Raw genomic sequence first — 62,520 nt, forward strand, 5'->3', positions numbered from 1 at the left:
GAAAACGTGATAGAAAAAACTAGAACAGGAGTAACGCCCTCAGATCAATATTAACCCTTTCAAAATATAAGGCAAGGCTAAACAGCCTAGCTGCAAAGAAAGGTGCACTTCAAACTTCAATTTCCATTCTGTCTACAGAAAGACATAAAACTTACAGAAAAAAGCGCACGTTGATAGTGCCCTGACTTCAAAATCCTTTGGTCCCTTCATTACACCAATCAGTGCAAATCTAAGCAAGGAACACAAACATGAGGCTCTGTCAGCATCTGCAAGCTCTGCTCACACTCTGTCTTGCAGGCAGAACGCTATGGCTCAAGCTGTCTGAAATAGATACTGTGGACAGCAGCACAAATACTGAATTTATCAAGAGAGCAGACGCAGCGTTGAGCACATCTGTAATTGCAGTCTGCCCCTACCAGAAGCAATTCCAAGCAACCACTTCGAAACAATATTTTTCTCCCCCTCCTTTTCTATTTTAAAGAAACTCAGAGAAAGTCTCTCCAGATGACTCAGCGCTCCTCGCTGCTGCGCCCATCCAAACTGAGAAACCAGCCCACATGTGCACTGCCACCCACGCACAACTTGAAGATGCAGCAGCTGTTGCCCATGTCCCCGCTGGATGAGTAGGGTCTTCTCGATCTCTGCTGTAACACTTGGTAGATCATTTCAGAAAGAAAAGTGTTTTGCTGCAGCGATCTGGTAAACCTTTTTCCCATTGCAATCACGTTAGCATCCTGCCTTCTGGGGACCGCTGCACCCCCAAGGAAATGCCAATGCCTTCACCAGCCAGAAGGAGCTGCAGAGCTTGTCAGACTACAGATACCTAGGCCATCACTTTCATTTAAATCACAAAATAAAAGCATTTATGGCTACATTTATCAGCAGTCTCTGAAAACACAAAGACGAAATGTCAGAAGCTTTTCTTTCCTAAACTCTTCTTGGATGAATAAGCCACTTTCATTTAAGGAAGAAGCAACTTAGAGGAAAAAGTAATTTTCCTATCACACTCAGCTAGCACACAATATACATTTATCTGTTAAGATATAGTCAGGAGGGAATTTTGGTATGGGTAACTTAATCACTGTGTTATTGATAGAAAGGCAATCTTAGGCTGTTAAGGCTGAGAAGCTGCCAGACACCTGCTAAATATGAGTACGTGCTTAAACCCTACAGTACTCACAGGCAAGTAGAGGTAAGTGTTGGCTGAACTGAGGTCCTCGGTATAAAAGCATTTGAACAATGGCAGACCTTGAACACATCTATTCATTTGAGGGTAATGAAAAAAAAGTCTGATACCTTAAATTTAAAAATCTTTGCCTGTTTCCAAGCTGTGAAATTGTAATTTCGTGCATTCTGAAACTTGACTTTATCATCATGCATCTCCACATTTGCTTCTGCATAACAGCTTAAATAAGTAAATACTGCCCCACTGCATAAAATCATAACTGAAACTAAAACAGATGCTTGAAAAAAGCTCAAGATGTTTCACTGTCAATTACAAGAACTCTTAGAGAAGTAGAAAACTTAAAGAACAACGTTACCCAATACAAGAAAACTAAAGTGTAAGCTAGAATGTTATTACCAATTATAACACCTTCTATTTGAATGGCATCCTGTTTGCTGTTTTCAGCTTTATGAAACAAATTGCTGCCACAGCCCATGCAAAACTGTGACCACACTGCAGAAACTCAGACCCACAACTTCTTGTGCTGCAATTGCCACCTCATCATAGGAAAAAAAAAATCTAATTTTTTTCAGGTAAATTGTTTTGCCAATGTTATTATTTTTTAAACAAATACTTCCAGATCTTTAGACAGAAATCAATGATTACTATAATGAGTTTCAATATAGCAATTCCAATGCCAAGAAGTAATTATGGTTTATTAGATTTGCTATTTTACTGGAAATGCCCACACTGATGATAAATTGTCATACTACTCAGTCTGGATGCTAGACCACATCTAACATTAGAAGAAATGACGAATTTAATTAGACTAATTGCGACATCATGCCAGCGCTCAACAGTCCTGTCTTCATTATGATAAAATAGGAAATATTTGAAAGTTTTGACTCTATACAGCTAACAATTCAGAGTATGGTTCAAATTTTGCCAGAGATTTTTTTTTTATATGAATGTTAAGTTTTAAAGTCTTAATTGCTACCTTTCAGATATATTTTCTCCCCTGTCATTTTAACTGTGTATCTCTTGTAATTATGAACAGGTATAGTTGCTTTAAAATAATAAAGAAAAGATGTTTTCAATTAACTTCTTTTCTCGTGACTGTGGCATTTGCATCAGTGAGAAGCACTGCAGCGTGTACAAGTTCAAAACAAGCTGAGCATACCTGAAGCAGTCACTTCTTCCACAGCTTCCCTTTGTTGTAAGGCAGAGATGCGCTCGAAGGAAGAGGACAAGTGTGCGTGCTGAGGCTATCTGCCCCAGGCTCCCCACACCTCTCCAGCCATCGGTCACACTGCCCCACGGGCACACCACTCGCTCTGTTACCCGTGCCACGGGGATGCTGGCTCACAATGGGACTTTGTTACCTACTGTGCAGGTGGCTGCTGGTAGGTTTCTCTGTCCCATAGGCAACATAGACCTTTGTGACATCAGGAGGCCACTGACCACTGCCAACCAAAGACTCAGGAGAGGCACTGTTGAACGTTTGTTCAAAAGTTTTGTGTAAAATTGAGGGGGTAATATAGCCCACCATTATTTGCTTGTCCCACACAGCTGAGGCTGGCTCTGCACAGGCATCAGCACAGGCAACTTCTTTCTTCTGTGTGGGATGCAGCAAGGGTCTCCAAAAGCACGCATGCACATACCTTTATTTTTCACTTCATTTCTTCCTTCCTCCCTCAGACAGAGCTCTGTATTTCCAGGCTAAGCTCAACCTCTGCTGCTGCGCTCCTAAAGCCTGTCTGAGGGAAACTGGCTACCACCCGAGAGGGGCTGATAAACCCCGACCCTCCCCAAATCTCCTCTCACCTGTGCGGCCTCAGCAAGTCCAGGTGTTGTTGCTGGAGGAGGAAACAACCCAGCTGGGGAAGCCGTGTGTTGGGGCAGCCAGGGTGCCAGATGGCGGCAGCCATTTGGGGATAACCTGGGAAGAGACCTGAGTTAGCCACAGGTGCGGGCCTTACTTCAAAAGAAGCGCTGCTTTCCTAAACTCAGCTCCCAAAGAAAGGGGATGTCAGAGTCATTGAAGAACTGGAAAAAAAAAAAAAAAAAAAAAAAGGTGTGCAGGCTCCCTGTCTGATCTCTGTCACTGAGGTGAACGTGAGCAGTGCCAGAGCTTCTCTCATGAGAGCAGTGCCCCCCGGGAGGTCGCCAGCTCTCCTGCAGGATTTTGGTTCAAACAGAGGTTAGAATTGGACAACAAAGTGCCGACTGTTCCCCGAGCCTTCAGCCCTGCCTGGTGACAGGGATGTGACTGAGGACCACAGGCTGAGCAGGAGGAGCTATCACCTTGTGAAATCTCAGCTGAGAGTGCACTTCTCTGCTCGCCTGTAACACGCTCTTTTTTTAACTTTTGACTAAAAGTTCAAGTGTTTCTAGTAAAGTCATGCCAGGCATGCACGTCTGTGTGTGGGCAGAAGGCTCCGTGAGGAGAGGCCGCAGCTGCTCTGTGCCAGACACTGCTGGTTCCAGCTGGCTCTGCAAAGGGCCGCTGAGCCTCTCAGCCATGCTGGTGGCACCTCAGGGACAGCACAGTTAAGAAAGGGCAAAACACTCCAGAGCAGTGAGGGGTGAGGAAAAAAGTGCTGGGTACAAAACACCGGAGTATGAAGGTAGCCACCCTACACACCTCCTGACCCGCATACAGGACAGGCTGCCACCACTGCTAGCATGAGCAAGCCCTGTGTGTGCACGGTACAACTTTAGCACACCAAAATAGTGGATATCTTACTGCAAGTCATTTACTGAATTATTTACCGCATGGTGTGTTTCATACCTCCCCCTTCCCTGCTGCTGAAAGCACAACATTTAGGATTATTGGCCCACGTGCCCTTGCAATGGCATGGCAGGCCACACATTACATGCTGACGCTTCAGGGAGCCTGAGTCTTGCCTACTGTCAGCTCCCCATCTGATTTCCAGGGAATTCAATGCTGTTCAATAATGCATTTCTGAGATTAGAGGCAACAAACAGATTCTGCCATAAACCGGTCAAATTTAATCAGAAACATTAATCAGAAGGTAGCGATGGCCATGCAGACTGAAATATTTTTCTCTCAACATCTTGCGCTCAGCGGAGTTTTGCTGAATTCTCGGCCTGGTTCCCAGATCAGAGCTGATTTCCAGGCAGACCTTGCCAGGTTCCTCAGATCTAAGGCAGATCTGCCACAGGGCAGACTTCCCCTGAAAAGGGACGTTACCACCAAGTCCTGCTGGCCTTTCCAGAGCATTTGCATATCTGCCATACACCCAGGAAAATGTCCTTCCAGCTCTGCCAGTGTGAAATTACCACAAGTACTGGATGGAGTCGGGCTCTTACAGCTTCCGAATTCTTACTTGTTTCTTCTTTAAACTGACACATGCAGATATCCAGTCATTCATCTTGCTTTTCAGGTAGATGGATTCCTGGCAAACCTGCCTAACTCAAACTCTAACTTAAACCTCAGCAGGGGAAGTTCTACACCTTCCCTAGTTGTGGTTCAAATGGACAAGAGGCATGGAGAAATAAAATCCTTGCCTATGACCACTTTACCAAGGGAGAGTGATAGATCAACCAGCTTACAGCCTGGGAAGTGCTGATTTGGGCTATATTTTAGCTTACTGTGATGTATTCTGAGCTTCCCCCTAGAATCAGCAAGCCCAAAAGTACAAATTTCTTCCTAATGCCTGGGTTCTCCTTGCTGCAGCTTCAGTCCAGCACTTCTTCCTTTAGCTGTCATAGGCCTGGAAACAGTTCCTTTCTCTTTGCAGTTTTTTTCTCGAATGTATTTCAGGGCTGAGATCTTCGATCGATCCTCTCTCCTCTACAGGACACAGATGCAGTACTTCAGTCTTTGCTCATACATCTCACTGTCCATAGCTCCGAAGAGGTTTACTTCGTATTACTAAGTACAGCACCAATTACACCTGCCAAGACTTTCCCAGAGCACTGTGTAAAGACTACTTCAAACATTTTAAATGCCATGCACCTACTTACATATTGCAATATTTGCCATTTTTATTTCAGAGGAAAGGAAAGGAACAAGAGTATGATGCTCATGATTTCCTTGACAAAGCAAAACTGCTGGAAGGTAACTCAGTGTGGCTCAAATATCCTTTTTAGAAATATCTGTCACCTACTTTCCAATTTCTGTAAAAATTCCTTCTAAAATTTCAGCTCATTAAAACTCACAATTTAACTTCACATCCTGTTCTCCACAGCAGGACACTTTGCTCTCAAATTCCTTAAGGAATGGCCAAGTCTCCTGGGTACCTATTTACTATAGATTTGTTTCCCATGGAGAAATCCTACCAATTTTTGGAGGGAAGCAACGTGTGCTGTCTTGAATTCATCCTTTTTATCTTCACCCTTTTTGCCTTCCCCAGGACACTGTCCCTATCTTTTTATACAGTTACCAAAACTGCCTTTCACCATCCTGTTCTTAACAAGTCCCTTCTGCTGATCAATTCAAAGCTAGATGAGTCCACTCTGCTTTTCTGTCCAAAGTTGTCTCCAGATTACTTCAGAAACCCCATTCTGTGTTCTGGAGCAGTCTGTTCCCCCCATGAAGTCTCCCATCAGTCCCAGTTCTTCCTTTAGATGATGCTATTTGTTGTTACATGAGTTCCCATCTACCTGGCGTGCTTACCTCAGCCACTACCACCACCATGTTTATCCTTCATTCCTTTTACATTTATCCAGAGACTTTCAGTGCCTTTATCACCTCTGAGTTTCTGGATCTCAAAGAAATAATGCAGCTCCTTCCTTGGTTCCTTCCCTCTCCTTATCCCCCAGAGTAGTATGCACACCAGATTCTTAAGACTCTTATAATTCTTAAGATTCTTTTAAAAAACGGACTTCATTTTTTCTTGTCCTTCCCAGTGCTGTACCTTGACTATGTAAATTCCGATCACCACTTCTCTTCTTCTTGTATATTTGTTCAAGGATCTGTTCCTAAGTCCCAGATCTCATTTACTAGTTTGCAAAATTACAAAGATACTCTTTCCAACATTTATATTTTAAACACTATCTTGATTTTCATATCACCTTTTTTCCATAGACTGAATCACTCTAGGCTAGGTTTTATGTAAGAGGGCATGTTCTCACAAAAGTGTTGTTTGGTGAGAAGCACATAATCACAGTATTTTGGAACCAGATGAACATACTTATACACTTTTGGTTTTTGTTGTTTTTGTGTTTTGTTGTTGTTGTGTTTTGTTGTTGTTGTGTTTTGTTTTGTTGTTTTAAATATTGGTAGAACAAGAACACAAAACATTTATCTGTATGTATATAGAGAGTTTTGTGGATATATATAGATGGAGATAAATAGTTTTAATTTTATAAATAATGAAATTAGTTACTCAGAATCTATTCCCTTTAGTGCATTTTCCTTTGGTTTTATTATAAATGGCCTTCTTTTGACCAAAGTCTGGCTTCCTGGAGACATGTTTTCACTATTTGTTAGTTTTAAAAAACAAAATCCACAAATGCTGCAAAATTTCATATGCCTATCATATGACAGTTCCTTTGAATACAGGAGACCAAATCCTGTTGATCCTGTGACAACTGAACTCCCACTCAATAAAGTTACATTTTCCTTAGGGAATAATAGCATGCTTTGGTCCAGAATTGCATTTATTTTGATTTCTAGGGTTTGTTTTCTGTAGAATTTTACAGTGAGGATTATTTCCACAATGCAAAGCTACACAAGCATGTTAATCAACTCACAAGGCTTCAGAATTACAGAATATCTGCTATCCGTTGAAAGAGAATAAGAAAAAAAATTGTTTAATGCTAAGAAAAGACCATGAAACCTCAAGAATGCTGAGTGTTTTAGGAGAAATGGGACAGAAAAGATGGAGGAGGGTGATGATCAGAAATTCCCTCTGTAGCACCTTCCTCTTCGCCATTTGTTATTCTTTCATTATTTCTTATTCTATTTCAACCACACAGAAATCAGTTTCACAAATCATTTTTGTAATTGAAGTATTTGTGCTTATCCTATGGCCCACCCCAGCTGCTATAAACAGAAAAACTCTTCAAATCCCGTGCTGCTTCTGAAACCTTGCACACGCTGAAGTCTACGTACATGAAGTGACCCGGCAGCCAATGCTCAGTGTTGCTAATGGGGGTCTGCGTGACGGGCACTCCCCAGGAGCCCCAGCTCTGCAGAGTGCTGGTGCACAGCCCGTCCCGACCGCTCGCCTGGGAGCACTGCCACGTCTTGTGTGGTTCATGGCAAACAAGAGCTAACACAGCTGTCTGTGGAAGTTCCCCCAGTTCCCAAGCTCTGGACGCTTTGCAGGACCAGGATGATCTCAGTAACTGCTGCAGGAGTCAGCCAGACTGAAATGTCAGCCCTGGGCAGTAGCTGAGAGTGTCAGAACGTCTCATCGTTGTGTAGGAAATATCTCTGTGTATCTGCTTGGTAACCACAGGCACTATGCTGGGTGTTGGCAAACCCTCTCCGTCTTGGCCCAGGGCAGTGAACAGAAAGCAGATCCTGGCAAGGACTGCAGAGCAGCATCAGCACAAGCCACATCCGCAGAGTTAATGAACTCAAGGAGTGAAGCTCTTAAAGGAATGAATATCCCAAAATTAATGAATTTTTTCATTTCATTAGGAAGCGAATACTCTTTCTTTTTATTCTACATCATTGAAACCATAAAGACGGCCCCTATGGAAAGAGAAGACTCATCTGAAAAACTGATTTCATCGTTATCCATTATCTTTCTAAAAGCAGCATCTTAGTGCTTGTGCTTTGAGTGTTCTCTGGAGAGCCAACAGGATTTCTTAATGGACTTTGTGCCAGGCTGTGGGAGGATGGCTGTGGTACTTATTTCCTCGCATAGCTTCACATAATGTTATAAACGTAGCACTGCAGCTGAAGAAAGATGGAAGTTGTCAGTTATTGCCCTGCATGTGGGAATCCCTCAGAGCATTTGGGTGCATTTCCTGACAGGGAGAACTCCGGGGCAAATTTCTATATAATGTTTAAAACTTAACTGTGTTTAACAAACCGAGCAAAAAGTGGCAAGCAATGCAACAGCGAGGTAAAGTCCAGACTTGTTTCCAAACAAGTCCCAGGCTAGTTTAGGTGGGTGGCTCTCAAGAGCTGTCCCTCAGGACGCATCCAGCAGGACTGGGTATCATGGGGGTGGCTGCAGGAGGTACCTGGGGCCCTGACAGGGCTGGAGCTGCGAGAAGTGGGATTTAAGGGGACTTTTGGCAGCCTCTGCGCCTAGTCTCAGTGGCAGCCCCATCCCTGGACCCCTCCGGGGAATCGCGAGGAGAGCCCAGTACCCCTGTGCTGGGGGGAAGGATAGAGGTAAGAGGGGCCTCATGTCTGATTGCCAAAATCTGCAGGTCCAGCCTGACCTATCAGAGTAATTAAATATCACTCTGTTACCTCTCTATTAAGCCCAATATTTTTTGTTTAACTGAAGACATCCTCTCTGGGCTTAAGACAACTGGTTGTGATTCAAAAGCATTGAGAGACTGTGAATCAACTGCTTCACTTGGTAATTTGTTCCAGTGATTAATCATCCTCACTGCTAAAAACTGTGCTGGGATTCTCATTTGAATTTATTTGGCTTCAGCTTTCAGTTATTCATTCTTTTTATACCTTTTCTTCCTGAGCCACTTAACTCTATCATAGCCATTACCTTTTCCATGTGGGTTTATATCGTAGTCACATTACCTCTGCATCTCGTTTTTGATAACCTAAACGATATAAACTCATTAAGGCTGCCACTTTCATGTGGGTCCCAAAAATCCTGCAGCCTAAAATTCTACGAATGGCTTTTTTTCCGTATCCCCACTAGCGTTCTTCATCATCCTTTTAAAATATCAACCTCATTAAAATCAGATTAAAATGCATTTTGCCCAAATAAGCCCGGCTTCCCAAGTGATCTGCACAGCTTTAATAGACTTCCCCTTCCTCGTGCGAGTTCTGGCTTTGTGTCAGCCACAGGTGCACAGCCCGTGCCGTTACATTCACGCTGCTGAAGGGCAGCAGTGCTGCCGTGCTGCTCCCCGCTGACCCCACAGCTGCCTGGGTTGGGTGGCAGCTCCATACCCAGTGCCCATGCAGTGCCCCAGTAAATTTAATATTTTGTGACATCTGCCTTTACCCACGTCTGATTTCATGCGGCTGTGACCCATCCCTCCCGTGACAGCCGAGGGACTGCCTGGGCTTGTCCCTGACCCCACAGAGTGCGGCCAGCTGGGCCCCTGCACCCCTCTGGATCCACTCCAGCCTTCTCACAAGACCGATGGGTGCGTGTATTACAAGGGGATTTACACTCCTCTGCATCTGTTGGTGTACTACCTCTGCAGGCAGCATGATAAATAAAACAAATAAGGCGCGCCACACAGGTTTCTTGCTGAAGTGTCTTTGGTGCAGTCTGAGCTCCCATTGCCGTACACCAATATCACGTTGCTAATGAGGAGATCTGAGATGAGCATGTGTGCAGCTGCGACCAGCTTCAGCTGTTTAACATTTTACAGGTTTCCTTTTTTTTTAATCTACAGTAGGTGTCATATTTTTCCATTACCATACTTCCCCAGGTGCACTATCTTTTTTGCTTTCCAGTACTGTTAGAGCGTCCACCTTGTTCCAGATAAAAAGCTCAGAGATAGCTCCTTAATTAATCTTAATAGCCTAGCTAAAATTGCAATTTACAACACAAGAGGGGCACTGGGGAGCCGAAGGATGAGGGGTGGCAGCACAGGTGCTGCTCTGTACCTCTGACACCTCTCCCACCACCTCGTGCAATCCCCCTTGCTGCACCTGGAGCCCCGGGTTGTGCAGACGGGGTGCTGGCCCTGGCTACCAACCCGACCTTCTGGACTCCAGATATTTAGAAGAGAAAACATCTCTAGGGTTGTGGACGCTATCCCACTGGGGTTCATATTTGTATTTCAATAGCATTTTGATCATCTCTGGGGAAATTAGGGAGAATGGGATTATAATGAAAGATCTGTTTGTATTTTCTCTGGGCCTTGTGAAATCCCTCCAGGATTCACCTTTAGGCATGCCTTGCATCAGGAGCAAGTAATGCATTTTAGCATATACATTTCATGGGATCTGCAGCTGCGGAATTAGAAAGCAGAGCCAAAATAAATAATAAAAATAAAACAAGTGCCAGAAAGACACTATTTCCATGCTGATCACAAGGTAGCTTCTGTAAATGGGAGCACCAGGCAGAGCTTGCCGGGCTTCCTCAGGGAAATAACAGGACAGCATCTTTCCATCACTGAAATCATCTGGGAAACAGCCTCTGTCAGAAGCTCTCCACAGCTCCTTGTTTCTCACATCTTAAGTCAGGGCAGCCGCTCCTCAGGCACTTGCTGTAGCTTGTAATTTGGCAGATAGGGGACGGCGTGTGCGCGGAGCTGGGCGGCTGGCAGAGAGGCACGCGGGCAGACAGGAACTGGTTCCTGGCCATGCACACCCTCCTGCGTGGCCCAGAGGGGTCAGCACTATGCAAAGCACAAGTTAATATTTAGATTTTTATAGCTAAAGATAATAGAGAAGCCTCGCCTGACCTTCTGTGCTCTGGGAGGGAGACAGTTAATACTTTAAGGGAGTTGGTTTAGATTTTGTTTTTTGGAGGTAAGCTTGGTATCAGAGAAGCCACCACCAAATGCCAAGCTGTCTTCTTTCCTCCCCCTCCAACCACACATCTGTAATTTTAGTTTTATTTGCTAACAAAAACCAAAGCTGCCGGGAGCAGCAGCGTTGGGGCTGGAGGAAACACACCTGCCTGGGTGCTGGGTGCGTGGCACAGCCGGCCCGACAGCCACGGCTAAAATGCGGGTGGCCGCATGCTGATTTCTCCTTTTCCCTATCACTTTGCGCTAAAAGCCTGGACAGTTTTATTCTTTGTGATGAGATATATTTTTTGAACAGTTTGGGAACTTCTAAAGCTCTTTCTGGTTTTATTCTTTTTCCCGGACGAGGACTCTTCTTCTGTCTGGTACTTACCGGAATTGATTTTTAATTCAAATGACTCCACCTCTAGGTCATCCTGTCAGCGTGAGAGGTGCAGCCATTACACTGCTGCCTTCTCAAGTTTGGAACGTATTTTTCATTTTGCAGCTACAGAAATTAGCTCTCTTTGCTCCCAGAAGAGCAACAGTTACAAGAAATGCTCATCCGGAGCCGCAGAGAGCAAAAAGTGGCACTAAGCGAAGCCGTGGCAGGAAGCCTGGGGGGCACACCGTAGCCCCGGCTGCCTTCTGTGTTTTGGGGCAGCACGTTTATTTGGAGCTAACCAGGTCAAAACTTGGAGCTAAATCCGGCCAAAATCCCAGGGATGGGGGAAGAGTGCTGTAGTGAGGGGGATACGGGTCTGTAGAGGTGCAGCCACATTGCAGGGACCCCAAATGCATCATGCAAACCCACTGCGGCTCAGGCCAGGGGAAGCAAGCAGTCAAAGCCCCAAGTCCTCTCCCTCCTCTTCCAGCATGGTTTAACACACCGTGTTTCTCCTACATGCAGCCCAGCAGGCTGCTTGGGTTTGCTTTGATGTACCAAGCAGCAAAATACGGGCTCTGGTTCCTGAGACCTGTTAGATTTAGCTGCGGTGACTCAAATGTGCTCTTGCACCCCAAAGCCACTCCAGCTGCTGCTCCCCAACCCCGCCGGGGCTGCACCGTCTCACAGGGGCTCACTGGGTCTCTCAGGGCTTTGTGTGTTCCCATGCCCAGTGCATATTAGAAATGGGGCAATTAGCAATTAAACTTTTTTATATATAAAATCGTTTGTGGTTTTTTTTCCCATCAGCCGTGAATCATTTATGCATGAATAGCAAGGAGATGAGGTTCATATGTTTTTAAAGAAGAAATTTAATTTATTAGTGGCTTACCAGAAAAATAAAATAAAATAAAATAAAATAAAATAAAATAAAATAAAATAAAATAAAATAAAATAAAATAAAATAAAATAAAACAAAATACCACTGCTCTACATTACAGTAGCCTGAGGGCTCCAGCTTGCCAGCCTGTGTGTCCCTGCTCAGCCTGAGCACATAAGTGCCGTGGGCCACCTGTGTCACCAAAGTGCCACAGGGTCAAATGCAAAACCTCTGGTGCTTCAGGTGGGACTTCAGTGGGCTTCAGACATTTATATCTAGTTCTGTGACTTTGTAAAATCCTGCTCTGCTACTGCCTAACTCTACATGTCCCCCGGCTCTGTAGATGCATTGTGTTTTTAGCTCATGTGGCCTCAAGCACAAACCCCGACCCGGACCCGTCTGGCAGGGCCGAGCAGCCCAGTGCCTCGTGGGGCTGCCCCGGCCTCAGCCTGGATTTGGGACCAGCAGCAGCTCGGCCACATCCCCTGCGTGGTGCCGCTGTGCTCCCGGTGGCAAGCTGTGGCTCCCCTTTGGATGCAATGATTGGATCAATACCCAGGATTTTAAAAGTTACTAGAAAATTCAAAGTAACGTGAAACAGATTTGAGCCTGTTCTCATTTTCTTCTTTTTTTTTAACTGAAATTCTCTTCCATTTTAAAACCCCTCAGAATGTTAATTGTTTAAAATACTACCTGATCATTCTTTACCCTCTTTGTGGTTTTCTGCTTTTTTCTTTCAGCAATAATGCCAACCGATACAGAGCACATTTAATTCACTCCATAGACCTCAGTTATAGATCACTAGAATGATTCCTTTCCTGCAGCACACTGAGATTTAGAGAAATGCAAGTAAGCACAAAATATTGGACTTTAAATAGGGAATCAGACACAGAAACAAGTTACCTCGGTGGAAAATTTACTAGGAGCAGCTGGGCAGCAGGAGCTATGTCCATGCTTGTAAGTGGAGTTAACCAGGAGGATATTTTTTCTAGTTTTGTCTGCAAGAAGGGAGGATGAGCAAAGCCCAGCTCTCTGGTATTTCTGGTAGGCACAGACCTGCTTGGGCACAGCAGCTTCCTCACTGGCAGTCCCATTGCGCTGCCCTTGGGACAGACATTTTCTTCCACCCTAACTGAACATTTTGGGTGGGCTCTAGGTGATATTGTCTCAGTTGTGTTTTGTATTTCAGTACGCTATTACTCGTTTGTTCTTGAGCTTCCTTTAGGTTCCTTCACAGGTGAGCACTTCCAAGCTGGAACCAGCTGAGGTGCTCTGAATTGCTCTGCACCACACCTCCAACCGCAGCCCCATGGTCCCTGTGCCCCTGGGCAGGGTGAATAAGGTCCCCTCTTCTCCCCAGCCACACAGCCACAGGGCCTGGAGCACAGCGAAGCAAAGGCCCCAGGGTGGCTCGGGCACACTGCTCGCTTTACAAAAAATGTGCATTTTGTACCTTGGCATCATTCAAGAGTCACGCTGGGACACAACTCACAGATCCAAGTGATGGCTTTGCCTGTCAGTGCTCCCAGGCAAGGCCTTGCAGCTGGGCCAATTAAGGCCCAGTCTGGTTACTGCCTACAAGCCTTTTCTTTTAGGATTTCAGCAGTGGGTCTCACTGCCAAGTGACACGTCTGAACACTTTATTCTAAAAAGAAATACTCTCTGATGATCCAAGGCACCCTGTGAGACGTGGGCAGTAATCCCTTCAAAGACACAACCTCCTTTTCTCTGAAACATTATTGGCAGTTTGCTCATTTCTAAAGGAAAACAGCAAGAGCTATGATGTGCTATTTATTTTATTGCTATAAATTTTTGACATATTATTTAATTGGATTCCCGAAATTATTCTGTCTCTTACAGTGTTTTTTTAGCTGGAATCATTTTCACCATTTAAGATGTACATTTTGAATTGGTGTGTTTTGTTTTCCTGGCTATTTAAACTCAAACTGAATTTCATTGCTAACTTTCCTGATATCCATTAGTTTCATACAGAAAAATGGCACATACGTCCTGCTTCTATGCAGAGATATTCGTACGAGGGTATGTCTGAGTGAGGGAGAGCTGAAAGCTTTCACTAGCTTTCGCTGATCACCAGCGCTGCCATCGGTTGGTGCAGAGCTGGGAAAGAGGCAAATAATGAGGAAAAGGGGGCTTAACTGAGATATGTGCTTCCAGTTCAAGATCTTCCTTGAGCAAAGATTTCTCTTCATGCATCACTTCCCAGCTCACTTTTTCAAATAAGAAAGACCAATCCTTAGCTTAGACCAATACAAAAAGACCAATAGAAAGCTCAGAGAAAAAGCTGGATGCAGAATAGGCGTTACTAAAAATGCCACCACAGACCACACAGAGACCACCATCACTTGTATCTGCTCCCAGGCCAGCCCACCCCACAGGCAGTGGTGTCGAGCGCTCCTGTCACTTCCTGGGGCATTCAGGACTTTGTTTCAGCAGACAGCAGACACAACTTTTCCAAGTTCTAGAGATGATCAAATAAGAAGTTTAAGTCTGTTTCATATTTGGGAGAGCACAGAATAATATGCCATTTTCTGTATAATTCTGCATGATATCCTTTTTCTATCTCATTCTGTCAGCTACAGTATCTGTCTTCATTATTTCTGCAGCCCCAGAAACCCTCACTTTAAATCTTCCTCCATCACTCCTCTCTATCATGTCTACACCATCCTACATGTTATTGTCTCTTTAAGCTTGCTGTGTAGGATTTCATCATATCTTACACTCTCCTACACACCTCCTCTCATACTATCCTATAACTTTATTTCTCATCATTTATTTTGTATTTTCAGGCACTTGCTATTTCTGTCAGTCCTGTTATTCTACATTATCCTCCTGACTTGACTGTATGATCATCCTACCGATTACATTTCTCCTTCTGTTTTCCCCAGATCCTACATTTTTCAATATTTTAATTTATTTTTCTGACAAGGTTTTGGTGCTGATATAAGTACTAACAGCAGTTGGGTTTAGGCAGTGATGTACCTCTGAGAACTTGGACCCCAATTTCCATTGGTTTTAAGGGGAAAAAAGCAGCTCAGTGCTGACCTGATGGTTTAGATGTGGCTGTACCAGACTGGACAGTAGAAATCTGCATTATCTTGAATGAGGGAAAGGGTGAAAAGAGCAAACAGATCGAGTTTATTACAACAATAGCGATATCAGAGCCAGTATGCATTGCCTTATTCCAGATTTATAGCTGGGATCTGTGAATGCCCCAGGGCTCAGCATGCCATCCCGAAGATGCTATATTTGCATGTATTTCACATTCTGTAAATAAAAAATGGAAGTGTCAGAGAAGCACTTTAAAACACTGTGTTATTAAGCAGTTACCAGCAGATCTTGTGCTTTTCGGTCATTAGTCTTCTACAAGCTGTCCCTGTAGATGTCATACATCTACCAGCAGTAGATGTTCCAGCTTTGGTGCCAGACTGGGAACCGAAGCAAAAGGAAAAGAAAAAAAAAGAAAAAAAAAAGAGGGAGAAAAAGTTACATTAAATTCTTTGTGTCTTAAGATAAAATCCTGCCTGGAGACAGCCCCTGGCAGAAGGAGGGATAGCTGATCCCTGTTCCCTGCAGTGAGCAGCCCCTTCACTGACAACCTCAGACATGCAGCCCTACGCACCAAGGGCTACTGATGGCCCATGAAATTTGAGCCTGTATCAATGATACATTTAATTTCCCATCCTTCACTGCAGAGCAGTGAGTTCCAGGTGGATGCGATGCGTAAAGGACAGGTTTGGCAGTTAGCAAACAGAACCAAAGCCATGGTGTTTGAGTGACCGGTCACCTGTGGTCACACATCAGCTGCTCAGAGGAGCAAGGAAACCATCTGCCAAACGTTCCTCTAAGACATACTGTCCAACATTTTATGTACATGAGAAATTTAGTCAAAAGTATTAATTAGGGAAGAAATGAAACTCCCATTTCCTTTGTAAAGAAAGATCGTAAAGGTAACTATACAGTTATTCGCTTTGTTTGTTCTTCCACCTGTTTTGGCAAGAGCAAAGGAACTTTTGTTCCTTCCTCCAACCTCTTTAGCTTGTGTTACTTAACCCTGAAGGACAAAAAGGATCTCTCCACTTCTGGGTAGCTCTCACAAGAGCTAATTCCAGCCCTGGCAGCTTTCTGGGTGAGCCCAAGAGCTGCAGTGTTCCTGACGGACCATGTCCAGCGCAGTGTCATCTGGGGGACTAGCTCACCTTTTGGTGTATTCAAATGTCTTAAAAGTGATTTCAGGTCTCTAAGTAATGACCTCTATAACAAGTAATATAACAAAGCAGAGATATTAGATGTAGAAATCCAGAGTTCCTTAGGGAAGAGAAAGTCTCCAAGCCCAGAAGTCCCCCAGGAGCTCGCCACCGCTGCGGCCTACATGGCTGTGGTGCCAGGATGAGGACAGTGCTCCCCACGCCTCAAACTCACACCAGCTTCAAACTCCCGGTGTGTCAAATAAATCCTGTAGACAGGCTGGCAGGTTTTCACTTGTGGAGCTATTGATTTTGTGCACAAACTTAAACTAGAAATTGCAACTACCTCAGTAAGCACAAAAACAAATCTCGCCGTGACCCCAACACAGTGTGGTGGAGCCTCAATCGCTTCACTCTTTGTTTTGCTCCAATTTGTGTGTGCTCTGGGCACTGTCTGGCATTTCTGAGGTTTTTGTGTCCTGCTGTGTCATGTCCCACCCAGGACCTCTTTTCCTGTCCCTTTTTCTGCTGATTCCCCCCTCACCAGGCCCTTCTGATTGCACTCCTGGGCCTCACGCAGGCCCATGCCAGCTAGATAACCCAAGATACATGACATGTTTAACCACCATCAGCTCCCTTGCCTTCTACCCTCTGGAATATAATGTTGATTTTTTCCTTTCAGTGAAAGGCACAGCACTGCCGGGCAATGACCTCTAAGAGATGAATAAATTTACAGCTCTCCCGTCCCTGCAAAGGCAAAAGCAAAAATGTAATTTGCTCTCCAAAAGTAGGCCCCTTCCCACTCCATTATGTCAGTGCTCACCCACTGCCAGGGCCAAGCTGCGCGGTGTGAGGGAGAAAAGCAATCCCACAGTCACAGGGAAACACAGAAATTTGTGCCGTAAACTACCTCAGTCACTGGGTGATTAATCTGAGGTTGGTTTTTTTTTGTATTTGGGTGGGAAGGACGGGTCCTACCTCAGTGAGAGCTGAAAGTTTGCACATCCCAGATGTATTGCCAGCGCCTGTGGACATCTCCTGTCAAGGGTCATGCGTAGCCCCTACAAGCCAGCTCCACCAGGCTTGGTGTCTCGGTCAACATCTTGCCTTCTGTTGAGCACCTTGAAGCCACAGCCCCCAAAGCCAAGCCGTGTGGAGGGGTCACAAACAGCTTTTCTGTCTCACACACCTCCCTACACTCGAGTTCTTCACACTTCTGAAGCAGGTCCTCCTACATGTGCGATGCTTGCTGCCGCTTTGCTGATATACTGCTGGGGCATCCCACAGAAAAAGCACCATCACAGATGCAGCCCTGGGTTTGAAAATCGCTGGCTCAGGCTTTTTGATTATTATTCTGTTTCCTCCATGAGAGATGAGCTGCACTCCCAGCTCCGTGTTCTTTATTTGCAGGTGATTTTTACTTAACTGCGCTATTGATCCTGAGATGGATAGGCAGCCCAGCTGCTCCAGCCCTGTCCCCCAAGGTGTGAAAGCTTCATTAGATTTATGAAATTCTCCAGGATACGCTGAGGCTCTGCAGTCCATCTAGCAAAAAGGCTTTGCATTTTACCCGCACTCCCGTGATTTGTATTCCCTGCTGAATTATTATTTTATTATGATTCTTGTTTACACTCAAGGTTTCTCTTCTAGCTCAACTGCATGTGAAATGCAGACAATTAACAGGTGCAAGCCATGTCACCTGCTTAAGAAAAGGAGAAGGATTTGCATGATGAGCCACATCGATGAGCTGCCTCTTCTCCCCGGCCCCAAAAAGAAAGGAGTGCAGCTCCCATCACATGCCAGCACTTGCCATGCTCCCTCGGAGGGTGAGATGGCCCTGGCTTCATTGCCTCTTATTTAGCACAACAGCACTGGCTAAAGCGTTAGCAGCGTGCCAAAGGGACTGCTTAGGACCAGAGTTATTTAACACACTCCCTCATGATGTGGCTAAGGGAGGTAGCGGCAGATTCATGGCATTTGTAGAAGAGACTAATTCAGAGGCTAGGTCCAGAGAGGATAATGAAGTTAGATGGATATCACCTAAACGAGCCTGAGAAAAGTCTAGCTTGTATATGCAGGAAATATAATCCAAAAATGTGGCATTTTTATTCAGATAGAAAGTAAAGCTTGGAAAATGATAATACAGAAGAAATCCAAGAAGAATGGACAACAAATGAAGTGAGTACAAGCAGAAACTGGTTGGTGCCACCAATTCCTGACTGTTCCCTGGGGCAGCTGCAGGAACGTGGTGGGGCAGCACCAAAACCAGAGGGATGCAAAGTTGTTGAGGACCAGCAAGAACAGGCTTGGAGGGGCCACACAGGAGACAAAGGAGCTGCACGCTGAAGGATTTTGAAAACTGGGAGCATCCAGAGCAGAGACTCAAGCAAATTTGACAGCAGCATGTGGCTGGAGGGCAGAAGAGACAGTCACCCCAATGAACACAGAAACCTGCCCAGCCACAAGGACGCTTTGTCTGTGGGACCCTGCAGCTTCCAGGCACAGGGCCGGAGCACCACACACCTGGGCACAGGCACAGAGCACAAAGAACATCACCCCTAGCAGGCTCACACTTCTGTGGAGGTAGAATGGGAACGTTCGTGCTTCCCTTTATCTGCAGTTTTGGGGTAGCTTCAGTGTGACAATCCTTACAGAAATGCCAGCTTTTAGGCAATTACTCGTTTCTGTCCATAGCGAGACAGTATGCTTTTCTTCACAAGAAATAGCAATTTTCCTTGCTGTTAAATGTCTGTTTGGATTTTTGTTACATTTCCTATCTGCAAAAATCATTGGACATGGCCCTTTTTTTTAAGCTACCTCTAGCAGTAGTAATGAAAATGGAGCTTTAAAAGAACATTTAGAGCCCTGATTTCCCCCATTTCTGCCACCAAATCTTCAAAGCTTTTTTGCTTGCATGTTTTTTCAAGGCAGCAATTTCCCTGGTGTATTTTGAAGGAGGCATTTCACAGGCAGCACCCCCAGGCAATGGGCAGCATCCCCTTTGCCCAAGCACAGCTGTGGCTGTTTAATTTTCACAGGTCCCTTAGATGGGCACTTAAGGGAGTTTTCACTTGCAGGGTTTTCAATTCCAGGGTTACTCCCTGCCCTGGCACTGCAGAAAAGACCCCACAAGCTTATTTGCTTCAGTGGCTATTTTTATGCATCCTTTTAATCAAATATTTGGCTGCTGCAATCAGCGTGATTAATGAACATGAGCAGCACCCCTCCTCGTTCAGCAAGCAAGTGCTCTCTGCCCTTCACACCCACATCGCTCCCTTCCCTCCTTCTGCAGACACGGACGCACACGGGCTCATTTATTTCCAAGAGCCACCAGAATTTATTTCTTCCTCTCAAACTGGAATCTGAAATAGTGAATTACTTGCCTATAAAGTAGGCTGAATAATTATGCATGTGACCATTCTATTTAAATATAGTATTTCTTAAAGCTCTTGAAAAAAAGCACACGTCTCTTCAAGACCATGTTGGAAAAGTATTTTTCAGTCATCCTTTATTTAAAAATACAACCCTTAAAAAAAAAATAAAACCCTAAATATCTCAAAAGTTGTCCAAGGGTTATTTGGGCTGATTTAGTGATGCCAGTGTGCTATAGCTAACCAATGCTGTGTGCAGTGTCAGGGGAAGCCTGGGTGAAGGTCCTGCTGTGCAAAACCACCTGGCCTGCATTCGCAGCCCCACCAGAGGTGCAGCAGGACATCATCTCCTGAAGTTTAGGAAGTTTGAGGTGCACTTTTGGCACATTGCAACTCTAAAAACAAATATGATGAACATTATATAGCTTTCCTTTGGGGATGAGAGAAAATTACACACGTAGGAACAAGAAATCTGTTAAGTATTCAACAGGTAAAGACTCCTGCCAAACTATGCAGTTAGGTTAGTTACTCATTAGCTACATTAGATACCTGAGGACAGAAGGCACATGACATTACCCTGTGGCACAGAGTTATCCTGGGATTTGTTTCAGGCCACTTGTATTTGTGAGCCCCTGCTCAGGAAGCCATCAGCTGGTATAGGTTAGTTATAGGTTCCTACTTTATACATTGATCTCTCTGAATTACAGCAGTACAAGCTGCAGGCTGAATTACACCCAGCTGTCTGCAGGCTTGGTTTAAGAGAAAATTGTACTCAAAGCTCAGGTGAGCCAAGGGAGTGATGAGGAAGCTTTGCCACTGCACATCTCATCCCTAAACCTCTGTGGTCTTCCCCAAGCAGCACTGCAGAGTGGACATGCAGAGAGGAACAACCTACAGAACTGACCCATACGGTGTCAGCATCCATGTCCAACATCAGGCTTCACAGATAAAATAGCTGATACGAGATAGGAGCAGAGAGAAGATGCATCAATAGACATCTTACAGACATAGAAGGGAAAATGTAGATTTCAGGACGTGTGGCTCTTTGACCAGTTATTGCACAGTGATCTCAAGCAGCAATTTACATTTCTATCTACTCATAGTATTTTCCAGCCACATGAAGCAACTGCAGCTGGTTCCCTCTGCTCCCACTGGCCCTGTTGGCAGCTGCTGCCCCCAGCCCACATGACACCAGCACTATTCCCTTGCTTTTCAGTTAGAAGCATTCCCCTCTAAAGCAATAATGTAAGAACATACACTGTATTAGTGCCAATGTTGCATTCCCCTTGGACGGGTCTTCCCTGTGGATTCTTTGTAAAAGTCCAAAACCCAGCTGTGATGCAGCACAAGATGTAAAAATTACCACAATTTTGCTGAAACACAGGTAAATGTGCTGTTATTATTGGAGAAATGTAAATGTGTTGGGACCGCTGAAGATCTGCAGCGTCACTACCTAACCTCTATATTGAATGACTAAGTAAAATGGGCCCAAAAAAGGTCAACAAGATCATACTGAAAAGGCTCTGGGTTTTTTATATATGTATTTATTTAGCATATAGCCAAAAACAAATCCACTGCTACAGGGACAAAGCAAAAACAAAAAAAACTAATGCTTTATTTTTTGTAATCAGTGCAGTATTTTTACACATCGCCTTTCCTCCCAAAAGACCTGAAGGTGCTGTTTGATCTGCAGGACAGGTGTGTGGTCTTGGACAACCACTATCTTGAGAAAGTCTTTAGATCTCTCTGCTATCTAGGGGAAACAAAGGCATTTATAAAGCGCTACAAAATAAGACATTAACCCCACATGTTGTGAAGCATTATCTCCTGCTATTTAATCATTAATTTTGACCTGTATGGCTCCACAAGGCAAAGATGATAGGCAAGGAACCCGTTTCCCATACAAAAGGGAAGAAGAGAAGCAGGCGAGAAATGCGAGTATTTAGGCAGCACCATTTGTGCCTGAAGAAGCTCCTGTTACCTGAGTTTCACAACTCAGAGGCTTGGTTGTCCTCCTAGTGCAGCACATCCCTGCAGCGAGGACCTGAAAGACACCCCTGGGACCCTCACAATCCCCAGGGAAGCAGCCAGGCTGCATTTCGGGATCCAGCATGACGAGCATCATGTCCCCACAACATCTTTGCACCCACTCCATATCTTACCATTTCTCTTTTGGCAACTTCAGGGTCCTGTGGGAAACAAGAGACATGAGTGAGATGTGGGCAGTGCCTGCCTTCATGGCTGCCTTTATAGCAAGGGGAGGGCAATGTTCAGGGCGCAGGCTTCTCTGGGGGAGCACAAGGTCAGACCCTGGCTGGGAACGTGATCCAGGACCAGAGAAACTTCCTGACAGAAGCATCATCATAACGGTAAACTTCTGAAAAACACGTTTTTGTTTTTTAATATATAAACTAACACTCAGGTAAAAGCCTATTTTGCTCGGAAATGTCTGGCAAGCCACACTGACAAAATTGCTGTGACATCCATGCAGTAAGTATCGTCACGTTAGGGTAATATTACCATTATCTGCACTTTGTGGGTGACAAGTACAATGCAACAACAGCACCCAGCTACAACAAAACTATCAAAACTCTCTCACCTCCGCTCTGCCTGGCTCAACCCCCGTGCATGGGTGTGTCAGGTCCTGCAAAGCCTCAACATCACCCACAGTACCCCCGGGCTGTCTCCTGTGCCCTGCCCATGGCCAGATGCAGGGACAGGTCAAATTAATTCAGAGCTGAGTTGCAATGGGAGTACAGCTTCATAGGCAACACCTTAAGTCAGCTTTACATACTGTGTGCAGCACCTTCCCCTATGCTAATCCTCCCCAGAGCATCCCCAACACTCAGCTCTGGCTCAGCACAGGGACACCAAAGCCGATGGTGGAGGGTGCAGGTCCGGCCCTGCCTCCTTGGGTCACTTCTCACCATTTGTCCTGAGTATCTCGCAGGGGTCCAGGCACCCACACCTGCAGGGAGGTGCTGGTTTATTGGCCCCAGCAACACTCCAGTCCTCCTCCCCTGGGCATCACTAAGGCACCCGCCTCTCCCTGAACGTTTTCCATCAGGCTCCCTGCTAAAAGGCTTTTCTGGCTGTGCTGATGCTGGATTTCTTGTGGGAAGGTGCCCTCCCGTGGCTAAGCGTGAAACCCTCGCTACTTTGCCTCAGAACTGTCAGCCAAAGCCGCCTCAGTGAAATACTGAGGTGGAATATTACTACATTAATAAGCAAGGCTCTAAGCACAGCCCCCCCGCGATAAGGCCAACCGCCCACCACCCGCCTCCAGCCCTCCTTTTGGCCACAAACCTGAATTAAAACAGCCTGACCCTCACGTCTTTGTTACGCTCTGGCTTCCTCCTAGTTTTATGGGGACGCTTGGTAGGCGTCACCTGCTGTTATTCCCCCGGGACAACCCTGGCTTCTTGTCACTGTTCTTGAGGCCTGGCTGAACCCCAGGGCCTGGAGGCAGGAGCAGAGGCCCCAGGCAGGTCGGCACCCACATAAGGGGGCTCTGAGGTCCCAGGCCGGAGCAGAACAAGGGCCGGCAGCTCCCCACTGAGACCATTAGTGCCATCGCACCCCACAAGCCTCCAAAGGGGACAGAACTTGAGTTTGGCTGATGGGAAGCCCAGGACGAGGGAGGTGCAGGCCCGAGTGGCAGCACAAACCTTCTCCCAGGCTTGGTCACGCAAACAGGAACCAGGGTAAAAACACTGATCCTGTAGCTTTGTAGTCAGGGCAGTTAGCTAGCAGGAAAGAGAAAATTGCAGCCACTGCTCCAGTTAATGCTTTTTTGTTTAAAATAAAAATTTGGAACAACTTCAAAAAAGATGCTAAGAGGATTTACCCTGAAACAGACTAAATGCCCATGAAACCAGGTGTCTTCTCACTTTTGGAGAACTGAAAAATGCTGCTTCTGCACTGGTCTGTCTTTCAAATGACACACCTTTACTGGTGTTTCTTTCAGCTCATGAAACCAGGAAAAGTTTAATTACTTGACTCTTTTCTAAACAGTATTGGTGTCACTTGTTCTACGCTATGCAATACATACAGGAGTTGGAGTCAATGATCCTTGCGGCTCCCTTTCAACGCAGGCCATTCTGTTGACTCTGTGACTTTTGGCTCCTATAAACTCACTGCTGCTGTATTCTCTAGCACTAAATGCATTTACACTAAAACCCCTCTAAGGTCTGAGAAAAAGAGCCGCAGCCACTCTGCATTTTACTGTGAATCAGAGCAGATAACAGCTTTCCAAACCACAGTGAAACACTGGGACAAAACACAGGCCACCCCTTACACTTATTCCACGTGCACCTATTTCAGGTCAGCCTGTCTTTTCCCTTTAGTTAAGTTTCTGATAAAAATGTCAAGATTAGAGGCATCTGCAATACCCAGGAAGCAGCGAGCTGTCCTGGATGGCCCAGCTGCTGCTCAAAACGAGGAAGCCAGAGGCATGGACCAGAACAGGGAAGGGGACCTGCACTCAGAGCTGATTATTCCAGCTCTGTCAGAAGTTAAATCAAGTGAAATCTGGACTACAGAATCACCACCCTACGTCATTTGCTTCTTCTGGAGAAGGGATAAATATTTAAGCCATGACACATTTCCCTTCATTTTACTGCCACAAGAGTTTTGTGAACAAATGTTCAGCCTGCCCAAACAACGAAATGGGTACCAGCCAGCAAACTTAAAAAGCACGTCGCTATCAGCCCGCAGCAATGGCACAAACAGCCCTGTGTCCAACGGGCACCTGTGGTCAGCTCTCCCAGTAACACATCATTTGGCCACACCATGCCTTCTACTTGGGTGACATGTTGCGAGGAAGGACGTCTCGGTCCAAATATCTTTGTTTCCATGGATACTTAAGATACAATTTTAATGAAACCTTTCATGTGACCAAGGATTTCAGAAGAGCAATTTTCATAAAATGAGATGAGCCCGAACTGATATGGCAGTGACCTCTGGTTTATTCTAAGTTGAGCTACATGCAAATAAAAGCTTTTGACACACGGAGCCAATTAAAACTGGGGTTCTGCTTTTCCTGGGGGAATAAATCGAACTCCCAGAAGTTAGAAAAGCCAGTCAGGTTCAGGCAGGCCAATCTTCAAGCTTTCAGCATTCCTGGGACTTTTCCATGCATAACTAACTTGGCTGCTTGTCACTAAGACAATAAAATTATGATTTTCCTTTATGATGCACTGTAAACATGAATCCTGTTAAACCCTCCGCTATACAGCAAGCATGACCCGCATTTGCTGCCTCGCATTTCTTCTCTGATCCATTCAGCTGTGTGCATTTTGGGCACTCGCTGTGCCAGCAGTACCCCTGCCTGGGGGGCTGCGCTGTGAGGTGAGGGCTGAGCTACCTGCTAATTACCAGCACAACAGGACTTTGAAACCAAGAAAAAAAGAGCTTAATTTGTACAGGGGTGCAAATTTTTAATTGCCTCTTTATATAACCTCTCCTGACAACAAATTTTAGAAGAAAAACACCATTATTTTTTTTAAACACCTGCCTTTGCAATTAATCTTTTGGATGCTTTATATTCAACCCAGCAAAGAACAACAGCAGTGGGTACCATTTTAAGAGCAGAGGGTTTTCTGAAATTACCTCGGCAGGGCATGTTTTATGTGTGCAGCACCAAAATGGCAGCCTGGACTTGGATCCAGCTTTATAGGCACAGAGTGATGTACGCCATTTCCCAAGTTATCCCCAACATAGAAGACTATAATTGAACATCACACCTGGGTGTTTAAGTATTGATGACTCTCTGTTCAATCCAAGTCATTAATGAGAGCTGCTCATAGATTTCTAGTTCCCCAGTGCATGAGAACATAGCGATGCCTGCATGCCTTCTCCATGATCTCTAGGGTATAAAAAATACAAAATACATTATGAAAGACACTCAGTTGTTTCATTTTATGGTAAGTTTAACATTATTTTTTGTTACTACTACAAGAAAATGTGTTGTGTAAGGGCAAAGGTACTTCCCCCTCCTTTCTCTTCCGCAAGTGGCTGAACAAGCTTAGAGCATCTCTCTTGAAGCCAAGCAAAGAGGAATGCACATTGGGACAAAACAGTCTAACAAGACTGAGCTTCTGCATCCCTGATTTTGCAATTCCTGTGGAGGTAGCAACACAAAACAGCACACGTCCCACCTGAGAGGCACGCAGCACATGGGCTGTGCAGCAGCACTTGGACATATGCGGTACCTGCTCCCTGGGAGCATTGGCCACAGCGAGGTGATGCTGAGACCGTGCAGCTTCTTGTCGCAGCATGGGACCTACCTCTGTGCCAAGGATCCAGAGTTCGGCGGGGGATGCCCAAAGCCACGCTACCCTGCACCGCTCCAGTGGTTTTCATTCACTGCAGGCAGGAGGCATCCCTCAGATTAGGAAAAGCCTCCTGGCCTTACTCCTGCACATATCAAATCCATGATTAAAAACTCAGTAGTACCTGTAGCAGTACCCTCATTGAAAATACAGCTGTAAGGCAAAAATCCACCCATTTTACACTTGGCAGCAACTCCTGTTCTCAGCCTGACAGCTTCCAGGCTCAAATGTCAATTCTCTCCTGTCAAAGAGCTCCTGTATGATCTTGCTGGTTTCCTTACTGCGAGCGCTGTTTGTCAATGCACTTATTATTGAGTCAGACACAAAATCCAGCTTTAGAGGGCTCCCTGCCCCTGGGGAGCAGGCATTCCTGAAATCCCAACCCAAGAGAACTGCCTGTCACTGTCAGGCTGCAAGTCACCATCCCCTCCTGGGACAGCCTGGTCTCACCTATCCCCCCTCCCGCGAGAGCCCAGCTGCCAAAACACATTACAGAATTGCCTGCTTCTCCTTGTGACCAATCTCGTCCAAATTCTGAGCATTTGGACACCTGCACCCTTTAACCCAGCTGTTTGCAGACCAACCACCCCCTTGCTGCAAGCAGTGCCCGACAGCATGCAGGAAGCCAGCCCAGCCCAGCCCGAGCTGCACCAAGCTGCAAGCATCTGCTGGGGACTGATCTGGTTCTGCAGTCCACTGTGCGTGGAGTTCCCAGAGGTATCCAGATGTGCTCTGCCACCAGCAGGGAAGTCCTGCAGCAGCCAGCAAGGCACTGACAGAACCAGCGGCTAGCCTTGGCATGAAGGTTTTGCTCTCCAGTGCACAGGTAGCACGCCTGCATGAAGGCATGCAAGTGGCACCTCTTCTCTTCCACCGTAACTCAATGTGGTCCAGTTGTCAGTCATGTTGGTTTCCAAAAGTTCAACCACAAAATATAGGGGCCCCCACATACGCACCTGTGGGAATTACTGGAGGAGACTGTTCCCCTACCTGCCAAGATTACCAGGCAATTTTACGCGTATATAAGAGGAATCTATGCATCTGTGTTTCAGGAATAAGTCTTCAAAGTAAATTTGTTTCCCCAGAAATTGGGTCTGTCTTAAAAAGTTGCCTTATCTTCAGGCCATTGCCGTGTATCAGGAAATCCAGCCACTAAAGCATGATACAGTTTTATATTATTATAATATATATATTATATATATTATTATAATATATATTATATATAATTATTTATATACAGTAAATATATTCTACATATATTTGTTGTCTGTGTGTCTTACCACATGAATTAGTCAGCAGTTACTCAAAAAGTCACTATAAGACAACCTTTCAAAGCCAGGTATACAAAAATTGTATCATTGATCAGGAGAGATTAGTAATAGTTTTGTAATACAATTATTTAACTTTGTTTGTTTGTTTGCACCAAGGTTCTATTCAATTCCAGCACATCCAAGTTTTGTAATGTTTACTGTAAAAATAGCTTTCCAGCTTTCCATATATAGCTTTGTTTTGGAGTCTCGTTTATCATGCTCTGAAGTAACTGAAAGCTCTGGCAATTGAAGAGCTTCTCTCTAAAAAGACAACTTGAGGAATATTGAATTCTGTAGAAGAAACCAAGAGATCTCCCTCTTGTGGTCTTCTATGTAAACAGTCTTAACTACATTTGTGAGTTCAGAAGTGTCTAAATCTGAGTTTTCCATCATCAAATATTAATAGAAATTGCAAGTATGAAGCTTTCTTCCTAGAAAGAATGAGAAAGAGATTGTTTTCACTTCACTTTTTATCTACATGGTATTTTCTTGCAGAAAAACCAGAGATTTAAAACGCAGAGCTGTCTCCTGTATGCCACCACTTCAAAGAAAATGGGAAAAAAAACAGTTACAGAACGAAGCAGATGAACAAACCTAACAATGCAGATGTTAGGTTTATATAGATAAGTGCTATCTAGATGAACATATAAACTGTAGTTCTAAGAAGCTCACACTTCAGCTTATACAATGCACATAATGATCTCTATCTTACAAGCCAATCTTACTCATTAGAAACAACAGCGGATATGTAGGAACCCATGCTCACAACTTCCCACGTAATGATATGAACAAGTCTGACACAAACATAAAAAGAAATTTTGTGCCTTTATTGGAATGGTGTTAGGCTTTAAATACACCAATTTTGATAACCTGATTATTTGGTTTTAATTAGAAATGACACTACAGAACTGCAATACTGGTCCAACAGTCTTTCTTTTTTTTTTTTAAAGCAAGAGATAGAATGAAAATGCACCGAGTAATCAGAAAGCACTAGCAGGCATCAGTTAATCCAAGATACTAGCTTCTTAGTTCCAAAAGCACTCGCATCGTGTGGAACAGGATTTAGACTGGTCATGATTTTCAAGAATTAGTTGCATGAGTCTCAATGACTTCTCTTTAACTTACTTTAAAGATGGTCACTGGTAATTTTTCTCTCAAATATTACAGTTTCTTTAATTCATATTTTTCCTCAAAGTATAAAAAAAGTAAGAAATATAAACAAGCTCCTGCGTTGTACCCATTAAAGGGTACAACTGAAGCATTAGAGAGCTGACTATCTACACACCGTCAAATCCCATCAAATCTTGGATAATTCTTTAATATACAAAATATCAGGGCACAGAAAGAACTAAAACCCACTTTGTTTGTTACGCACAAGTTCAAATAATCTAAAGAAAAAACGTGATCATTTTGGCTTTCCACTACATCCGCATGTTCAGACACTTAAAGTAATCCTGTTTAATTGTGTTTGGTCTTTTTCTTATTGTCAAGGCATGTTTGTTATCTTAATACCAGCCATCAGACAAACGAGTGATCAGAAAAACTCCTCCCCACCTCCCTATCCCTGACCCCTGCAAGGTCAGCTTTAAGACATGACTCCAAACACTGGGTTGTGACGACAGATGCTAGGACCAATTTCTTCATAATCTTTTTTGGTATGGCATACTTGGTAGAATTCAGGCTGTAAAGAGGAAGAGAAAAATAAATAGTCAACAATACTGTAATTTACATAGCAAGTGGGAAAAAGCAGATACAGATGATTTGGAAGACCTAAAAGAAACATTATTTGTCACACAGTGAAACACCAGTGGCAAACATCATGTTCTACCACCAAACCAAAATGTACTCTTTAAAATAAAAAAAAAGTAATTCAGCTTTCATTTGCTCTTTTAGATTTTCCAAATCTAATACAAAAGCTTTGAGGGAGAGAGTAGTGTTTCTTATCCAAAAGCTATTAGAAATCCCCCAGCTGCATTTGGTATGAACTAAAGGGGAGATAAGAAATCCAAAAACATACCCAGGCCTAAAACATGTTTAGCTTTATAGCTAACTTACTGTGGAAGCCAGCATTGATCCTCCAAACCAAACAGCGTATCTTTGCATATGGTGTGTAATGACTTGTACATCAATGGGCTTAGGCTATAAAATAATAATAAAAACAGAATATATTAAAGTTTGCTTCTGTTAGTTAAATAAATCATTTAAATTACTATATTCCAAGCTTACTAATCACAGATTAGTTTTTCTTAAATGCTTGATATGTAAACACACAATTATACTATCAGATTTTCATTTGTACAACCCAGACTAAGAAATAAGTGGTTATTTATTAGCAAGAGCTATCTACTTTTCAGGTATTTAAAGATATTTGCATTCACACCAATTTTCTCAACAGCTCCACTACCCTCGTTCCTCTCAGATTATCCACCTTCAATTTTCTGAATAATTTCCTTCAGGGAATAGCTATGCAATTGCAAGAATAGATCCGTACTACTTACCCCTTTCCAAAAAAGGCTTCAGAAACTTAGTTTTTGAATTTCATGTAATTATTTTAACAAAGCATTAGTTGCAGATCAATCAAAAATTTAGCTATGATCAATACACAGCTGCGCTTTTCCAACCTATAACGTAAAAGTGTATCTCACAAAGAGAACTGAAAATAAAGTTACTTGAGCTAAGGAACTGTTTATAACATACTTCAGAGTTGCCTCCATGACGTATGAAGATGCACTTTTTTTTTTTAAGTATTGTTTGAGCTTGTCTAGCTACATTACTACTTAAAAATAAGTGAGAAAATAATTTAATTCTCACCTTAAAAGAAAAAAATTAACCTGCTAATGTCTTATGTATTCAGAGTCAACAGAAAAAATGCAAAAATTAGATCAGAGGTCAGAAGTAGAATGCAGGTAAATTAAGAATCGTGCAGTTCAGTGCAAATGAAGTCATTTCACAGTACCATCGGATAATTCAGGTGGGAACAGAACTCAATGCCTCTAGTTCAATCTCCTGGAGGTCTGAGGAAATTATTCAGAATTTTATCCAACCGAATCTTGAAAGGATGATGACTGCACAACCTCTCTGTGCAGCTTGCTCCAATACCCGATTATCCCCATGGAGATTTTTCTTACATCCAAGCTCAGACTCTGCTGTCCTTCACGTGGTCACCATGCAGCACTATCAAGGGCCTGATTCCACCTTGATAACCTCCCCACAGGAACCAAGGGGGCTGCTGTTAGGACCCCACAAGGATTTGACTTCTCCAAATAAGCCAGTTCTTCTTAGCTTTTCTTCACAGGGCAAATGCTCTAGTCCTTTTGCTACCACTGCTACTAATGGCTTTGCACTAATGGCTTTCCACACCATTCAGTGTCTTTATGAAATACAAAACACTGAAGACAATTATTTGCATCTAATCAGTAACCACTACACACAAAAAACAAATTGAAGAGCCGTCAACTGTTTTTACATAACAGGTTTAAGTCCCATCCTTTTATTAGGTGAGACCGATCCATATCGGTAACAGTGGATGGGCAGCAAGAGTTCATACCTGCGGAAACAGTACTGTAGCTTCCTACAGTGTTATACAAATGGCCTTCAGTAACTGTCTTTAACTCTCTACAATATATCAATCTCTAAAAAGTCTGTAGGAGAACCTTAAATGAAGATGAGGAAATTTCAAACAAGACTGTCATTTCAGTATGTTATTTTTGCGTTTTCCAGGTAACAAGGGATAAGAAGATGCCACTTATATGCATTGGCAACAACAACTAACCTTCAGCCTGCCACCACTAAGTTCTTCACTAAGTTTCAGTCTTGCATCAACTGTCCTCTTCAAGTCTCGCTGCAAACGGCGACCGAAGTCCCTGAACATGGTTGAACCTCCAGAGAGGACAATATTCTGTTTAAGGAAATAAAAAAAATAGAGAATTAAAAAAATTAACTGTAGGTCTCCACCTTTATCTACTCCATTTTTTTCTATTTTTTAACACAGTTAACAGGTATGCTTTTTCCCTGTTTTAAGTTAACACTTAAACATGACAGAATATGAATTCAAAGAGGCTGTGACATTAAACTTGACTATGCTTTAAAATCCATTTATATCTTAGTGTGTTTCACTTCTTTCACTTAGATTTACACTTCCCTTTTTTCTTTCCTTTACATTACTTTACTTCAGTAATGAAACATCCCATTCTGAAAAAAAGTAAATATAAAGCCTTCTGCGTGTTGGACTTGCTACCAGAAAAAGTTTCTACTTTTGAAATTGCTGTTTGTTTTTTTTTTTTTAAACCGAGTTTCCACTACATATTTCAATATAAACCACAATCCTTCTAAAACAAGTATTAAAAAACATTTTAGCTTCATACCTTATAGAGAGGACGTCTAACATCAATGGGACAATTCTGAATAACTTCATCTACTACTTCTGAGATTGGTTGTGTAAAGTCAGGATTAGCAAACTATAAGCAAGAATAAAAAACAGTAAGTCAACATGCAGGACCATATACTGCAAAGAAAAAATGGCTAAAAATAAGAAGGGGAAAAGAAAGAACCATCCCATTATACTAGGAATACAGTGAAAGTGAAAAAGCTAAGGGAATATATTCATTAGTAATATTTATTGCCATTTAGAAAAGTTTTGAAAGAACAATAAACCTAAACTATCTATTTTGCTAGCTATTCTCCTATACAGCTTTTGTTAACCACAACGGGTCAAAGAATACATGCCCTTTCCAGATGCTGAGCACTGAAGCAAAACACCCCAACATGACACAAAAGCTTTCACAGGAGAACACAGAGGAATTCAAGGAAAAGAAAAACAGATTTATTCCCAGCTAATTTTTCCCTACACTGGAAAAAGAACTTACAGTAACTGGTATCTATTTACCAATGCAAATTTTAGTTGGAATTACCACTTCAACAATTTAAAAATACTATTTGTAGGACACCATCCAAAAACACACCTAAAACAAAAGGTGAAGACAATTCAAATCAACTTACCTCAGGATGGAAGAAAATCTCTGGCCCCAGGAATCTCTCATAACCAACATCTATGGTAAATTCTTTCTTTGAGATAGCATTAATTCCAGTATACTGTTTAATCCACTTTGTACCATCTGTGTCATACTTGTTAAACTCTTTTACTAAGTCAGGGCAAACATAACTAAAACGTTCCTGAAAATTAAATATATACAGTTATAAGTTTCTTTTAAGTAGAGCAAAAATCATGGTATTAACTTTTTAAAGTGCAGTGATTTGAACCTTTAAGAATAAGACTTTGAAATTGGCAAATAATCTTCCTCAAAAACAGCTGAACTGACATTTACTGCATATAGTAATGGCTCTGCTACTAGAAATCATTTCTGTGCAGCACTGAAAGCAGCACATCTTGCTGGGTTAAATCACTTTTCTTCTATTTTTTCCTCTAAACTTCTATAGCACTGAGAAATGAGTTCTAAAGTATACTGAAGAATTGCCACAGAAACAATGTTAAAGCATACTTTAAGCTGAGTGTCTTTCAAAATAGCTTTGTACTGTAAAAAAACATATCAACATTCAGAAAGAATGAAAGAGCGATTACAGCTCTTTACATTACACATCCCACCAAGAACATTTTCTAAGTATCACAATAATAAAGGGGAGGGACAAGTGAAGATTGAAATTCTAGACCACCGTGCGTACAACCCAACAATACATCTTAAACGCAATGTATTTAACGTTTAGACATTTTAATATTTAGAAACAGAGCAACATTACTTGGAAGGCAATGATTGAGAGAATTTATTTTTAAAAATGGAAATCAAACTCTACTCTCAAACAACCTGAAGATTTACAATGTTCAAATTACCTTCACTGCTTTAGCTGTTTCCAAGGATTGTTCAGGAGGAATTCCTACTTCTCGTTCTCTCAGCAGCTGCTGAATGAAGTATGTTATATCTCGCCCTGCAATTGGAATGTGTTTGATACAGCTGCCAATCACGTATCCTTCAGCCTATAAATAAAAATGAAAGAAAGACATTGACAAAAATTCAACAAAGCTTAGAATGGAGGAAGAAAGAGTCTAAATACCAATTCACTACCTGTGATTGCAAAACTGAAGCATTTTAAGACCAGCTCTTAATTACCAGAAGTGCACTTCTTCAGTTGCACCATTTTATTTTTACAGTGTTTTGCTTTGTGTTTGATTCCCAATTATTACAAGGTTAGGAGGAACAGAAAGGCCACTAGCATGTAAGGCAGACAGTAGCTATACTCGCTATTCCTTGGCCTCCATTCTTTCTTTAAAACAAGGTTACTCTTACCAAAAAGATTAAGGTACCTTGTACTGTACAACATTTTAGAATAAACAATTTAACTCTACAGTCACAGCCATGTTACAATCCACATGAAACAAAATTAATTTTCTGAAAGCAGAGAGAAAATGGATCATTTCAGCACATTAACTGAGGTGGCTTAGAAAGTAAGGTTGGCACACGCTCATCCATCAGTCTATCCTTACAAGTCATACTCATACTGGGGGACAGTATCGGGGCATTTAAAATATCTGGTCTAAATGCAGAAACCAAAAATGTTAAAAAATAAAAAAAACACAAGACATGAAACTGTTTTAAACAGCAATTTGCACTACTAAGTTCAATTAAAAATAGCTTAGCTAAACAAGGTTTGAAATCCCAACTGTTTTGTCAAGCCTTATTAAAAATATGCCATCTCAGCTGAACAGTCTGAACAAATAATTGCCGCCATATTCCACCATGATTAATAAGAAAATTCTACAATACAGCACGGTTTTGCTCACAACCAATGCTACTGTCTGGCATAACCAATAAAATAACACCTGAGGTTAGTGTGGCAGGATAAAGCTTTATATAGATTTTAGTCTGTAAAAACTGTAATCTAAATTCTTTTTTAAAAAAATGTTTATGATGCCTAGACATACATTTATCTCCTCAGTGAAACAGGGGCAGAGGCATGTTAGCTGCCATTTGAAATACAGAACGTTATTGAATGCTCCAATTTTAACTATGTAGTTTTGTAAAACTAGATACATGCCGACTGTGAGAACAGCAATTTGACAATTAAGAAACTGTAAGTTTAAGTGTTAATTATTTAATAAAATATACGATCATACCAGTTTTTGCTTTTAAAAACAATATAAGGGAACAGATATTCAACATCAACTAACCTTAGATTTTTAGTCAGGTTGGAACTTCTGTTTTTGCTTGTATCACTGACGCACTAGTATACTACTAAACATTAAGCACAGATTGAGAAAAAACTGTAAACAATGCTACATCTGCCCTTAAATATTTTGCATCATTTTCTAGCAAGACAAACTGGAAATATGATAAAGCAATAAAATTTCACTGATCACTTAGCACGGCCTTGCAAATCTTCATTTAGGAGAAATCACTGAAAGCCAATATGCCCTGACAAACTCAGGGTGCAGAAAAGTTCTTCCAAAAGTTTCTGCACTACCAAACAAACAAAAAGCCCCGCACCGACCACCCTGGCAATTATCTGACATTTTTGAAGAATCCTAGCTATACTTCAGTCTGCATGAATGAAGACTTCAGAGAAGCTGCAGGACAAACTGTTCTCCAGTTAAGTTGTTTCTATAGCTTTGATGTACACTTACCACAGGAATGACATGAGTGACACCATCGCCACTGTCTATGACTGTGCCGGTCAGCGTCCGTTCTCCTACTTGTCTTGACGTCCAAGATGCAGCTAAGGCAAGGACAGCCTTGTAAAAGAATACACATGAAAGATTCATCTTACTAAATGCATTGCAAATCCCACCTTCCACTACTGCTTCCAGCAATACCTGATCCGACATCGCTTTACAGACAACCAAGTTCAGATATAATTGGAAAATCTGGATTTTTAAAGTTGTATACACAGAAAATAACATACCATTTCCTTAACTAGGAAAGCTAGAAAATCTGAGTGTAAGAAGAAAACAGTACCATGCACAATACATTCAATTTATTATACAAATGTACTGGCAACAGAAAGGAAGATTTCCTGTGCTCTAAGCAAAGATAATAAGACCATTGGAGCTTACTAGCATTCAGTCTACTTCTACAGACAAGCACCAGTTTTACGGGCTAAGGAGAGCATCACAAAGAGACAGGGCCATAAAATCCATTACTTCCATTAGATGAGCATACAACTACTGCAATTTTTACCCAATCCGTCTTCTTTGGCATCTAAGCATTCTCTCAACAGCAGAAATAAACTGAATTGCAAGCTGAATACGATAATTTGAGAGCAACATATTACAGAAGACCAACAAAGTTTTATGAAGGAACTGGGGTTAAAAATTTCATACTGAAGATGAAACAGTATTTGTCTTTTTCCACAAAACAGGAGGCAAAAAAGGACATTGTCAAAAGCGCGATATTTCTTGCAGTTACTTCAGTATTATAGCTTGGTAAACAGAATGGGGAAAAGCAAATTCGCTAGCCATCTTGCAAAGTAATCAGAGATCTTTCCCTGAAGGAACCAGGAAAGAACGATGGGTCTGAGTTTGCAGAGGGAAGAACCAAATAAAAACTTGAAGAATTGAGGGCATCTTCTAGTGGGCTCCTGCTAACCAGCATTCCAGGTATTTTTAAATGTTTTATTTTATTAAGTAGTACTTTCACCTTATCTCCAAGTTACAAATTTCCAGTGGAAATGTGATTCTGTGCTATTTCAGAAGTTATGAACAGAAGTCATCAAGAAGTATGTAATGTTCTTAAAACTGAAGTCCAGCTGAACAAAATTAAGTATCTCCTTATGCTAAAATACTTTAATCCATCTACATGTAAACAAGAAAAACCTTTGTCTTAAATCCTGCTTACAAAAAAGTTTCATTAGTCTGCTTCAATATTTTTCTCACCTATTGACAGAAATATCCTCTTAAAAGATGCTAATGAAAAGAAGCTTGTGGTCATTTATGGCACAGAAACTGATTTAATAACATGTGTACCTAAGAGTTTACAAACAAACAAGGCTGCATAAATGCAGTTTTTGCCTTCTGATGCTTTCTAAGCACATTCAAATAAACATCCTTTTTGCTACCTCATATTAAGAGGGATATAGTTCTTGGCCCACTACCATAATTATCATTATTTTTGTTTATGATGCAGCAAGATTTTATACCGTCTAGAGCCCTTCTATACCCAGGCAGGAGGAACATATCTAGACAGACATCTAGCGGTGGAACTGATGACCTAGACTACATAGAAGTATTCCAAGCATCACTCATACAATTTTCTCAGTGAATTAGAGAACCGTAGCCCTAACTTTCAATAGCCCTGCTCTTACCTGAACAGCAATATATAGCCCTGGAACATTGAAAGATTCAAACATGATTTCAGCAGTATATTCTCTATTTTCTGGAGTATTTAATGGAGGCTCAGTCTGTGGGACAAAAAAGAAAATTTTACTTACATTGAAATCAAACACTTCTTTCAAAAATCACCTGTAACTAAATTTTGAGAGATGAGCCATTCAACAACAATAGCGTGTAAAAATAGTAATGTGCAAATGGTCCTATTAAATGCCAAGGGCGTAATGAAGAAAATCTAGGAACTCCCTTGACAATAACAGAATTTTTGAAAATCAAAACTGCAAAAGCACGATCTGAGTGAAAACAGATACAACCTAAGTGAGACAAACATTAGACTAATTACAGTTTAAGCATTCACATCAATAGTCCCTTCTGTGGCTTGGTCGGCTCATTTTAACTTCTCTTTCAAAAAGAAAGGACTATCAACCTAAACATGTCAATAGCTACATTTTAGCACATGAAGTACAGCAATTAAGAAAAAACAATTCGTTGAACAAATTTTTCTTCAAGAAGCAATCATTATAAAAGAAGAGTTTATACGATCAGCTGTAGAAACATACTTAACAGAGGAACTAGCGACAGTGTAAACCGCTATAAAAGCATGCTGTAAGCTTCATAAAAGTACTATGCATATAATTAAGTCTCTCCTCTAAGAGAGCATGTTGAATAGTGGCACAGGGTGTTTCAGAAGAAGTATCTATCTTTTATTACATTAACCATGTAAGGGTAAAGACACCAAGGAGTTTGACTTAATGAATGTGATTCAAGATGTCATAGAGACCAACAGCAACATGGGAAAGCCTAGTTATTTATTCAGAGGAAAAAAAGAGTAGCATGAGGGTTGGTAAAATAGTGGAAGAGGTGCCCAGTTGGCACCTCAACCCTTGGAGGTATTCAAAGCTTGGCTGGACAGTCCTAAGCAACCAGATCCAATAGCACCTGCTTCAAGGACACGGTTGTATTAGATGTCCTTTAACAAGGATGGCCAACGCATCCAATTCCCAATTGCTCTATAAAATCCACGCAAACATATTGCTCATTTTGATGGTTTTAAAGGAAGTGCTAAGGAATAGCAGAGTCTTCAGAATAACATTGATCCCAATTCAAATTTGATACACCCAAATATGACAATCAATCCTGAATTCCACAAAGAAAGGAGACAAAATTTTACTCTAGACACACCATACAGATACCATTTCTGTAAAAACAAAACAGTTGCAATTTCACCAAATCGAAACACACAGGTACTTTTTTGCCTCAAATTTAAACATCACTATTTAACTTGGTGGATAAGTAATAAAAGAGGGAGGAGGCAGCAGTGCATTGGGTAGAATTAAGAACGGAAAAAAAATTGCAGTTCAGAAGCTGACTTTCAACATCCTTAGAAAATTAAAGAACTTGGATGTGATAAACCAAGCTAGGAAAGTGTCACAGAAATTGTATTCACTTTAGTTTTCAAGGTAAGCATATTCATATTTAAGAATTATTCCACGAATCAGCATAGAATTATTATTAGTCGTATACTACTTCATAGTTTTACTTACCAAAAGAAAATAATGATCCTCAGGTTCTGCCCTTAGATACTTAAAGATTACTTGCTCCATAAACCTCTCCATCAGGTCCCAGTCTTCAACTATACCATGGCGGATGGGCCACTGTCATAGAATAATACCAAAATGTAAAAATAAATAAATAAATAAATAATAGTAATAATAATCTGTTTTCAATTGTGTTAGAAGCATATGATCTACATCTGAAAACCTTGCATAAGGTTTTCCTTGTCCCAACCTGACACCTATTTGAAATTCTGACCTTGAACAGTAAATACAACACATTAAGCATTTCTTATTAGCAGAGAATGATGGTACTAGGATAAACCAGAGGTTCCCCCAGGCCAGTATCCTGACTCTGATGTGGCTTATAGAAGATACCAAGGAACAAGAAAGAATGTCCTGTCTCCCCTTACCACTCTCCCAGCTCCCCTTCACTTCAAAGGAAACATATATTCACTTTTTTTTTTTTCCAAAATTCCCAAAATCTCCCGAAGATCGGCAAAACTGATATAATACCAAACCTTATCTTCCATTAAAATAGTTAATAAGAAAATAAGATTAGCCATCCAAGAAACATTCATAAGCTATTTACCGTGTACGTGATTTTCTTCTAAAGAACATTGGAAAACTAGTTTAAATGTCTCTAATACCTTGGTTGCATAAGTTGGTTTTTCTATTGCTTCATCCCCGATAAAGAAGTCTAAATCATCAACACCTTTCAAGACCCTCCTCTGTGCTTGATCCACCACTTTTGCTGATTCTTTGATAGCAATACCTTTAACAAAGAACATAAACAATGCTGTAGATTATACATCCCACACTTTGAAAGAAACAAGAGGAAACTCGACATTCAGAAATAGGAAAACACCAATTGCATTCATCCTTCAGTTGAGGCATAAACACAGAAAAATAAAACACAAATAATTTGAATTCCCGTGACAGACAGAACTAGGTTTTATACAGTAACACAATACAGATCTAAATGGAGATTTAATTGTTGGGCACTCAACATGCAATCAGGGAGATAAAATACAAAAAGAATCAGTCAGATAGGGTAACCCTGAAGATCTCATTTTATTCAACAAGTGGGCTAGTTTTCTCCACAGTCAGCTGTTAACACCCAAAAGAAAGGAATGCAGTGGTAGGAGTTGTGCAAAGAGCAAGACAGAAGACACATTACTATTATATAAATCAATATCCCATTTCACTTGCTCCAATTTGATTTCTGGACATGTTATGAAAATGAGATACAGTATACACAAAAGGAACTGAAAAGCAACTTAAACACACAAACGCAGAAATGCACAAAAGGAAGGACAGGACATAGGACAGGAAAAAAAGAAAGTTGGAAGGAAATAAAAGAAATATTTTGAAAAGAAAAGAATAGGAATTTATATGGCTGTATCATGCATCTTTAGACACTTTAAAACAGATTTTCGAAGCCTTTAATTTCTTCCTTTTAATCCTACTCCTATCTTATCATTAAGAACAGGATGGAGAGTTTCACTTAAGACTATAAATCTCTCCCTTGCTTCAAGGAATAATTGGCAAAAGTTAAGAGCTTTTATCTTGGTAATTTATTCCTTCCAGGATAATTACTCATCATAAATAAAGAAAAAAATTAGAGAAATACCGGCTAAGGCTAAACACAGGATCCAGGAAAGATGGATCAGCGATGAGATATCACAGGAACACAGATGTTCCCTCCCCTCCTCTTTCGTATCAGCCCCCAGGCTACCAGGGTTACAGTGCCAGCAAGAAAACTTTTGTATTTTTTCAAGTCTTCCTGATTGCCTTTAAACACTAGCCTTTACACAAGTGGAAAAATTCATAGAGAAAACCTAAGTATTAAGATCAAGCTCTATTATTCAAAGGCTGTGAACCAAAAGCTTGCTCAAATACAGAATTATTTCGCTAATCCTCACCTTCAGCCAGGAAGTGCTGTTTGCTCAGAACCAAGAGAAATGTCACGAAAACAGCTGCTGCAGCCTCAAGGGCACAGGGTAAGGGGCTGCACAGCCACAGGGCTGGGAAAGGTACAGCATGCTAGGCTAAAGCACCGCCGGCTCAGCAGTGGCCCCATCCTTCTCCCTTCTCTTCCCACAAACAGCAACAGAAGAGCTGCGCAGCCACAGAAACTAAGAAGTGTTGTGAAAGACCGAACAGCGTAAGGCAGAAGATATTTTGAGCTCTTCAAGAGGAAAACCGAATCATACCACAACTTCTGTAGCGGCTTACAGGAGGGGAGAGGAAGCAAAAGGCTGGAAGCCAAAAAGCAGAGGTAGGTAAGAAGCAGAAGCTGAAGTTGGGCGGAAGGAGATGTTGCAAGGCCAGCGCTTGCTGCAAGTGAGAAGAAGCATCTTGCCAAATACTTTTCAGGTCAGCAACACAGCTTGCAGACTTTGGGGAAGTCTTGCTGTCCAGATGTGTGTTATCAGCACAACGTTTCAAGTGAGACGCCAGCACTTGCCACAGCAGTCAGAAGCTTTCGAGTCCGAGTGGCTGAACCCTGCTACAAGCCGCCAGCGAGACGAGAGCTCTCCACACACTGCTGGCGGTCGGTGTCAGAAACGGGGAGAAGGAAACAAGCAGAATCAAGAACTGCAGCCCGAACACACAAACGGGAACATTCATCTTGCTAAAACCAGAGCTCGGCTACCACGGCGCTGAAGATGGGCAGCGCTCCAGCAGTATCACAGGGTTTGGCTTTGGTTTGCTTGGCACAAGAATAAGAGCTTTTAGGAAAAAAAAATCAATTTTTCTGCTTAACCACTCCCATGGCCTTTTTTTTTTTTCTTTTAAATGCAAGTAAAAGGTCATCTAATATGTAAATTATCATAGATATTTTGAAACAAATCTGGAGAACTCCTGGGTTACAGAAATAAATTGACTCCTATCTTAATACACAGTAGGAAAACAGGATTGAGTGAAGGAAAAACAAAATCAAGCAATGATCAGTTGTATTTTAAAAGCAGACAGGGATGAGAACAGCAAACAAGTCTCTTCAAAGAATTAACCCAACATAATTTCATTTCACTTTTCACGCAAGCATTTGTCATCTCTACAGAAGCAGAAGACAGAATTAAGCCAAGACAACAATATAAAAGAATGAGAAATAAAAATTTGTTAATCCTAGGAGTGAGTAAGATAAGCAGAAAGTGAACAAGGGAGAAGGAATGCTGCTCCAACCTGTTCCTCAGCAAGCTTTTTTTTTTTTTTTTTAAAAAAAAAGAAACTTCGAATTGATAAAATGCAACAACAATTCCTGGAAATCAAAAGGAGAAACCAAAATATTTCTTAACTGTGAATATTATGAAAAATAAAGATACCAAAGTACCTTGAAAAGACCTACTGTTTTTTTTTAAATAAGATTTTACTTTGAAACTAACTACTACCGTAATCTGTTTTCAGTCAGCTGTAGGAGAATTTAAACTCAAGTGCCTTTTTTTAAACATATCCTATATAAAAAGCTATCAAGAAATCTCATATTCCTCTTCTATTTTAAAAACATCCCTGTTGTATAAATTTCTCTGCTGAATTATCTGACAGCTGACTTCAAGCGTCAGAATACCTCTTTGCTTTTGTAACAAGAAAGTAATTTTCAAATGAAATAAACCAAGTCTGAATATGCAGAAAAAAGTATGCAAACCCTAGTTATATGAAATTAATAATTTGTCTATTTTTTAAAATTAAACTTGGCTAGGAAGCAGAAAGAGCAATGTGAGGTTTTTCATATAGATCAGTAAATCTAACGTTAAGATAAGAGTTTGCGTGCAAAAGACTAAATTAAATTGTAAGTTATATTTTATATGCCAGAATTAACCACATGATATTTGGAAAAACAAATGAATTGAGAACCACCTATTAGAAGTCAATCTAGAAGAGATTGCAAGGATTCTCTCACATGTATGACAACAGGAGAACGCATTAAGCGATTTAACACTAGCTTCCCATGAAAATGGCTTTGACGCACATTTTGTACCCCGAAAAAACAAAAACAACAAAAAAACAGAGCCTGAACTACCAGAAATTCTTTTCTACAGCGACTAAGCACTGTTACTTCCAGCTCTTTTCCTGTTGTATTTACAAGGAAAACTGGGTGTACTAATTACTCCTTTCTACCAGGATGCAATACTTGATTACTTTGGCCCCAATGCACATGAACACTGACAAAACACCAAGTGGTGCAGAAGGCGAAGTATTTTGAAGGGAAGCTGACTGAGCTCCACTCTCCAGACGAAAGCCACATCCCTTCATGTGGCAGAAACATTTCAGAAGGCAGGGAGTGAATAAATAAATAGTTTTACATTTGAAAGCATGTGTTTCTTAATTTAATGTTTTGCAAGTAAAATAAACACAAGCTGTAATACTGAATAATACCTGGGAAGGGTAATATTTTTTTTTTATTATTATTTTTTTTCCTATTTACGATCACCTGAAGTTTTATCTAATCTATTAACTAACAGAAGAAGAACCTCCTAAAAAGCAAATATAGCCATGCTATTATTTAATATTTGAAGTTAATTTCTTGGAAATTGAAGCCATCATAGTATGCTATTTTAATGAATTTAGCATTCTGAACTGAGCATCCAGAGCAAAAAAAGTCATGTAACCGCTCTGTCATCAGGCACGGGTCTTTTCTATTTGCTTGGTTTTAACTGCCCTTTTACATAGCACATGCCCAGAACTTCAATGGATCGTAGCAACTCTTACAACTCTCACATGTAACATATACTTACATGAGGGAATAATGAACTGTGGTTCAGTGTTACCGGCATATCCGAGCTTCGTATACCTATTAAAGCAAAAAAAAAAAAAGCGTAGGTTATAGTATTTCTTGTAATAAATATTAAAGATGTACTAAAGATTTTTTTTTTAAAAAAGGGGGAAATTAGTCTTTTTTGATCTGGGAGGAGAGGTGTGTTCGTTAAAAAATACAAAGCCCTTTTAAAAGAGATGAACCAATGCCTCCTACTACAAAGGAAGTATTGTTGCTCATTTACACTCAAGTGAAATGGCACTACCAAGCACTAAGTAATTCAGTTTATCAATATTTAGGAGTAAAATTCCGAGTTGCGGCAGTTGTTCTTCCCCGCTCAGCGATCAGCAGGAATCCTATAGTGTATTTTCCAGAATAAATGTTAGTGGTGGAAGTATTTTTGCAACTGCTAACCATAGGGGAAAAAATTCCCTTGGCCACAAGCTGCCAGCCAGACTAGACTTGAGGCAGGACTGACAACCACAAGCCTCTCCTGCCACTCCTGCCATAGGTGCTACCAGTGACAGCAGTTTAACAGAAGTTAATGAATGGAAAATATTCTTGATGTGTTTAATAAGACTAAGGAGAACAAGAGGAAGAGAACTACACACCTGTGCCCACCTGATTTCCAGAACATGCTATGGATATCACTCACCGTGATGAAATAAGAAATCTGACAAAATTACCGAGGTGTTCATGGAAAAAAGTCAATGAAATCCACAGTAGCAAATCTATGCTGCTGCGAGAAGCGTTATGAAAGAACAGCACAGGCAAATCCTAATGTGCGTGAACCAACACACACACTGCATTTTGGGTTACAGCCTACAGCCAAGGTTAACACACGCAGATCTAACAGAGACTGCGTTTTCCCCATGCAGCCCCACAGCTGCCCCAAGTGCCCTGGCACCAGCAGCAGGAGCTGGAGGCCCTGCAGCAGCACCGCCACAACTTTCAGCGGTGCCGTACAAACCTGGCACATCCTAGGCACCACGAGGCAGCGCTAACTTTAATAACCCATAAATCCGTGTCAACAACACAGCAAAATGCCAGGCAACGCATACAGTAACAGGCTAGAGGAGTGTTTTGCTGCGATGCTGACGACACAGTGGCTCCCGGGCTGCTCACGTGTTCACCACCACCTACACAACTCCTGCTGCTGACACCAACTGGGCACGTTAGCACTGGGCCAGAAGCGTTATCCTAATGAACAGGAAGGTAAGTTTCCCTTTAACAAAGTGCTTAGCACAGGACCTCATCTAAAACCAAAAACGCTTTGCAAGAGTGTTTTAAAAGCTATAAAGCCCATCTTGTCTATAACCCACTGCAACAGAGGTAACCGTGCAAAAATCTTGACTTCATATTGATCAACTGCAATGTTTACTGAAGAAAAAAGGCTAAATAAAATACTTAATGGAAGAGAAAAGAAGTTAAACACCAGAAAGAAACGTACACTTCACACAGAGACCAGCATTATATACTGTAACTTGAGTCTGCAAAATCCGAGTTGCCTGTCCTGAGTTATATGAAAAGTTTTGCTTTTTTCCCTTAGATAACTAGTTCCTAAGAAATCTCAAGTAAGAATCCCACAAGTTGATGCCTCTATAACCAGCTAATGCAGAATACAGCTTTCAGTTCCAAATGAAAATTAATTATAAACCCAGCAAATATTGACTCACTCTCTCCACCTTCCCATGCAAATCAGAAGCTGTGGCACGTAGGATTTTAAAGCCGAACCTACAGAGGAACTTTGGACCCTGATGGCTACATAAGCCACTAGATCAGAAGTGCCTCCTCAAGCAATAGTCCAGCTTAGCTTTCTTTAAGTGACGTATTGGAAAAAAACAGAAGTTAAACTGTTGCAGGTAACACGCTGTTTAGTTGCTTGTGGTGTTGGAAACTGCCCGGTATGCAGGCATCCAGCGGGCAGGAAGAAAACCAGCCAAATGAAAGACGTATTTTAAATAAAAAGACTGTATTCAGACATAAAATCAGCATATCTAAAAATACTATGGCCTACTCAGCAGAGGAGAGTCTCCTGACTCATGGAAAAAAAGCCCAGTTTTTAGGTTTCCGAAAAAGGACAAAGAAAAACCCACGTGGCTTCTGGTGTCGGAACATTAAAGCCTTAAAGCAGCTCTCCAACGTGGTCCCCGACGCAGTGCTTCGTGTTTCTAGTATATCCAAGCTTCCCAGCCAGGCTCTGCTCCGCATGGGGAGCGCCACCATGCCCAGCTGTGGGTCAGGGAAATAACCCACCCTCCTCACCTCCTGCAGCTTCCCCTGGCACCATCCCACAGCCTGGGGCTGCAGAGGACTGAGTGGCGGACTTCCTTTTCCTAGCCAAGAGGCAAAAGACGCTCTTGAATGAAAACAGAGTGTGAAACTGGTTAAGTTAAAACTATGAAAGTTAATACAAAACGGCAGTTCTCCAAGCGTACAGTCTAATAAAAGCTTTTTTAATGACTGACTTTTGCAAAGAGTACTGTTCAGATTGGTGAGTTCTGTTCTACCAGCCGCTTTAAGTAAATTGCTCAAATCTTCTGAAAAAAAACGATACCTTGGGCAAGCTGGATTTTCCAAGTCTCTGATTTCCACAGAGCAATTCACACAGAGCAGAGCAGAGCGTGCCTGACTAATGGATGATTCACGGGGGAATGAGGCACGCCCTGCCTTATTCAGGGTAGCAATCCAGTGTCTTCTGGCACTCCTGAAAAACCTCCTGACATTAAGATATCACAAGGCAGCACCAACGCTGGATCGCACTTCCCCCGTAAACCATGGCTTCGTTTGCTTGCAGCACGCACTGAGAGGTGACAGGAGTGACGTCCGTGGAAAAGGCAGGCACACATCACTTGACGAGACACGAACTCAGCTTTCCCACACCGAATTTGAGGCACTTGGCAGTAAAAGAGCAAAGCGCGGTACAGACAAGGACAAACATCAGCTACACGGACTTCTATTGAAATCTGCAACACAGAACTGATTTACAAGACCCCAAAGGTGGAAACCTGCACTCAGCCTCCATCCCGCAGATGACCTTCAGCTCCCTGACGTGTTTCTGCAGCCCTATTAGCTCGCTTAAGGAAAAAGGAGAAAAAAAGATTAAAAGATGTCGGATAATGACTTTCAGGCTGCCTTTAGAAGATGAACTACAAAATACCCAACCCCAGTCCACAAAGCCATGTGCACACGTGCACATACAGACACCACCCCCCCACACAGCCCATCCACGTGCACGTACGCTGCTCTGACATTCCCCAGGGACTTCCCTGCTACTCCTCCAGAAGCCCAGCGAGGCCTCACGCGGCACCCGCTGGCCTGGGCAGATGCTGTGACAACCACGAACGTGCCATTGGGGGGGACATTCAGAAGCTACTGGCAGTTCCTTCTCACTTGACCCTACTCATCTACACCTTAACCATCAAAGCAGGAGCATCGCTCGGGTCCCACCCACCTCAAACTCACCCCCTGAAATTAAGAAGTAGTTCTGCGCTACTCCGCATGAGAGATTTCTGCAAGGACAGCCAAAGGGCTCTTCACAAAGCTCTCAACTGCACTGATGGGATTTCTTCTGTGTACTCTCTCACCTACAATGGATGTTTCTAAGGCTAGGACATGAAAGCAGTAAGTTCACTGGAAGGTTACTTGCATATCAGTCACGCAGACGATTTTAGAGCTAAGAGGAAACAGCACTTAGAGCAAGAACTTCTAATGAGCACGTCATTAAAAACCTCCATCTGCAAACCACAAACCCTGACCACGTGCCTTTCCTCCATTTCTCTTCTGTCCACGAGTGTCATTCTGCTTATGTTCACCCAAATTATACACCCGAATTCTAACACAACTGCAATTTTAGCAGAAGCCTGAGGAACAGCGGGACAACTGTTTCTCGGATAACACATTTAACTACTGAGAAACAGATGAGAAATGGGGTGGCCCCATACAAGCTGAACCCTACACCTTCCGCTGCTGTGCAAAGACACACGGAGTTTGCCAAGCGCGAGCAGAGCGGAGGCACGGGTAGCGTTCTGATCCCTGCTGCAAAGGCTGCTAAAGGATTTTATTCTGTGACAGTAGAGATATGGATACCTCAAAGACATCACATTGCTTCCTGCAAGAAACTGAATTTTGCAAGTTACACTGCCAATGGGAGTCAAAACGATCGTGCGCTCCCAAGTGCACTTTCTCGATTAAAATCCAACCTAACAAACTTCTCCCAGGACCCCACAGAAGTAAACTCTCCACACATGCTACCTGAACACCAGCAAGGAGCATTTTAGTATCTGCACACCAATCTGCTCGCTGAAATAAGCTTTGTTTATGCAGATATCCTCCATCGTAGCTTGACACACTTTGCTGCGTAACTAATTCTTACAGAAAAATAGATAAAACAACTGCACAAAACAGTGCTTTCCTTTCATATTCCAACTTATTAGGTTCCAAGCATTACTGATTTTCACATTTACATTAGCATTATTAAGTAAGTGGCATCATTATGAATGGTTCAAGATGTTAAAAAAAAGGTTATCTTGTGATTTTATGATTTCATCGTTTCACAGCAGGCCACTGTTGAAGTATGCAGGATAGCACAGATGCCACTTCAGGTCACCGAAGTGCGTAAATCCTTTCTTGCAGGTGTGCACACAACAGCAAAATTCTCTTCTGGCAAAATTACCCTCATTCTAGGAAAAGAGTAATTACACGAGCAGGTTGAAGAAGGCACTACAGAAAAGCTGAGAACGTGACCCAGTTCTATGGGACATACAGGCAGGCATGTGCTAAAATATTCCAAAGGGCATGAAATACATCAAATGACAAAAACAGCAATTTTTTAACCAGAAAGGAAAGGGATCCCACCCATCAGCCTCCAACTCCTTACAGACAGTCTGTCCATGCCACCAGATAAGCTGCTGGTGGAGAAAAACGCAAGGGGTCCCGCTTCACTTGAGCAGAGACTGCACAACCTCAAAAAACTAGAGGGTAACAAACTTCAAAGGGAATGATATCCTTTCCTGTTTTAACTGGTGAATTCTGCACTGACATAATTTATAAGATAGGTATGGTGGTTTTACTGTCTCATATCTTTTGATAACAAAACTGCCTTAAAAAGAAGTGGAAAACTTTTCCAACACGGATAAACCCATAGCTTGTAGATGTGGAGCTTCACCTGACTGAAAAGCCTGAACAAGCCTTTACGTTTGTTTTTCTCCATTCAGACTTCTCAAAAAACAGATGAGACTGGGGAGAGAAAAAAAAACACCTAGGGAACATTTGCTTCTTAAATTCCCCATGAAGAGAAATAATGGGAAATTGATGGTGAAACAGAGGAAATCCATCCCGCCCCCTTAAAAAGAGGTCCCATGCTCCAGCAGGTGTAAATTGCTTAAGCAGCAGCAGATCATCAGAAGCCCCTGAAGGAACTGATTATATTAGGAAAATGGGACTTCCTTGAATGAATTAGTTTATTAACTCTTTTCAGATGTCCTTGATAAAACACAAGATAACAGAAGACTTTGGAATGAGTCATGCCCTTCATATTATTTTATATCTTTAGCTAATAGGGATCATCTTTCACACATCATTAGTTTTTGTTTGTTTGGTTTTTTGTTGTTGTTTTTTTTTCTTTTTTTTTTTTTTAAATAGCAGCTGCTTAGATGAAAAGTTTTTAAAACACCCGTTGATCAAAAACGTTTCAGGCACTCAACATTGAAAGCCAAAGAGTTAGCTCTACAAATGGAAAAAGCACACCGGATTAGAAATGCTCTTAGATCCTGGTTAGTACATCAAGTGATGGTAAAAGTACTCTCAAGTATGTATGGGAACCCTGGGCACCAGAGACAGATTTGGCAGTTTGCAACCTCGGCCTTGGAATTAACAGCATTAGCACGTCTTTGAAGCCATTTCCTTACTTCTCAGGTGGAATATTGCATCAAGGCACTTGAAGAAAAAAGTCACCTTGACAACTGATACTTCTTTGCCATATGCTGTAACCGACACAGTAAAACAGAACAGAAGCAGATTGAAGTGGTATGCAATTTGAAAGGTAATGTCAAAAATTAAAGAAGCGCAATGTCAAAAGCAGCTTGAAATAAATGTTTGTTAGAAGCGTTTCTGTTTCCTGAAAGGGAAAAAAAACCCTAAGAAAGGTTAACATCTTTTAAAGTATCTGAATAAAGAATCTTTGACAAACACACAGCTCTGCTTTTTCTTAGCAGCTACACCTGCAACTCAAAGTACACATACCATTGCAATGCTCACCAGTAAAATCTAGCTTAAAGCACAATAAAAACTGCCAAGTCATGGCCGCAAATGGACAGAAGCCTCCAGGTGTGTAAGAGGAGCGCAGGCAGCAGCAGGCACTACAGAATACTCACAATAAGGTCAGCTGCATTTGAAAACTGGCACCTGGAGAATCTTGTTAACAGCAGCCTGGGGAGAAGACAAAGCTCAAAGCTACCACATTGCACAGCTCCTATTTTCCTAACGTTTGGGCAGAATTTTTCCTAATACTTGGGCAGAGCAGAAGAGAATCTACATTCAAGATTGCTCCATGTTCACTTGCATCTTTAATTTAAATTAAAAAACCCAACAGCACTGAGAGCTTGACTCTAAAAGTTCTCCCCTCCTGAAGTCAGCAGGAAGATAAGACGCATTTATTAGGGAGAGACCTTAGGTTACGAGTGACTCATGAGCAGCATACCTGAAAGCCACCCCTATTTAAATGTCTAAGGCTAACAAAATCCAAGGTCAGGCACTCTGATGTTAATAACGTCTAAACTTGTAGTCCTAGTCAATTTTATTTCTATTTGTAAAATCCCTCTCAGATATTTAATGCTGACATGTCCTTTAGCACAGAACGGAGTTAGCTTTGCTTTGAATACATTTTCCTCAAAGTCAGAGAGGCAAACAGCCTTGGATATTATCTTTGCATAATGAAAGCAGTTTGTGTTGGCAAAAGCAGAATGCTCTCTTTTTCCTCGCTGCTTCCTTCGAGACTTTTATATTAAATCATTTTTAACAAGCATTTTAACAGTGCCTCTGTGTTACACCACACCCACACAACACCAACCTATACAGATTTCTTTTTAATTTATATTTAATTTGCTCTCTGAGCACTTTCTATAGAGTCTGACTCCTCCATGTAGGATGTCCAAGTAAAAGGAAACAATACCCCACGTCCGGAAGTCATCACAACTGATTCCTTACACTGTAAATTACTTTTTATGAGAGGGAGATTAACTTGGCCACTTTGTACACCCTTTGTCCAAAATAAGCTGAACACCACGCAGACGTACTGAAAGAAAAGAATAGATTAGTATACTTAATATTTGACAGCTGAAACAAAAGGGGACCAATTTAATCAACAAAGACACAATTTCCCAGCAAACGAAACCTCGCGCTGGGGATGCCAGTGACCAACACACCGCAGCAGCAGGCTCACGGATATGGGATTGACAAAACTTTCGAGCCGTGATCCAGATGGAGCCACAGTGTGCATAAACCTGAGTGAACTTGATGGTTTTTCCCAAGCAAACGCAATGCATTGGCTAAAAGTGTAAAGAGTTACTCCAGATTAAAAGAGAGAAGATCACTTCTGCTTGCTATTGGCACTACAGCTGTACCTGAGAGCTGCAGCCCTGAACAGACAGCTGTGTGCTGTCACCCCAGCTGCACCGGTGATTTCTCAGCAGAGGGCAAGATGAGCCCAAAGGGACTGGCAAACCATGGAGGGGAGACCAGGAGCCCTGCTGGCAGCTCACGCTTCCCACCTGCCCAGTACTGGCCACCTCTTCAGCAGGTGGATGAGCGCTTTCTGAAAAGGATACGCTTGTATAAAATTACCAGTTTACATACATACCTTGTCACACCGCACTTCTATTAAAAGATGACTTCAAATTAGAAAGAGTTGCTTGTAGAAAAATGTGCCCTACTAAGCTGGGGCTGAAAATCTATCACTGAATTTTGGTGTAATAAAAGATCTCATTAAGCAAGTCACGTTGCGAGAGTTCTTGCAGACGATAAACGGCACGAGAAATCTAAGGCAAGTCACGACAGAAAAGCGGATATTGAAAAATTGATGAGATACTGCATCAACTAAATTATTAAAATTTGGATTCATTCACTGACAGCAGGGCGCAATCAAAATAGAGTGGACAGCCTCCTGCCTGCATCTTGTTCTCTACAGACTGATCACGACATAACACATCCAGCACACAGCTGCAGACACTCGCAGTGACCACAAGAGAGCTATGCAGAGAAAAACAATATCTAGATTTACCTAGTTTTTCCACATCTAGGCTTAAAAATGCAAAGTCACGCTCAGGTCAAAGAGAAGAGGGAGAGAAAAAAAGACTGACATTGTGACCTACAGAAAGCCAGTGGATGAAACAATGAACTTGTTCAACTTGGATATAATCCTCCTTGGCAACTCATTCCTTTGCAGAAGGTTAAGGCAACATCAGCAGTAGCACTTGGAAAGGACAGATGCTTCATTTTGATGGTTAAAATAACCCTGATATGGGCACTTCTAAGCCTGCATTCAAACTGGTATTTTTAAGGATCTACCCAAGGATCTATTAGATCTGCACACCTACATATATTTTAGTTCAACAATTAAAAAAATGAAGTTGTAAACATTCCTTTTTCTAAGCAAAGCAGGAAGGAGGTCAGGATTTCATTGGGAACCAACTAAGACCTTAGTTATTTTACCTTCAGATTTATGGTTTTCTCCTTAAAGTCTTTAAATGAAGAACGCCCAAAATTAAAAAGAAGTTTTGTTGGAAATCAAAGCCTTTTTGCATTTTTTTCAAAGAAAGTCAGCAATGATGAAACATTGAAACTTTTACACTGCATGAACTAAACGAGAAACTGCAGCTGGTCTTGTGCCTGTGAAATAATACAGAAGATGGATTGCTACTCAGGAACTAGTACAGCACTTCTGAATTCACGGAATCTGTATTTTCAACTAATTCAGATGCTCAAACATGCATCACACTCATTCAATCAACATCCTTTCTGGGCAAAGCATTCACACCAGGTAATAATAAGCAACCAAGAAGGGAGCAGAGAGCCTGCTCTGTGCCACCCACACCTTCCCCAAAGCCGCCGCCACCGCCAGGGCCGTGCTCTGCTCTCAATTGCTGCGCGAGCTTCCCACGCACGCCCGACCAGGAGCTGTGCTGTACATAAAAGGGGGCTCATTTATCAGCAGCTTCACAGATCCTGCCCATGGATGCAAGCAGTTTTGTCCTCTGCTCAGAAACGTATTCCTTCCCCCCTCCCATTTTGTTTTTTTTTTTTTTAAATATCAAGCTTAAGTGGGAAGCAGGGCAAGGAAAGCAAAAAGAAGGACCAAAAGGTGTCACGAATCTTGAATGGCTTCTGACAGGCCTTCAAATAACATGTAAACTGACTCCTATAATGGCATTCCTACAGAGAGAGAGGAATATACAGCCATCTGTGTGTGTAAAGGAATATATAGATTGTAATGGACATAACGTGTGTTTATAGCGTTACAACATGGACTGTGATGTACTAGAATTACTTAAGAAACCTGGTCAATCATAGGTCCACAGAACCTTTTCTCAATTATTGAAGACACATATTTTTAAGCCACAAAACTCAATCTAGCACAACACCTTTTTTCATGTCAAGGATGAAGCATTTCCTCCTCCGTCCCTGACCACTCATTTACTGGCAAGCAAAAGATATTCTGAAAATCCTGGAAGAATGTTTTTCCATATTCCATTAAGGAATGATTTCATTCATGCTTTCCGTTCTGAAAAATTACTTCTCGGATAACACAAAATAGAGAAAATTCATCCCAATACCAACAGTTTTCACGAAGACTAGAACCCATGAACAATCACAACAAGACATCTGATGGAAACGTTAACTGTTAGAAAATCACAGTGCTGAAACAATTCATACTCCGTAGAAGCTAGGATTTGAAAATCTGTGGAAATAGCCCACACCCCAAACGTTAGGAAAGAAAAATCTTCTCAAGGCCCAGCATAAAATAAACTTTAAAGAAACTTATGTTAAGTAACTAAGAGAACTACAAAAATTGCAGATCAAACAAAATACAGGCTGTTACTTCCCCTTACATTGGTTTTCTAGCACTTGATTGCTTGTCTCATGTATGTTTGCTGTCTACTGAAGATTAGATTCTCATGGACCTCATGCTCCTTTACACTACCAGGCCAAAACCCAAAAGAGAAACAGAACAACACAATCCTGTTACAACTTTTCACACTCAACCTATAAATACTTTTGTCTACTTAAGACCATGAAGGTTTACAAGCGTTGCACAAAGATTAACTAGCAGTAGGATTCGTTGAGAAGTTCCCCCCAAAGCTTGCTCTGCTGCACGCACCAGACAAGCCACAGCCCCAGCATCTCTGAGGTTTCATACACTGAAGCCTTCCTCCATTTTTGGCAAAACTGGTTACAGAAACTCCCCAGGAAACTCCCAAGGAGACAACTGATTCCAAAGAAAAGTTTGCAGCTTTAAAACAAGACTTGGAAATCCTGAGCAGCCTCAGCTTTCCCAGCTCTCAGCTGAGAGGCTCTAGGGACACTCGCGCTCCCACCACAAACAGCACAGCTTTCTCAAGTCTGATCCAAAACCTTTAATTCTCCCCTAGTATTCAGGAAAAAAAAATAAAGGAAGAAAAAAACACGCACCTATTTTTGTAACCTGTGTAAGGGAAATAAAAAAGGTGCCTAGCTTGGCATGTAAAAGGAGATACCAAAAAATCAACAGGGGAGACCAACCTTTTTTCCTTCACAATCATGTAAGCCAATTCACCCAGAGGGATCACAATCATCCGTGACCCTACTGATGCAAGAGAATTCGGGGTTCACTAGAACAAAGCTTCTCGCTGATGACAGTCAAGTATTGGTTGGTAACAGATCCACCTGGGAGCCACAGAAAACTGCATGAAAGCCTGTAACAATGTAAAGTTGAAGTATGGAAAACACAAACACTTTTCTTCAAATCATTTTCCTTGCTAAAATTAAGTTGGAACTTAGTTCATTTGGAACTGCAGCAGGTTACACAGCCACTTACTTCAGCTCAACTGAAGAGCCATTAATTTGAACACTTGCAATTATCTGCCATCCCGAATGAGCTAATTCGGTGTTGTGCAAGTTCATACTAAGAAAAAAAACACGTTCACAACGATTACAGAAATACAGCTAAAATCTAGATGTCAACCTAATCAAGCTAAATTCTGAAGTGGCGTAGGAAGAGCTTTTAATCGTGACTTTCAGGCTGTTCTATGTTCACCCATAGAAGAGAACAGCAAGAACTATTCAAATACCCAAAAGACACACAGTAAGAGACTCCAGCCTACTGAGATTAAAAAATGACTAAGAGGCTTTTTCTTTCTTTGGTGCGTTGTTCATATACCTGAAATAAATAATATGGACTTATTTCCTTTTTGTATTTTAAAATGCACATAGTCCTTATACCCCCCTCAATATGAAGTATCATTCACAGAACGCATACAGAGTCAGTGAATGTCATAAAAATCTACCAGTGTTTGAAGGATGTGAAAAGAACAGCACGCAGGTACTACCTCACGGCTCTGAAGAGGAGAGAAAGGGGTTCACATTAGCCAAGTTAAATTCCATTCAACATTACCATGGACAACTACTTCCTGACACTAGCACCTACAATATTGTTTTACAGATTTCCCAACGAAGCAGCAATATACTTAAAACTAAGCCAGACAACACTATCGATTACAGAAAGAAAGAATCCTGGTTTTAACAGCTGTGCTAAACTGACTGAGCTCTTCAGATATTTCATTTCCACATCTGTAACCTCATTATGTAATAAAGAAACTGCTTCAAATAAGTAGTTTTTTTTTTTTTTTAACTGCAATTAGGTATTTTACCTGCTCTTACTAGGCCCTCATTACCCTATTTTCTAGATAGCAGGTTTGGTCAAGCAAAGAACGCACAAGAACTTCTGAGGAATGCATCACTCAAAATAAGAAGTGTAATTCTGGAAGAATTTTTGCTGCACCCATAATCTGATTGCCATGTCACTGACTTCACCCATTTGCCAGCTCCTGCTACACGACATATACTTGGACTATCCCTAAAGCATTTGACTAACTGTTAAAACATCAAACGACAGGTATTACATGATCTTCCTAACCTCTTCTGTGCTTTGTTCCCTTTATGCTTTAAAAGCGGTTCTTAAAATGCGCCTAAGCTGTGCAGGCGGGTGCTGAAAAGCACAACTCAGCCACCTCATCCATCTCCCCCCCCCCATCCTTCTCCTTCCCCTTGATGCGAGCTGGCCAAAATACACACGTACACCACTCAGGTCAACAAACTGAACCCAGCTGAATCTGTAGCTACATGCATAAAACATGGAGGAAGACACCCTTGATATCTCTTCTACATCTGCCCTTTTGCTGATTAAGGTTATTAATTTACAGTCCAAGGACTGTCTCTTCCCTGTAAAAAAACTTGGATAACTTTTCAAGTATTTGCACTTTTCAGGTATTGCCTGTTCTAAACAAGACAGCTTCTTTCAACCTTACTGTATTGGTTATGCTTTCTAAATCTCTTTTCCTGCTTTCAATGGCTCTAACTTGTCTCGTTCACCAAATTAAAGCAAGCACACAGTAACGTAGCTGAAACCTCAGCTGGTCTGCACAGAGCACAAGACTTACATCATTTGTGTGCAGTGATCTTGCTTATACACAGAAAACGTGATGGGGTTTGCATTAAAAAAAAAAAAGTTGTGTGATTATGCTATCACATCCCATCCCACTAGAGCACCTGTTTCCTAATTGTCTCAGGCATTAGATTTTTCCTTTATTAATTCACTACTTCACACCTTTATCTACTTAAATCAATGAAATCCAACAAGCCGAACTCTCTGGTGTGCTTTCAACACTAAACATCTTTGCCCACAGTTTTATGGAGCAGAACGTCAGGGAAGAAAGAAGAACCTCGCTCTATCAAGTGCTTAAGAAACAGAAGTGAGAGCAGAACTGTTTGGGTTGTTTTCAAATAAACACGGACTGACAAAATACTACCTTAGAGAGTTCTACAATGACTGGAAAAAAGGATAAGTAAATAAAACAGGCAGAAGATTTGGTCAGCATCATACAAAAGAATGCTAGAGTATGCCCTGTGCAATTAAGTTAGTTAATGGTGTACTTATGTACCGATCCTCTCCAGGAAGATTTGTTTTTAACTCTAAGGTCCCTCAGTATACCTCTCCCATTAAAAAGACAACATGGTTTCTTACACAGCTATATTCTAGCATGCTGTTTCTGCTTGGCATCACTGAAAGCTCTGAGCGAATCTCTTGACTCCAGTGCTCACGACCTGTATTTTGCAAGCCTAGAAAGACAGAATTACTAAAATGGGACTACCTGTAATGCACAAGCACGCAAGATGGAAAGAAGCTTCTACCGGCATGTGGCAGAGTGCATTACAAATCTTGGCTCTGGAAGATAAATAGTGCATACAGACATCATGTTACACTCTTGTATATTTCCATTACTCGCAACTACACACTCTCAGTCCTGCTGTGCTCACCTTCCTTCCATCCCACTGAATTCAAGGTTTTAATTCTTGCTCTAACTACAGGTATGACTTGAACATCTGTACGTTTAACATTTGTATGGAACAGACATACATGCCTGCTCTTCTTACAAACCGATTTGTTAACATCCTACACCAAATGGATTAGCTTGAAGGGAAGACAGGGATGTGCTTTCAAAAAGCAAGTGCCTGGATTTCAAATGAACACGCCCTTTCAGAAGGGTAGTGTAAATATCCATACCTACACTGCATTCACTAAGAAACTTCTTCCACTATTTTCAGGAAGATGGATGAGAAGCGAAACAGAAAGATAAGCCTAGAAACTCGCAGTGGTAGCTGAAGAGCAAGAGCTTTGAACAGACACTACTGTTTCTCATCACAGTAAAACCCCAATGCATAGCAGCTAAAATAAAACACTCCATCTTTAAAACCATATGCAGGGAGCAGCTCGCAGAGCGGTTTTCACTTCCTGAGTGCTCTGCTGTAAGCGGCACAGCGTGACCCTTCCCACAGTCACCTCCGAGGCTTTGCTACCGAGGTCTCCAGAGACACCAAAAGCCGTGCCACGGCGGAAAAGGAGGCTGAATCCCAAGGGCTTTCTCCCGAAAACAGGTTTTAGGCTATATATCACTGGCAATTCATCCTCTTCACCTCCTGGCTGCTGCTAGATAAAAAGAAGAGTTTCTAAAACGGATTTGGTTCAGGTTTGACACTGAAAACTGCCTTATAAGGTATAAAAGCCTGAAAGCAGGAAGAGGCTTTGACAAAACTAAGGAAGTTCCTCTGCGCTTGCTCACTAGCGGGGGAGGCTTTTTTTTTTTTTTTATCCCCTTCCACAGAGAGAAGTAACAGAGAATAAATGACCCAGACAGCGGCGACAATAACGGGGGGGCCCCCGAGTTAAAGCTACCGAGGGGGGACGGCTGCAGGCAGGGCCCTGAGCCCAGGCTGCCCCTCCAGGAGGGCTCGGGGCTGCTGCCCGGCTCCTGCCCGGCTCCTGCCGGCACAGCGCGGCCAGGCAGGGCCGGCGGAGGCCTCCCCGCTGCCGGGCACCGGGAGGGAACCGCGGGTGGATATGCTCCCCGGCCCGGCCCGGCCCGGCTCAGCTCAGCCCAGTCCAGCCCTGCCCAGCCCAGCCCAGCCCAGCCCAGCCCGGCCCCGCATCCCCGGCGCCCCCCGCGGCAGCAGGGGGGGAACGCGCCCGCCTCCCCCCCGAGCTGTCAGCAGCCGCCCGCTCACCCCGTGCCGCAGTCCACCACGCAGGCGGGAAGCCGCCCGGCCATGCTCCTCGGTAGCGGCGGTGCTGGGGACGGCGGCAGCCCTGGGCGCGCTCCGGCTCGGCTCGGCTCGGCTCGGCTCCGGGGGGCGAGGGCACTTCCGCAGGGCGGCCGCGCCTCCTCCTCCTCCTCCTCCTCCTCCTCCTCCCCGCCCGGCCCGGCGAGCCCAAGATGGCCGACCCGCCCCTCCCTCCTCCCGCGGCGGCGGCGGCGGGCGCGACAACCGCAGCCCTCCCGCTCCGACGTCCGATCTCGCGGCCTCGCCGTTGCGCGGCGAGGAGAAGTGGAGCGGGCGGGAGGTGTTTTTATTTTATTTTATTTTATTTCTCTTTTTTTAAATATATATATATATATATTTTTTTTTTATACAGTCACCCGGCCCCCTGCCGTCTGAAGGTTCTCCTGAAAGGACAGCATAAGGCCTCCTGTCGAGTCCCCAGCGGAAATAGTATTTTAACACCGAAACCCTGACAAAAGGCAGCATGGTGTTAAAAATGATGAGGGGATGGCTTCCTGCAGGCACTGCCACTGAGGGCCATGGGTGGCTGTCCCTGCAGCAGCACAGACAGACTTCTCCAGGAAAACCGCCACCAAAGGGCAAATACAGAAGTCGATGCTACTTGTTCTGCTTTTGGTGTTTCCAGAGGCGCGACAGAAGATACTAGGTGGCTGCCTGCAACCCTGTTAGCACGCAAACCTCTCCCTTGGGAAGGTACCAGACGCCTCTCACCCTGCAGCCTGCTTCCCCTCTGCCATCTTGAAGCCCTCAAGCGTCTTCTCAGCCACAGACGTCCATAGGAGTGTTGACCTGAGGTCTCATTCCTGCTCTGCTGCCCACCTTTAAGACCTCTGTGCTATAATCTCACGTAATCAGAGCCAGAAGCATAGATTCTGCCCCAGATATTTGTCCCAGAAAAAAATCCAGTGGGATCAATGGTGTCCATTGCTTCTTGGGTTTGACCATAACCCCTTTGCCTGGGACACTGCAGCTTTGAACAGGCCAGGAGGCCATTTCTGATTTAGGATAATAAATTGCTCACAGTTCCCTATATGAGAGGCACCATGCTGCTATTTTCTGCTGAGCATAACTATAGTATGTGGCTTATTAGCCTTACCCCTCCCAGACTTTCATACACAGCAACATTGGAAGCCATGCTCTTCCCATTTCTGTTACCCTCTCTTTCCTGTAGCAAAAGCACATAAACCTTCAAATAAGAACAGGTCATGCCCTTGCCCACAACAGAGCAAATGAGATGACAGAAAAGAGATGAATAGGTAAATCAAATCAATGTACACTCGAACTACAAGACTAACAAGTAGCTGTCAGCTGGAAATGACGATAAGTAATGAGGGTTGGCTGTGCAGCTCACCCTACTCCCACACTCCTTTTGAAGAATTTTTCATCCCAAAAGGGGCAAGGATGCACCCTGTTGGGGTTTTGGCTTTCAGATGGAAAAAAATAAAACTGTTCAAGGGGTCACTATTTTCCTTCTCTTCCCACCTTTCACAGTCCTTCAGGCTTTGAAGAAGACTGCTGTGTCTACCAGATCTGGCCCAATTCTTGCCCCATGGTATACTGTAGCCACACATTTTTTGTTTGCTGTCAAAGTATTTTAATATTTTTGCTATTCTTGTATTGTGGCTTTCAGGTATTTTTAGCTTGCTGCTACAGCCGTGGCAACGTGGAGATGTGGGTTTGATGTTGTAATCTGATGTCGCAACCAAGACATATTTCGTTGCCCATCCAGAGGAGTAGTGTCAGGGCTCAGAGTGCACTAATTGACCTTAATGGCATTAATCTGCCTCACCTGGAGACTCTACCCCACACTCCCTGCCCTGAGCACAGGAGCCACATTGAAGCCCTGGGCTCTTAGCCCTTGTTTGAGTTATGGTGCAATGTGTGTGGTTCCAGTCTGACTTCCTGGCCCAGTCTTGGGCCTACTTCATCCCTACAGACCTCCCTGTTGGTCACCGGGCTGTGTCTGATGTTGTTTTCCATTATTGTCACCGTTTCCTGGTTTGCAGTCTGATCTTCTGGATTGACTTTGGACCTGTTTCACCCTGTCTCGTGAACTTGTCTGATGATGTGGACTCTTGTTTCAACCTGGTCACTATCTTTGGTTCTGCCCATCTCGCCTCACTTAGGTGCTGCAGGACGTGCTCTGGCTGTTACTGCACCTGGCTGCGTGTCCCTCAGGGAAATCACCAACCCTCAATGCATTCTTTCAGTGGTCTTGCTTCCTTGTCCAAGCATTGGTACTTCTCACTTTGATGAGTTATCTTTGAATAAGGACAGCCTTGTTTCTTGAGTTGGCTCTATTGTAGGGTTAGACAAAGGTCAGGGCCAGTGCAAAGGGAAGGGCTAAATACATGCCCTTCAGGTTGAGATTGGAGGGCACAAAAACATCCCTTCATGTAGCAGCTAGACCAGTTCAGTTGTGAAGTCAAGCTACCATCTGGCTTCTGTGGGCTGCTAGAGTTTCCTGAGGAACACAGGCAAGGAATGGAGATACTCAGAACATTAACATTTTTATTTTAATATCAAAGTAAATTATGAATAGAACATAATGAGTCAGTTTGCAGATAATGAAAGGGATTTCTGAAGAATATTCTGTCGGCTGTGAGCTATCCTCTGCTAGAATGTGAAAGATGAATATCTGACATTTTCAGAGAAAGTGCAAATAGTCCCTTTCGAATGCATATGCCCATGTATGTTTACCTAAGTACATATTTATCTAAAATAAACACAGCCAGTATATAAAGTACCATGTGGACTTTTCACTTTCTTCTTGGTTTTATCACCTGGTATTCAGGGTTATACATGCACTAATACAACTGCTACATCTGACAGCTGGAGCCCTGGAGTGAGAGAGCAGCTGAGTGCTCCAGTTGCAGGAGTTCACGTAACCCCAAAAAGGAGAATGAGACAAGGGCCAAAAAGATGTGACAAGTAGAAAGCATAGAGATGGTAGTTCTTGTCTTTGTTGTACAGCTTGAGAGCAAGGCACAGAAGGGATGAGCACTGCCTAGTTAGCATGCCTAGCTGTAGTTTTGGTTTTGGACCGTGTAATTGTTAGTGTGCCATGGCTGACTATAATTTATTACCTAATATTTCCAAATGATACTCTAGCTAAACTTTGATAGTAAAGTCAGAAGACAGAGGTAGTAGAACTGCTCTAAAAGTATGCTGATGACTTTTTTCTGACAGAAGAACCTATATTCATACTATATCTATATTCGTCACTATAAAACTTTAAATCAAACACACAAGCACTCACTGTAATGCACTTTACTGAAAATATCCCATGGCTGGATTTTTTCTCACCTTGTCAATATGAGCATTTTCTCTGAACTTGCAGGACACAGGGTGAAAAAAAAAATACTACAGTTCATACAGAAAGTAAAACAAATCTGGTAGCTCCATTAGTGATCTCTTGTTATCAGTTGTGCTCTTCCTGAGTCTGTTTTAAGAATGATATTGAAAAAGAACATGGCTGTTGCTTTTTTTTTTTTTTTTTTTTTTTACTAAATTACTGGGGCATTTACAATTGAGAAAACAAAGACTAGGACTTCTTTCAATATTGAGGTGCCAAGCCAATCGATGTTTCACAAGGGAAGGAGTTGAAAGACTAAAGTCTCTGGCCGTGAGCTCTCAAGTTTCATTTTATTAGTCTTTCCAGATGCGGCTCTTCAGGTGGCTGTGGACCAAGACCCCAGTCCAATAAACTAAAGGTGAAAGATTTCTCTCTAAGTAATATTATCCCACCTCATTGTACCACAAACATTTTTGCTGTACCGCTCATCAAAATTCAAATACATCAATTTAAATTTCAATACTGATTCCTTTACAGACCCTTTGTAGTTTCATGCATTGGTACGTCAATTATCTTTGTAGATATTTTTACTGTAGGAGTCTTGTGCTCACATTACAAAATTGAGCCTATAAAGCTAAAACTCAGCTAGACCCAGCAGGATTGCAGTGATGAATAATATACTTCAAAACTTTCTTGCATTTAAATGTTTTCCAGCCCTTATTTATTTCTTCAGTACAGGAGCAGTAGGAAAGGACATTTTGTCTCTTTGCATGTTATAATTTTCTGAATCTTTTCATCCTATTTTGGCCAAAAGTCAGTTCCAAACATATGCAAAGCTTTTAGCTGTTTCAGGATGTACCACAAATAGATTTTTTTAATGTGTAGAGGCAATGTCTTAGTATGTTCTCAATCTCTCCAAAGGAATTGGAGTAAAACCCCAAATTGTTTTTATCTGGCACTGTCCTGTACAGCAGCCATAATTCAGCAGTATCATCATCCTATGATGCACAATTGTTCAGCTTTTATAAGCACGGTTGGATTGCATGTGAACTTTTCCTGAATATCTGTGATAAGAGAAGTAATTATCATTGGAGAGCATACTCCTTGTGTTGCTTTTAGGCAGTTTACAATGTAAATAGAGAACAAGAGAATGCAGATGAATACAAATGCATAAGGAATGAAAAGAGAAAAGTTGAGAAGTAAAGTGTTCCTATTAGTCAACAAGTAAACACGGGAACAATCTAACAGTTTGACTCAGAGGGAGGTAATTTTCAGACAACTTTCTGCAATTTTATATTACACAAAAAAAAAAAAAAAGTCTTTGGACCCCAATCTTTTGCATGAAGTGGGTACAACTTAGTAGCTCTGGCAGCATTAGATATTGAAATTTTGCAAGTCCTTCAGCTTGGAGAAATGCAGACCTAGACAAAAGCATTACAGATCACGTACTGAACTTAGCGGGAAGCTTTTCA

The 62,520-nt window shown here is 42.3% G+C and overlaps 1 protein-coding gene and 2 long non-coding RNA genes across 7 annotated transcripts in view; 1 reads left to right on the forward strand and 2 right to left on the reverse strand.

The window, feature by feature from the left end:
- LOC308197964 overlaps nt 1–2,927 on the reverse strand; it is a 70,164-nt gene extending 67,237 nt beyond the window's left edge. For all 5 annotated transcript variants that reach the window (XR_013953478.1, XR_013953479.1, XR_013953480.1 and 2 more), the window contains exon 1: nt 2,827–2,927. This is a non-coding gene — a long non-coding RNA (uncharacterized lncRNA). The remainder of the gene's footprint in view (nt 1–2,826) is intronic.
- Nucleotides 2,928–28,042: 25,115 nt separating this feature from the next.
- Nucleotides 28,043–57,930, reverse strand: ACTR3 (actin related protein 3). Its single transcript, XM_080599355.1, has 12 exons — nt 57,697–57,930; nt 42,863–42,918; nt 38,774–38,898; nt 38,115–38,225; nt 36,546–36,641; nt 34,870–34,977; nt 33,082–33,225; nt 32,235–32,408; nt 31,601–31,693; nt 31,009–31,134; nt 29,292–29,375; nt 28,043–28,917 (listed from the first exon to the last, which is right to left on the reverse strand). The coding sequence occupies exons 1-12, from the start codon at nt 57,738–57,740 to the stop codon at nt 28,822–28,824; spliced, it is 1,257 nt and encodes a 418-aa protein (XP_080455481.1). The 5' UTR covers nt 57,741–57,930; the 3' UTR covers nt 28,043–28,821.
- A 21-nt stretch (nt 57,931–57,951) lies between these two features.
- LOC308197968 lies at nt 57,952–58,715 on the forward strand. The gene is made up of 2 exons (XR_013953485.1): nt 57,952–58,033; nt 58,106–58,715. It is a non-coding gene; the product is annotated as an uncharacterized lncRNA (long non-coding RNA).
- Nucleotides 58,716–62,520: the final 3,805 nt, after the last annotated feature.

This window comes from Anser brachyrhynchus (assembly GCF_964034855.1).
Source record: "Anser brachyrhynchus genome assembly, chromosome: 7".
Taxonomy (NCBI): Eukaryota; Metazoa; Chordata; class Aves; order Anseriformes; family Anatidae; genus Anser; species Anser brachyrhynchus.

What these genes read in the sequence shown, in the direction of transcription:
- ACTR3 (XM_080599355.1), bottom strand. Translation starts at nt 57,740, where the DNA reads ATGGCCGGGCGGCTTCCCGCCTGCGTGGTGGACTGCGGCACGGG. An exon ending in AGGATCATTATTTTCTTTTG is followed by an intron (nt 36,642 to 38,114) that starts GTAAGTAAAACT and finishes TTTGTCCCACAG; the next exon opens with ACTGAGCCTCCATTAAATAC. An exon ending in GGCTATATATTGCTGTTCAG is followed by an intron (nt 34,978 to 36,545) that starts GTAAGAGCAGGG and finishes TTCTTTTACAAG; the next exon opens with GCTGTCCTTGCCTTAGCTGC.